Genomic DNA, 72,089 nt, shown 5'->3' with positions numbered 1-72,089 from the left:
CATTTCCTCTTACAATAAAACTTGATAAGTGAAATATCATTGAACAAAACTATTTTTTGCTAAGTTTTAGGTTATTATTCTAGTCTACGACCATTTTAAACGTTTTAAATTTGTTTTATACCTAAGTTGCCGTGGTCTTTAACCTATCCCGTCCATTTTTACTAGAAATATTTTCTGCTATAAGGAAAATATGTGTACAAAATTTAATTACGGTATGTTAATTTTTCTTCGAGTTATGGCTCCCAAATAATTGAAAATTGCTTAGTCATAAAAGGGGCGGTGCCACACCCATTTTCAAAAATTTTTTTTGGTTTCCATATTAATTTTAAAAGCTCTTTTTCGCTAATATATAGCTTATTATTTTCGTCTACGACCCTTTTAAAAATCTTTTATATAAAAGTGGGCGTGGTCTTTAACCGATCTCGTCCATTTTTTCTAGAAATATTTCCTGCTATAAAGAAAATCTGTGTGCCCAACTTTATTACGATCCGTTAATTTTTCTTCGAGTTATGGCTCCCGAAACACAGAAAATTTCTTAACCATCCACTTGGGAGTGAAATACCATTGATAAAAAGCTCTTTTTTGCAAAGATATAGCTTGTTTTATTCGCCCACGACCCTTTTAAAAATCTTTTATATAAAAGTGGGGGTGCTCCTTAACTGATTTCATTAATTTTTCTTCAAAGCATTCCTTATAGTATGGGCAACCTCCCTGCCGAATTTTGTAAGATAGGTTTAACGATTTTTGATTTATGATTAATAATATTTGTAAAATTGATTTTATTACAAGTGTTCGGTGCCACTCCCATTTAAAAAATTTTTTTCAAATTTTTATCAAGAGTCTCAATATCAATCCACACGTCAAATTTCAACATTCTAGGTGTATTATTTACTAAATAATCAGGTTTTTGTCTTTCCAAAATGTTATATATATAAAAATTGGGCGTGGTTATCATCCGATTTCGCTCATTTTCAATTCCAATCTATTCTGGTTGCAGATAAGCTCGTGTACCATATTTGGTGAAGATATCTCAATATTTAATCAAGTTATCGTGTCAACGGACAGACGGACGGACGGACAGACAGACAGACGGACGGACGGATATGGCTCAATCAAATTTTTTTCGATACTGATGATTTTGATATATGGAAGTGTATATTTATCTCGATTCCTTTATACCTGTCCAACCAACCGTTATACAAAGTTAATATACTCTGTGTGCAAAGCACGCTGAGTATAAAAATTGCTACAAAAAAATGTTTTCATATATTTAAAGCTATAAGGGTAATCCCCGCTTAAAAACTCATACAAAGAGATAACATTGGTTAATTCGTTGTAGTTCCATAAATAGAACAAAAGCAACACCAAGTTTCTTTGAAACTGCCTTACCAACGCACAACTTTACCAAATGATGCCATACGAAGTATGGACTATGAGTAAAGAAAATATGCAAAGAAGGCAATTGGGATAAGGTTTACAACAACTAAGGCATGACGTGATTGAATGCGTTTGTAACACTTGAACCATCGTAGGAGAGCGGGTTCAAATCCCACTCCTGGGAGAAAAGGCTTTGAAGGGCTTTACAAGTTATAATCGAAACAGCTTTCGCCTTGTCCGTCATGATGTCAAGTTGTTTAAATTTTCCCCAAATTATTAAATAAATTAAAAATTGCTTCAAATAAATGTTTTCACAAATTTAAAGCAATAAGGATAATCCCCGCTTAATAAATCATACAAATAGACAACATTGGTTAATTCGTTGTAGTTCTATAAATAGAACAAAATCAACACCAAGTTTCTTTGAAACCGCCTTACCAACGCACAACTTTGCCATATGATGCCAATCGAAGTATGGACTATGAATAAAGAAAATATGAAAAGAAGGAAATTGGGATAAGGTTTATAACAAAGGCATGACGTGGCTGAATGGGTTTGCAACACTTCAACCATCGTAGGAGTGCGGGTTCAATTCCCACTCCCGGGAGAAAAGGCTTTGAAGAGATTTACAAGGTATAATCGAAGCAGCTGTTGCCTTGTCCGTCCTGATGTCACATTGTTTAAATTGTTCCCAAATTATTAAATAAATTATAAATAAAAAATTGCTTCAAATAAATGTTTTCATACATTTAAAGCAATAAGGCTAATCACCGCTTAAAACTCATTGTGAAAGTCAACCTAACAGGAAGCTGGAGGCATTTTAAATGGGAAGGTATTTCTGTCGGTATCAATGGAAATCTTTGCATGACAATTATGTTGTTTTTGAAATTTCCGATAAAATCATTCCTTCAATAAGAATAAATCGATGAGGAGGAATTCCTGACGGCTCCAAGGAGTTAAGAAACTCTACCGAATAATGCTTGGGATTCTTCCACGACTGAATTAATGGATTGATAAGTTGTCAAGGACTGTGGTAGTTTTTCTTGGATTTTAGCATTAATGATAACAACAAACCGATTTTTAGGTGCCAACATTGCCAATTCTCGAAGCCGAATGTAGGTTGTATAACTAGATTCAATATTTGGAATTATATTAGCTTCCAGTAATGTCATTATTTCGCAAAAGTTTGGAAGAAATGAAATAAAATATCTGGTGGTATAGAAATAGGAAATTTGTCATTACCGATTGGCTTCTGCTGAAGTGTCTCCGCTCAAACACACTCTCATGTTTGTAGAGAAAGTAAATTTTTTGTGTACGTAACGCCAAAGATATGACAATTTTTAGCACACATTCACTTCACTTGTCAGAAATCTCCAGCAAGTTAGAGAAAAGCAACTAAACCTGTCATCGAGTACCAAGTATCTGGGACTAACAATTGACTGCAAGTTGAATTGGAAAGTATGCATCGAAGAGCGGGTACGGCAGGCCTGCATCGCCTTTTATGCCTGCAAATCAATGTTTGGTAAGAAATGGGGACTCAAGCCAAGCATGGTACTTTGGATGCACAAGGCGGTGGTGCGACCGGTGCTTACCTATGGTTCCATAGGCTGGTGGGAAGCTCTAAGTAAGAGCTACAAACTCACCAGCCTGCAAAAAGTCCAGTGCACTGCGAGCGTTGGTGCCATAGGGCAGGACGCACTTGCCCTACAGCTGCTTTAGACCCCATTTTGCACCTGCTTCCGATCGACTTGCATATACTTTGTACATCGTCACAAACCGCACTGAGACTCAGGGAGTCTCATCATCCGAATCTACACTGACGGCTCCAAGATGGAATCGGGAGTGGGGGCCGGAGTATTCTCTGGGTCCCTAGATTTGTCTGTATCATTCAGACTCCGATCGCACTGCAGCGTGTTTCAAGCAGAAATCCTCGCAATTTGCCAAGCCTGAAAATCACTGGAGGGCTTCAATGTAGCTGGTAAAGTTTGCATCCTGTCGGATAGCCAAGGAGCGATAAAAGCGCTTTCCTCGTCACACATTAACTCAAAATTAGTTATCCACCAATCTAGAACTACGCGTTAACTGGGTCCCGGGTCATAGGGGGATAGAGGGTAATGAGAACGCCGACGACCTAGCACGAAGGGGCTCATCGGAGATGAACGAGGAAATAACCAGTGTCGAAGTAGGCATACCCTTAACAGTAGCCAAGGGGAATATCCAAAGCTTCTACTTGAAGAAAGCACAAACAAAGTGGAATAACATCACCACCTATGCAATATCAAAATCCATTTGGCCAAACTGTGATGGAAAGAGGACGAGAACTCTTCTGAACAAATCCAGGGCTAACACACGCAAACTGATAGCAGTCTGCACCGGTCATTGGGCAGTAGTTACGTATGCGGAAAAGATGGGCATTCCGTATAACGACTACTGCAGAAGCTGCAAAGATCCAAATGCCAAGGAGACAGTAGAACACTTTATGTATAAATGCCCGGGTCTAGCTAGAGCCCGGATACGGTTCCTTGGAACCCCGTTTCTAGAAGATCTCAGAGGGTTATCTGTGATAGCAGTCCCGAATATTCTTAATTTTATCAAAAACTCTGGCTGGTTGTAATACATTGACCGTAACGTTCCGTAGGTTTTTAGATGAGTTACGTGGCATCAAAACGGCATTAAATATCTACTTGGGCGACCAGGGTCGCAGCCATTTCACCTACCTACCTAGAGAAAAACCCTACATACCCATTAGATGATCAGTATTCCTCAATAACTTAAGGGTTTGTTCTAAAGCTTCCGGCGACAGTTAATTAGCCATGGTGCACTCATCCCTTTGGACTGTGCTTTTGCTTATATTGCAAATCCATGTATCAGATATTTGCAGCGGCAGTTGTTGTTTAAATGCGGAGTGAGCTGTGCGTCCACCACATCTAAGGTAGCGGCGATTTCTGAGGAAGCAACTACCACCGCGATTTTTTTGCTCTTACTTCAGCTAATATATTTATTAAAAATGTTTTGCCGGTTCCTGTTTGAGTTTTATTTAAATAGACAGAAGTTAAAAAAAAAACTTTTTAACGGTGTCAGATTACTAAACGTCCAAAAAGAATAACAGCCAATCCCAACGTTGCAGTAAAACTTTAGTTGTTAAAATAACCCAAGTTTGGGCGGCAGCCATAATAGTGAAAAATCCCATTTGTAGGAAAATGCCTCCTTTTCCATAATTCGGCATATGTATTATTGGAGGTGTTACGACTTAACGTCATAGAGCTCCTTACCAATTTTCATTTTTCTACCATTACTATATCAGAGATATGCAGTATAAAATATTCCATTTGTATGGGAGGTGCCACGCCCCCTTTTTCCCCATCCTACATTTTCTTTGTGGTGTTGGGGGTTGACCTGGGGGTCAATTCCGTAACTGTGCAAAACTGAAAAATGTACACTCATTGTAAACTCATTTGCACACACAATTTACACTTTAAATTTTCATGCGATTCTGTAAATTATTGTGTACATTGTTTTGCTGAATGAGCGCTGAATGTAAAAGTCTTATGTCAGTGAGAAAATATTCATCAAACGCCATGAAAACAAAAAAGTCATTCTGCAACAGTGCGTATGAGTTTTGAATGTCAGAATAGTGTACCTACACTGGCTGCCAAGAAAACTCACGAAGTTTTTATCAGTGAGTTTTTTTGTTCACAGTTTTGCTTTACAGAATCAGAATTTCAAAGTCTACACAATTTCTTGTGTACTTTTTAAAACACACAGTTAGCGAATAGGGCCCCCTGATATAACTCTTTTCTGGATTTCAATGTTCTACCATGAATACTTTCACAGCTTGCAGTATCAAAGATTGCATTGTATGGGAGGTGCCACGCTCCTTTATATATTGAAATGATTTTTAGAGTGTTTTAAAATTTGGTTAAAGATCGCTCGATCCGTGCAGTACGTAAGCCGAGCATACATATATAATTTGAATTTTATATGTAGACATATGTATATAGGTAGACTTTATGTACATATATTTGGGCACATGCGTTATACTACTGTGCGTCCGATTCCTTAATTTCTTTTATCTATTACGCCATTTTTTGCTGGGTTACTCGGCTTAAAAGATTGTAAGATTTATTTATGTGCGTATGTTTGAAGTAAGAGTACAAATACATTTATGTAGACTTACATACACATGTAGGTATGCATTTTTATTTTTACTATAGTTTCTGTTATAAACATACAAATATGGGTCTTAAAAGTCACCCGAAGCTGTTTATTTATAGTCGTGTCCTATAAATGACCGTTAGTTTTAGACAGCAAATAGAAACCACCACGAAATCACTAGAGAGGAAGAAGTACAGTAAGGGTGGGAAACAAAAAGGGGATGGGCGGGTAAAGGAAATACAAAAAATGTGCGAGGGGAACTTAAAAAAAAATATACCTACAAAAAACAAAAAAGAACGCTCAAAAAATGTAAATAAAAACTGAACATCAGTGGAAGTACCTACCTATATATTAATAGATATGTGGATGAAGTCATAAACTAGAGTTGAATATTGAAAATGGTGGTGGTTTTGAATGAAAGCAACCAAAGGAAATCGTCCCAAGAATAGAAACACGGAAACCCAACTACCCGCCCAGGGAAAAACTTTTGTTAATACCTATATGTGTGTATGCATGCATATAAATTTATCGTAATATGTATGGATGTACAACCAACCGGTTTGCGGATAACCGTTCAGCCTTACACACGCTGCAGAATAAAACAAGGGAAACAAGTAAGGAAGGTTAAGTTCGGGTGTAACCGAACATTACATACTCAGTTGAGAGCTATGGTGACAACATACGGGAAAATAACCATGTGGGAAAATGAACCGAGGGAAAGCCTGGAATGTGTTTGTATGACATGTGTATCAAATGAAAGGCATTAAAGAGTATTTTATGAGGGAGTGGATCATAGTTCTAAAGGTGGACGCCATTTAGGGATATAGCCATAAAGGTGAATCAGGGTTGACTCCAGAATGCGTTTGTACGATATGGGTATCAAATGAAAGGTGTTAATGAGTATTTTAAAAGGGAGTAATCCTTAGTTCCATAGGTGGACGCCGTTTCGAGATATCGCCACAAAGGTGGACCAGGGGCGACCCTAGAATTTGTTTGTACAATATGGGCATCAAACGAATGGTGTTAATGAGTATTTTAAAAGGGAGTGAGCCTTAGTTCTATAGGTGGAAGCCGTTTCGAAATATCGCCATAAAGGTGGACCAGGGGTGACTCTAGAATGTGTTTGTAGGATATAGGTATCAAATTAAAGGTATTAATAAGGGTTTTAAAAGGGAGTGGTGGTTGTTGTATAGGTGGTCGCCTTTTCGAGATATCGCCATAAAGGTGGACCAGGGGTGACTCTAGAATGCGTTTGTACGATATGGGCATCAAATGAAAGGTGTTAATGAGTATTTTAAAAGGGATTAATCCTTAGTTCCATAGGTGGACGCCGTTTCAAGATATCGCCATAAAGGTGGACCAGGGGTGACCCTAGAATTTGTTTGTACAATATGGGTATCAAAAGAAAGGTGTTAATGAGCATTTTAAAAGGGAGTAATACATAGTTCCATAGGTGGACGCCGTTTCGAGATATCGCCATAAAGGTGGACCAGGGGTGACCCTAGAATTTGTTTGCACAATATGGGCATCAAACGAAAGGTGTTAATGAGTACTTTAAAAGGGATTGGGCCTTAGTTCTATAGGTGGACGCCGTTTCGAAATATCGCCATAAAGGTGGACCAGGGGTGACTCTAGAATGTGTTTGTACGATATGGGTATCAAATTAAGGGTATTAATGAGGGTTTTAAAAGGGAGTGGTGGTTGTTGTATAGGTGGTCACATTTTGGAGATATCGCCATAAAGGTGGACCAGGGGTGACCCTAGAATTTGTTTGTACAATATGGGTATCAAAAGAAAGGTGTTAATGAGTATTTTAAAAGGGAGTAATCCTTAGTTCCATAGGTGGACGCCGTTTCGAGATATCGCCATAAAGGTGGAGCAGGGGTGACCCTAGAATTTGTTTGTACAATATGGGTATCAAAAGAAAGGTGTTAATGAGTATTTTAAAAGGGAGTAATCCTTAGTTCCATAGGTGGACGCCGTTTCGAGATATCGCCATAAAGGTGGGCCAGGGGTGACTCTAGAATTCGTTTGTGCAATATGGGTATCAAACGAAAGGAATTAATGAGTATTTTAAAAGGGAGTGGGCCTTAGTTCTATAGGTGGACGCCTTTTCGAGGTATCGCAATAAAGGTGGACCAGGGGTGACTCTAGACTTTGTTTGTACTATACGGGTATCAAATGAAAGGTGTTAATGAGTATTGTTAAAAGGGGGTGGGCCTTCGTTCTATAGGTGTTCGCCTTTTTGAGATATCGCCATAAAGGTGGACCAGGGGTGACTCTAGAATATGTTTGTACGATATGGGTATCAAATGAAAGGTGTTAATGAGTATTTTAAAAGGGCGTGGGGCTTAGTTCTATAAGTGGACGCATTTTCGAGATATCGCCATAAAGGTGGACCAGGGGTGACTCTAGAATGAGTTTGTACGATATGGGTATCAAATTAAAGGTATTAATGAGAGTCTTAAAAGGGAGTGGTTGTAGTTGTATATGTGAAGGCGTTTTCCAGATATCGACCAAAATGTGGACCAGGGTAACCCTGAACATCATCTGTTGGATACCGCTAATTTATTTATATATGTAATACCTGCCAAGATTTTAAGGATTTTTTATTTCGCCCTGCAGAACTTTTCATTTTCTTCTACTTAATATGGTAGGTGTCACAACCATTTTATAAAGTTTTTTCTAAAGTTATATTTAGCGTCAATAAAACAATCCAATTACCAAATTCATCCCTTTTTTCGTATTTGGTATAGAATTATGGCATTTTTTTCATTTTTCGTAATTTTCGATATCGAAAAAGTGGGCGTGGTCATAGTCGGATTTCGTTCATTTTCCATACCAAGATAAAGTGAGTTCAACTAAGCACGTGAACTAAGTTCATTAAAGATATGTCGATTTTTGCTCAAGTTATCGTGTTAACGGCCATACGGAAGGACAGACGGGCGACTGTGTATAAAAACTGGGCGTGGCATCAACCGATTTCGCCCATTTTCACAGAGAACAGTTAGCGTCATAAAATCTATGCCCCTACCAAATTTCAAAAGGATTGGTTAATTTTTGTTCGACTTATGGCGTTAAAAGTGTCCTAGACAAATTAAATGGAGCCACGCCCATTTTGAAATTTTCTTTTATTTTTATATTTTGTTGCACCATATCATTACTGGAGTTCAATGTTGACATAATTTACTTATATACTGTAAAGATATTAAATTTTTTGTAAAAATTTTACTTTAAAAAATTTTTTTCTTTTAAAGTGGGCGTGGTCCTTCTCCGATTTTGCTAATTTTTATTAAGCGTACATACAGTAATAGGAGTAACGTTTCTGCCAAATTTCATCATGATATCTTCAACGACTGCCAAATTACAGCTTGCAAAAGTTTTAAATTACCTTCTTTTAAAAGTGGGCGGTGCCACGCCCATTGTCCAAAATTTTGCTAATATTCTATTCTGCGTCATAAGTTCAACTCATCTACCAAGTTTCGTCGCTTTATCGGTCTTTTGTAATGAATTATCGCACTTTTTCGGTTTTTCGAAATTTTCGATATCGAAAAAGTGGGCGTGGTTATAGTCCAATATCGTTCATTTTAAATAGCGACCTGAGCTGAGTGCTCAGGAACCTACATACCAAATTTCATCAAGATACCTCAAAATTTACTCAAGTTATCGTGTTAACGGACGGACGGACGGACGGACGGACGGACGGACATGGCTCAATCAAATTTTTTTTTCGATCCTGATTATTTTGATATATGGAAGTCTATATCTATCTCGATTCCTTTATATATGTACAACCAACCGTTATCCAATCAAACTTAATATACTCTGTGAGCTCTGCTCAACTGAGTATAAAAATAGCGAGCACAGAAAATCGTGCAACAGAAGAAGCATACCTATATGTACACATATATGTAAAATAGGAACACCACCGAAACACCAACCTTGCCAGAAAAATACTAGTTCGCAATTAGTATTTTGTGACTGAAATCGCTCTGCTTAGAAAAACACAATTTGACCAAATATCGTAATGTAGCCGAAACTACAGTACTCGTACATCTCCTGCCTTGCAATCCACACAACACCCCCATTATTTAATTTTCGAATTGCTCTCTCTTAGTTGTCAATGCTAATATATTTTGAATACACCACATCTCAACGTACCAAAATAATTTCAAACTAGCACCAGCTTGCCCACACTATAACAGGCACCTTGGTGTGAGGGCTTAGCCGAACTCCATAGCGCCCAATTATGAGGCTGAGGGGGTTAGGGCCTGCATCTACGCCGTTTCGCTTCATGGGAGGGTGGTGCGATGTCCGTGACCAAGAACTGCCAAGCTCCTAATATAAGGTGTTATGCGGACCGGGTCAACTGGATGATTTGCAGCCAGGGGGTATTTTCGACTTTATCTGAGCATAGCCTTCCCGATACCGCGCAGCCTCGGGAAATAATGACGGCCTTACCGCAGCAAGAGCGCTGTTGTGGCGGACTGTTTTTATCTCCATTTCAAACATTAGACCTCTGAGCCCGCCTTGTCGGGCATGTGGTCGTACGATCGAGATGAACTCAAAAACTTTGAAACAAAGTAAGGGTGAAAACGAAACGGGATCGTGTCGCAAGCCGGCGAGGAGGAAATCGCTATAAGCAATGGTTCGGATCCAGATAGCAATGATAGTGTGCAGACGGTAAAGGAGCGATCTACTAGCCCGAACAAAGAACTAACGTTAGAACAGGAACAACGAAATAGAGAGCTTAAGAGAATCCTCTCAAAATATCGTACTGCATTATGCAGCGCTTGGGCTCAGTGGTTCACCCAAGCAACGATGAGAGCGACCGCTTGGCATGGGCTCGTGGGACAGTGGAAGAATGTCGGAGACAATTCACTGACGAAAACTTTGCTGCGAGCAACCATCAATTTTGCATCGAAGAGGAAGAAGCACCGAGAGGCAAGAGGCAGCGATCGGCTGAAACGAACAAGACTACATTTAAGACGCAGAAGGAATGTTAATAAGCTAAAGGGAGATAACAATCATACTCCTGTTCACTCGATGATACTAAAGAGAGCTAACGCTGAAACTCCGGTCTTCACCGAAAAGAAAATGAGCGAAGTTGCGAAGCAGTCCCTGACTGTGGCACTACTGGATTGGCAGATGTCAATTGCGATGGGCAGATGTCAACCGAAAGGTGGAGATCCGTAGAAGGGCAGTTGATCAGTATCATGATCAGAATGATGCATGATGAAGCAACCAGACGGCTACCAGCCTTCGAAACAGCTGGATGGCACAATAGGGTTAAACTGATGATCTGCACCAATAAGGCGACATTTTAATGGCTGCGGAGAGTTGTTCCAGACCTTCAAAAACAAGAAGGCGCAAGGTTCAAGGTGGTGGATAGAGCCCTGATCTCCACGATACCAAAGGCCAAGGTTTAGATACCCCGAATGGTGGAAGCGGATGAGACGCTTAACATGCTGCAGCGGCAGAACACGAATATACAAACACGGGATTGGAAGGGATTTCATGTATCCCAACCGTGAAGTGGGACCAGTAATATATACTCCTCGCAGCTTATGAAAATATCCAGGGGTGCAGGAAGTATTTTTATGCGAATTAAAAAGGGGAGTCCTCAGGACAATATCTCCGATACCCTAAAAGCAGAGGAGATGGAAAAGGGCCTCGAGAACCTGATAGTAGCGGCAAAAGATGGGGACAAGGGCGCAGTGGCAGAGGTGCACAAGCAAATCCATAAGGTGAGAGCCCTAAGAAAAACTGCAATATACTAAAAGCAGGACAGGTAGAAAACGTGCTCTAGTGCCTGGAAGTAGCAGAAAACGACAAGGGTATAGGCGTAGAAGCGAAGATGTTGGAAGTGGACAACAGCTTAATGACGCTGCGAGTATAACAAAGACGTGTAGAGGCGAAGATGTTGGAAGTGGACAAACAGCTCAATGACGCTGCGAGTTTAACAAAGACGCTTCGAGCAGGGGAGGGAGAAACGCATCTCCAGACTCTGAAAACAGCGGAAAAATCCATTGCGTGAGCGGAGTGGCGGAAAACTTGGAAAGAAACAAACAGATCAATGGCACTATGAGTCTTACTGATAAAACGCCAACTCAGTAAAGTGGCATCTAGCAAGTTCCTCCTGACTCTTGACAAAGGGTGTTTTGATATGGCGCTGATACAGCAGGCATGGCTCTCATCTTTAGGAAAGGTTTCTGGACTCAGCACTATCGGATTCAGCGTTTATTACGCATGCTATCTAACTTCAGCACCGAAGACCTAGAGAGGAAGAAAGAACCGTCCATTATCCTGACATCCTGTGACATGGCCCATAACGTAGACGCCCCACCAGAGGAGTACAAAAGGCTGGTGGATCAAGAAGCTTGTCATAGGCGCGGATGAGAATGCGCATAACAGGGTATGGAGAGGGGATGATTATAATGATAGAGGTGAGTCCCATTTCTGTTACATATATACTATAGAGTAGTCTGTATGTGGCCAGCAGGTGTAGCGTGCCTACATATGTTGGCCCAATGTCAAGCAATGTGCTTGATATCACATAGAGTTCTGCGCTAGATGTATCGAGGTATGAATGGAGGATCCTTGACTGGCAATCCTTCTCCGACCATGCATATGTCAGCTTTAGAATCCCCCTAAAGATGGTGGATAAGGGGAAAACATTTAGAAACCCTAGGGAATCGAACTGGTACAAATTTCAGAAATGTTGGGCAGCCTAAGGAGGTTTCCACTGTAGATGAGTTGGGGGAGTGCAACAACTTCTTATCAAAGGTGCTGAAAACTGCGTACAACAAAGCTTGTCCCCTTAGAAGATTCAAGGAGAAAGCAAAGCCACCATGATGGAGTAAAGAGCTGAGTCTTCTTAGAGGTCGACGGAGAATGATCGCACAGTAGCGAAGAGTTCCTTGAGGCACTACTTAACACACACTTCCCATCAGGAGATGATGCTGAAGAATTATGTAACCACGTCTACAATTCTCATACGGAGCGAGCGGTACCAGGATTGGTGACAAATACCAAAATTTAATGGACAATTAAAACTTTGGCCCAGTTTAAATCACTGCGTCCATCTGTGATGGGCTGCAGATGGCCGGTGGAACGATTATGAATGGAGAACGGCTTGGGTAGTCTTCATACCGAAAGCGGGGAAACCTAGTTACCTGCACCCGAAATAATAGGCCTATTAAATTGATAATTCTGCTCAAAACTCTAGACAGATTAAGAGATGTGTATATAAAATCAAATACGAACGAGAAATTATTTTTTTCAGTATAACATGATTACACATAAGCCAAGTCAGTCGATACTGCATTGCATATGATGGTCATGAATAAAGAGAAGGCCCTGGACCAACACGAATATGTCCTAGGTATTTTTCTGGACATAGCCGGAGCTTCCAACAATGTCTCGAAAAAAGCAATCATGTGCAGTCTCAATTCGATTTACGTTAATCCAGCTTTAACAAACTGGATCGGGTCCATGTTAACCTGCAGACAGAGGAATGCTGCAGGGGGGGGGGGGGAGGGTTCGATCACCACTGCTGCGGAAGCTGGTTATAAACCAATTTTTTGGGCGGTTCTACAGAGGACCTGTCAAACTTACGGCATATGCAGATGACGTTTCAGTCATTAGAGAGGCAGATACCTACAACAATCAGCTCACTGATGGGCCGGGATGTGCATGCCTGGGCATCTGGAGTCACTTTAACCGCCAACGCGGGAAAACCCGATGATTCACTAGGAAGTCCTAAGCTCGGAGGTGTAACCATACAAGAAAAATGTAGCACAAACTATATAGGAGTTATACTAGATAGTAAGTTGTCGTGGAGGCTACACGTGGAAGAGAGAGCGAAGAAAGTCTCCGCGGCACTCTATGAATGCAAGAGGATGCTAGGATGCACGTGGGGCCTATCACCAAAACTCTGTCATTGGGTATTTACGGCAATTGTTAAGCTAATACTTTACTATGGAGATCTTGTCTGGTGGACACCCACACAAAAAAGTACGGTTACCAAAAAACTTGAGGGGGTATGCAGAGCATCAATGATAAGTATACCGGGAGTTCTAAAAACTACCCCGACAGCAGCATAGCATATCATTCTACATATCCCGCCTTGAGACCTAATGGCCAAAAACATTGCCTTAACAACTGTAACAAGGCTTTAAGGCCTCGGGGCAACTTGAGTGCGGGTCATATGGTCATATCAGTATAGCGCCATCTAATATCGAGCAAACGGAATATGTTGTCCCGTGCCTGAGCTTCGAAAGAGATCTTGAGGTTACAGTTGAGCCGAATGGTTGGTGCCAGTGTGCAGAGAGGTTGAGGAAAATGCTATACACGTGTATACGGATGGTTCCAAATTAAGGGACGGGTGGGTCTGCTATTTACCGCGTCGATCCAGAAATGAGTAGATCCTACAGGCTACCAGATTACTGCAGAGATAATAGCCGTGAAGAAAGCAGCAGAAATTCTGGATGAAGCGTGCTTAAGCTGCGTTCGCATCAATATACATATATATATTGATATTCAAGGTTTTATGGCGATTAAGGTAATAATCTCACACAGTACTTCATCAGGAAGTGTTCTGGAATGCGAAGAAACATTCGAAAACTTCTCTTAGGCCGGACCATATATCTGTACTTGGTTCCCGCTCACAAAAGTACTAGCGGGACCCCGGTGTGCTTCGCTACACCAATAGAAATATTGGAAAAGAATAAAATATCATAGAATTTTTTAATCTTTATTTCAATTCTTAATCCAAAACATTTGGATACACTACATTTTTCGTTTTTCCATCTGGGATATGAATAAACAAACAATTTGGAATGCCTACTCTGGAACAGGCAACGTACATCTGTCCGTGCGAGAAGCACGGTTCCTCCAAATTCAATCCGCATACTCGAAGCGTTTGTCCTTGCGCCTTGTTGATTGACATAGCAAATGACAGGCGCAGTGGAAATTAGAAACGCTTGAATTCAAATGACATGTCTGTTGGTATCAGTAGGATTCGCGGTATAAGCACAATTTCACCTTTCGCTTTGCAGGTCAGTATTGTTGCTTCAACTAAATTCGTCATCAACTTTTTTACATTCAGTCTTGTTCCATTACACAATTTTGCTGCATTTAAATTCCGTAATAAAATAACTGATGAGCCGACCTTCAAATTTAAACAATGCGGTGGCATACCAGACGGTTCCAATGAATTCAAAAATTCAACTGGATAATTCACTTCGTCGTCTCGATCCATTGCGCTATCGACTGACTTGTATGTTGTCACCACATCTGGACATTTTTTCAGAATGTGATGATTGATTTCATTGACTGCTCTGCAGACTGATCATTGTGCAACTGAACACGCATTTTTATGTGTAATGTTAATTTTTTCACGTATCGCCACAAATGGAAGACTTCAACATGCATTGATCTCATCTGCTGGTGTTGATCGTGGAATAATGGGAAATGTTTGTCGAAAGTCACCTGACAATAAAATTAAAGCACCACCAAAAAGCCTTCGGTTTCCACGTAAATCTTGCATCGTTCATTTAATGCTTCCAATGATTTTTTGTATGCCATTGTACACTTATCCCATAGAATGACCGCTGCTTGTTGCAAAACTTTTGCCATCGCTGAATTTTTGGATATGTTACAGGTTGGAGTTTCAACCACCTGTATATTCAATGGCAATTTTAAATCTGAATTAGCTGTTCGTCCTCTATCCAATAAAGTTGCCGCCATTCCAGAAGAAGCGAGTGCCAAAGCAATTTTCTGCTGCGATCGAATAGTTGCTAAAATCAATGAAATCACAAATGTTTTTCCGGTGCCGCCAGGTGCATCCAAAAAATATAATCCATTAGTTTTATCAGAAACAGCTTGCATGATTTTGTCATATATATCCTTTTGTTAATTGTTCAATTTGGTGATGTTGGATTGAACAAATGTACGTAAATCGGCACAATCGAATTGTTGTTCACGCTGCAACTCTCGATCAAATAAATCATGCATTGGACGATTTGGTGAAATCAAGGCTAACTGCCCCAATGCTTTATTGGCAATCGCTAGACACATAGCTTCATTGTACATTTCCAATGTAATCAGCAAATAAGGATACATTGCTCTACGACGCATCCGAATTAAAATATCTTCAGTCATGTAATCTTTATATTTATCCCACAATTCAATTGGATTGGATTCGATTGGATGAGATTAAATCGATGTATCATGAAGTGTTGCGTCCCAAGTGTCATCTTCTAACAAATGCAAAAGCTGTCATGCTTCGGGATATGTCTGACAAAAATGACCGTGAACTGTTCAAGGCATCTGTTTGGAAAATACCTGGATGACCATCAACTGGTGTTCCTTGTTTACGCCGTTGAATCCAGGTGGCGGCCACCATGGTGTGATGGTAGCGTGCTCCGCCTACCACACCGGATGCCCTGGGTTCAAACCCCGGGCAAAGCAATATCAAAAATTTTAGAAATAAGGCTTTTCAATTAGAAGAAAATTATTCTAAGCGGGGTCGCCCCTCGGCAGTGTTTGGCAAGCGCTCCGGGTGTATTCCTGCCATGAAAAGCTCTCAGTGAAAACTCATCTGCCTTGCAGATGCCGTTCGGAGTCGGCATAAAATCATGTAGGTCCCGTCCGGCCAATTTGTAGGGAAAATCAAGAGGAGCACGACGCAAATTGGAAGAGAAGCTCGGCCTTAGATCTCTTCGGAGGTTATCGCGCCTTACATTTATTTTATTTATTCCAGGTGTAATATTTCGGTATATCAACATATATCAAATTTCTGGCAAATGTGTCTATTTCACACAATTGAAAAAAGCAGTTAAAGTAGTTGCTGGTGGTTGTGCTTCTCTCTGCTGAACATTCTCAGTAGTGAAAAAAACTCATTGACCATTCTCCAGATGAACTGCCAAATGGACAACAACAGGATGTGTTTCGTGCAAAGGAAACGAAAAGATACGCCAAACTGCTTCATTACTGCTTATGACTCGCCCCATTTGATACTGAGTGATTTCATCATTTCTATTTTCACCATCTACTCTAAAAACAGCCATATCACTTCCTTTATTCACATATTTACAAATGTATTTGATAGACTTTACTGAGTTACAGTACTCAACATTTATGTGAGCCTGAAAAACTTTTGACAGTATCGGTGAATATGGCACTATCCAACGATTGTCAACTTCGATGTCTAGATTGCGCATTCTAATTATCGCCGTTTTACGACGTCGATGCAATGGATATCCGTCATTGCCTGTTATGGTATCGGAAATTAATGCTCTCCGATACCGCTTTGAACACTTTCCATCGATAATTCATGGTGAATTCATATTTATTTCACCGCGTGGACCGTGAATCATGTTTTTTGTTACCACTTCAAATAATTCTGGATCAATGGTTTGATCTGGTATTTCGGCTGATATGACGCTATCCATCTCGCCCGGTGTTATTTTACGTACTAGCCATATCAATATGTGTGCGTGTGGAAAACCTCTTTTTTGCCATTCAATCGAGTACATCCAACATTGTACCTTTACAAAAACGCTTAATTTCACAATTAAATCCATCAGTGCCTTAAATTTTTGCTGTAACATCGTGTCGATCTGTTGGTGACTGACCGTCGAACAAGTTATTTTTTATATCGTTCCACATCGGGTTACATGTGAAAGTGATGAAATATCTGGTCGGCCCTATTTTCGAACATATCACATAGCATCTTGTGCATATTCGTGCATGTGGCGTGGACTACCAATATAAGAAGCTGGTAATATCGTCAGGCGTCCGATATCATTCACATTTGCATCACTCGCTATTGCATCTTGCAAATATATGTACTCTTCAGATCGCAATTTGACTTGATTGAATCGGATGAAATTGGGACGTTCAATATCAATTTTTGCATACATGTCTACAATGTATTATTGGTGAAAAAGTTTACCAGAATGTAATTTTGTTCTTGTGCACGAATCATCAATCGATAAGAATAATAATTCATCGCACTAACTTTCTTTTGAACATCTCGAACTTTAAAAAATATGTTCATTCGATTTTAAATTTTAGTTTTTATTTAATATCTGATTAATATAATCAGTACATTATTTACCGGTTCTTGGATCTATCATTGGTATATTAATGTGATAACCATCATCACCTTTCCAATGTAGAATTGGATATTGTAATGCGTCGTAACTGCGATGAAGCTCCGAAACACGCTGTAATTGTTCATTTCTACTATGAAGTACAATATCGTGGGATTGAAACTGATCGCCAACAATTACAATTGCCACTTCATCAATCGTCGGTACATTAAATCTTCTGGCATGCTCACCAAAAGGCATTTTATCCGCTCTGATTATGATTTTGTGATTATCAGATGGCATACGATCGAGAGCGGTGTTGAACAATTTCAACAATTCATTGTTCTGATAAAAAAAATCTTTGGAAATCGCAAATAATCGCTCGTTTTGTATGTGAGCCAATTGTGCAACGTTAATCCAACTCACGGTTTTCATCTCCGATTAAATATACTTGCAAAAATTGATAGTTAGCGTCAGGAAATGATAACAATGCACCCGCTCGATCATAAATCTGACCTTGAATCGGTAATATGTATGCAATGTAATTTGATGTTGGATCAGAATCCTTAAAAACATTGTAGAAACTGTTACTTAGATCTACAGAACATTTCGATATTCCACATGAAGTAATCACCTTAAATGTCGGCATAAAATTGTCTCTTATAAATTTTGTAGCACCAAAAGAAGTCATTTGAAATGATGAATTGTATTCTTGTATATGATTTATAAAATGATTCGACATTGGTGATCCTTCAAAAATCAATGAGTCCAATGGATCAGGTCGAGTTTCAAATGCCGGCAATTTCACCTTGCCATTAGCATAACACATGCCAGCCGTTTCACCCAGAAACTTAGCTGTTTCACAATGTGGACATATCGCACTCATTAATCCAGTATATCCATGCATACTATAATCAATTTGCGGATCGTAACTAAAAGCAGCACGATACATATTTTCTAGAACACGACGTGGCATTTATCTTGGTCGTGCTGAATTTCTTTGCCGATGCGGTTCTGCAGATCTATTTCGTGCATATCGCTCAAGTCGTATTTCATATTGTTGTGACAGGTCATCAATACTTTGCGCTCTTTTTTGAAGTAACATTCTGTTAGCACTACGCGTACGTCGACCGATATTTTGACATCTGGCTCGAGGCATTTTCTTCAAGAGAAAGGAAAAAAATTCACTAAAACTCCATGTTCAACGCAAGAAATTTAATTTAAGAAAAGCACATGTGCAAACAAAAAATGCGCGGTCGAAATACACCCACACGTATATCTCCAAAAGACAAAACGAAAATACAAACCGTGCAAAAAATTTGATGAAAACACAATAAAACACGTGCGCACGATTAGATACAGTTAAAATCACTAACTGTATTCTGTAAAATGAACGAAGAAAGAATATTTGAAAAAATAAATTTGAAGAGAAAAACATGATGCATCATTGCCACAATTTTCTACCATGTTTTTGTTCAACGATACGACATACTTACAGAAGGAATTCCCAATGTATTACACAGGTCAACAAAATAAGGGTTCCGGTTCCGGTGCAGCTCTACTTGTAACCAAATTTGTTAGTACTCGGTACCCTGATAAAAACTTTATACTTACTTTTTTATGCTACGTACAGTTTTCTAGATAGGGTCAAGAACCCCTTTTTAAGAGGTTAAGGCATGTATGGCCCCATAACCTTGTTTCTGTTTATTCTATCAACACAGGTGTGATGTCGTTGAAAAGAGTACATTTCACCGCTTCACCACGCTTTCACAAACGTCAGAGAAATTGCCAAAATAATGTGAAAAATTAAATTTTTTGTTAAATTTTTTCATTTTTAATCACGGTTTTCTGGAATAATTTGTCAACCAGTGTGCATGTAAATTATTTTAAAACAATCTCCTATTAATTCTGTTTTCAAAGACATTTAATTTTTTTTCCGCGTAGATCTTCCTGCGATTTTATACTTTAGTACATTTCTACTGTGAAAAAAAAAATTTATTTTATAAAAAAATTTTCCTTCCCCTTTATTTTTAAAATTTTTTGTAATTAGTACTTTCGGGAGCGCGGTTTCAAGCGTTAGTGCCTTTCTGACGAGGTAGTTGTGTAAATTACCCAAATGTTTTTTTCTACATTTGTGGGGAATACACAGTCCAAAAATTCAGGAAAACTATAACAGATTTTATAAAAAGTGCTTATTTTTTGTACTTTAAATTGCAAGTTGTAGACAAAAACAAGCCGTGGATACCTCGAATAGTTTGCAAAATGTGCTGTGAACACTTGAGACAGTGGGTCAATGGTAAAAGAGCCATATGAGATTCTGGGTGCCTATGCAATGGAGAAAACAAACAAATCACTACGATGACTGTTACTTCTGCTGTCTCGATTTGCGTGGTGTTAATGTTAAAAAAATGATATATCCAAACGTTCAGTCCGCTAAGAGACCTTTACCATATTCAGAGGAAGCACCTGTTCCAACATTTTATTCTACCTGTGAATCATCGAATAGTGAAGTGTCTAGCGATAGTGATATCGAAGAAATAGCGTCTACTAAGCCAACAACTTTTACCGAAGTAGAATTAAACGATCTAATAATGGATCTTGAATTATCTTAGGAATCTGCAGAAGTGTTGGCTTCTAGATTAAAAGAAAACAAGGGAAACCAGTAAGGAAGGTTAAGTTCGGGTGTAACCGAATATTACATACTCAGTTGAGAGCTATGGTGACAACATACGGGAAAATAACCATGTGGGAAAATGAACCGAGGGAAAGCCTGGAATGTATTTGTATGATATGTGTATCAAATGAAAGGCATTAAAGAGTATTTTATGAGGGAGTGGGCCATAGTTCTAAAGGTGGACGCCATTTATGGATATAGCCATAAAGGTGGATCAGGGTTGACTCTAGAATGCGTTTGTACGATATGGGTATCAAATGAAAGGTGTTAATGAGTATTTTAAAAGGGAGTAATCCTTAGTTACATAGGTGGACGCCGTTTCGAGATATCGCCACAAAGGTGGACCAGGGGCGACCCTAGAATTTGTTTGTACAATATGGGCATCAAACGAATGGTGTTAATGAGTATTTTAAAAGGGAGTGAGCCTTAGTTCTATAGGTGGAAGCCGTTTCGAAATATCGCCATAAAGGTGGACCAGGGGTGACTCTAGAATGTGTTTGTAGGATATGGGTATCAAATTAAAAGTATTAATGAGAGTTTTAAAAGGGAGTGGTGGTTGTTGTATAGGTGGTCGCCTTTTCGAGATATCGCCATAAAGGTGGACCAGGGGTGACTCTAGAATGCGTTTGTACGATATGGGTATCAAATGAAAGGTGTTAATGAGTATTTTAAAAGGGATTAATCCTTAGTTCCACAGGTGGACGCCGTTTCAAGATATCGCCATAAAGGTGGACCAGGGGTGACCCTAGAATTTGTTTGTACAATATGGGTATCAAAAGAAAGGTGTTAATGAGCATTTTAAAAGGGAGTAATACTTAGTTCCATAGGTGGACGCCGTTTCGAGATATCGCCATAAAGGTGGACCAGGGGTGACCCTAGAATTTGTTTGCACAATATGGGCATCAAACGAAAGGTGTTAATGAGTACTTTAAAAGGGATTGGGCCTTAGTTCTATAGGTGGACGCCGTTTCGAAATATCGCCATAAAGGTGGACCAGGGGTGGCTCTAGAATGTGTTTGTACGATATGGGTATCAAATTAAAGGTATTAATGAGGGTTTTAAAAGGGAGTGGTGGTTGTTGTATAGGTGGTCGCATTTTCGAGATATCGCCATAAAGGTGGGCCAGGGGTGACTCTAGAATTCGTTTGTGCAATATGGGTATCAAACGAAAGGAATTAATGAGTATTTTAAAAGGGAGTGGGCCTTAGTTCTATAGGTGGACGCCTTTTCGAGGTATCGCAATAAAGGTGGACCAGGGGTGACTCTAGACTTTGTTTGTACTATACGGGTATCAAATGAAAGGTGTTAATGAGTATTGTTAAAAGGGGGTGGGCCTTCGTTCTATAGGTGTTCGCCTTTTCGAGATATCGCCATAAAGGTGGACCAGGGGTGACTCTAGAATATGTTTGTACGATATGGGTATCAAATGAAAGGTGCTAATGAGTATTTTAAAAGGGCGTGGGGCTTAGTTCTATAGGTGGACGCATTTTCGAGATATCGCCATAAAGGTGGACCAGAGGTGACTCTAGAATGAGTTTGTACGATATGGGTATCAAATTAAAGGTATTAATGAGAGTTTTAAAAGGGAGTGGTTGTAGTTGTATATGTGAAGGCGTTTTCCAGATATCGACCAAAATGTGGACCAGGGTAACCCTGAACATCATCTGTTGGATACCGCTAATTTATTTATATATGTAATACCTGCCAAGATTTTAAGGGTTTTTTATTTCGCCCTGCAGAACTTTTCATTTTCTTCTACTTAATATGGTAGGTGTCGCAACCATTTTATAAAGTTTTTTCTAAAGGTATATTTAGCGTCAATAAAACAATCCAATTACCAAATTCATCCCTTTTTTCGTATTTGGTATAGAATTATGGCATTTTTTTCACTTTTCGTAATTTTCGATATCGAAAAAGTGGGCGTGGTCATAGTCGGATTTTGTTCATTTTCCATACCAACATAAAGTGAGTTCAAATAAGCACGTGAACTAAGTTCATTAAAGATATGTCGATTTTTGCTCAAGTTATCGTGTTAACGGCCATACGGAAGGACAGACGGGCGACTGTGTATAAAAACTGGGCGTGGCATCAACCGATTTCGCCCATTTTCACAGAGAACAGTTAACGTCATAAAATCTATGCCCCTATCAAATTTCAAAAGGATTGGTTAATTTTTGTTCGACTTATGGCGTTAAAAGTATCCTAGACAAATTAAATGAAAAAGGGCGGAGCCACGCCCATTTTGAAATTTTCTTTTATTTTTATATTTTGTTGCACCATATCATTACTGGAGTTGAATGTTGACATAATTTACTTATATACTGTAAAGATATTAAATTTTTTGTAAAAATTTTACTTTAAAAATTTTTTTTTTTAAAGTGGGCGTGGTCCTTCTCCGATTTTGCTAATTTTTATTAAGCGTACATACAGTAATAGGAGTAACGTTTCTGCCAAATTTCATCATGATATCTTCAACGACTGCCAAATTACAGCTTGCAAAAGTTTTAAATTACCTTCTTTTAAAAGTGGGCGGTGCCACGCCCGTTGTTCAAAATTTTGCTAATATTCTATTCTGCGTCATAAGTTCAACTCATCTACCAAGTTTCGTCGCTTTATCGGTCTTTTGTAATGAATTATCGCACTTTTTCGGTTTTTCGAAATTTTCGATATCGAAAAAGTGGGCGTGGTTATAGTCCGATATCGTTCATTTTAAATAGCGACCTGAGATGAGTGCTCAGGAACCTACATACCAAATTTCATCAAGATACCTCAAAATTTACTCAAGTTATCGTGTTAACGGACGGGCGGACGGACGGACGGACGGACGGACATGGCTCAATCAAATTTTTTTTCGATCCTGATTATTTTGATATATGGAAGTCTATATCTATCTCGATTCCTTTATATATGTACAACCAACCGTTATCCAATCAAACTTAATATACTCTGTGAGCTCTGCTCAACTGAGTATAAAAAAACTTTTTGGCTACAGGTACGAAGGTGACTCTCTACCGTACAAGAGAGCAAGACTTGCTGCCATTTTTTTATTCGGAAAATGATATAGTTTTTTGTTCAGATGTGCAAGGCCTCCTTCTCAAAATGGTCTTTCAGAATACCACACAAATTAATGGCGTCTCGTCATAGACAGCTCTAAACGAAGCCTTAGGTGTGCTCTTTTACACAATGGCAACCAATATGGTTCAATTTCCATTGCTCATTCAACTAAATTAAAGAAAGAATATCAAAATATTGCACATGTTCTAGAAAAAATCAAGTATAACAAACATAATTGGAGTATTTGTCTAAAGATCTAAAGATGGTTAACTTTTTGTTAGGACAACAAAGTGGATACACCAAATACCCATGTTTTTATTGCCTGTGGGATAGTCGTTCCAAGCACCAACACTGGATAGAAAGGGACTGGCCTGTACGTGAGATGTTGGAAATGGGAAAGCAGAATGTGATAAACCCACCTTTAGTTACAAGAGATTCAATTATTTTGCCACCCTTACACATTAAACTGGGTCTAATGAAACAATTTGTGAAGGCGTTATATAAAAATGGACAATGTTTTCTTTACATAACGTGAAAATTTCCTAGGCTAAGCATAGAAAAAATAAAAGCGGGTATTTTTGTTGGCCCACAGATAAGAATGTTGATAAAAGATAGTGATTTTTCAAATTCAATGACCAGTTGGAACAGCTTGCGTGGAATTCGTTTGTTGAAGTTACTAGGAACTTTCTGGGAAATCACAAGTCAAATAACTACTCTGATATTGTTAACAACATGCTAGAGAATTACAAAAAATTAGGATGTAATATGTCCATCAAAGGCCATTATCTCCACAGCCACCTGACCAGTTTCCGGAGAATCTTGGTTCCTATAGCGAAGAACAAGGCAAACGGTTTCACCAGGACTTAAAAGCTATGGAAGAGAGGTACCAAGGCCGATGGGATCAGCATATGATGGCTGACTACTGCTGGGGAATGCAACGTGATTGTCTTTCCATACCTCATTCACGAAAATCACGTAAACGAAGGTTTTTATGTAAATAAAAAGTTAATAATAAAATAAATAACAAAAAGCTTTTTTTCACAGTAAAAATTTAATAAAATAGAATATATTAGGAAGATCTACGCGGATATAAAAAAGTTATATGTTTTTGAAATCAAAATTAATAGGAGATTGTTTTAAAATAATTTACATATGCAATGGTTGACAAATTATTCGAAAAAACCGTGATTAAATATGAAAAAATTTAACAAAAAATTTAATTTTTCACATTATTTTTGCGATTTCTCTAACGTTTATGAAGATATATTAACAACTTGTATACTGATAGAAGCGGCGAAATGCACTCTTTTCAACGAAAAACTGTGTTGATAGAATAAACGAAAATAAAGTTGTGGGGCCATACATGCCTTAACCTCTCAAAAAGGGGTTCTTGACCCTATCTAGAAAACTGTACGTAGCATTAAAAAAGTAAGTATACAGTTTTTATCAGGGTACCGAGTACTACCAAATTTGGTTACAAGTAGAGCTGCACCAAAATCACTGTTGACCAGTGTTATAAATATTGATATGAATTCAATTGAAAATGAAGAATTACTCAATTATGAATCGAAAACTACATAAATATTGAACACACGTGTTGATTCTCCATAGTTCACAACAAAAAGACCTAATGTCAATATACACCGAAAGTACGATGTGACATATAGGTTGTGTTGTGGTTTATCTCTTTCCATTGTATCTGAAAAATCCCTATTGACAAAATGGCAGCCATGTTCATTGTTCATACTATTGTCTAAGAAAACTCGATCAGATGCAGATGAATCAGTACAACACATCATAAATACATTTCTTCATTACTTTTTTTTTTTAAATTTTTTTATTCTTAAGGCATCAGAGTAAAAAAGTAAGTAAGTGTGTAGGAACAACAATTTTCGGGACGCTGGTGAATATATTCGTTGAACTCGAGGGATCCATGAGATAGGTTACCAAATAGTTGTAGCGATATTGATTCAAAAACAGGTGAGGAAATGTTTCTAATGTTGACTTGATCCGTATTTCGAAGAAACATTGTATATGTAAATCTTATCGATTCGAACCCGCGATCTTGTAAATCTTATGGCTATCAGATTTGGTAGTCGTAAATTTGCAAGTTGAATGGCAACATTCAACGATTCTGTATATTCGTTGTCCCAATAAATGATTTCTCGTCGTGAAAGAAAATGGAACACGTTGCGCCGAACCGTTGTTTGTTGGGACAGTTGTGTAATGAAGAGGTATTGTTAACTTTCAGTAAGGAAGCGACCATTTGAAAAGAACCAGTTGAAATTTGCGGAATGTCGGGTTTTGATTTCGAGAAATCTAAAATATTGACCGAAATAATGCATCGACGCTTCGTCGTAAAAAATGCGATGAACTTGATACTCTTGAATTCTTGTTGCCAAAATCACAGCCAAAAATGAATTTGCCGATGCGAAATGTATGACATCTTCATCAGAATGCAGTCGGTCAGCAATTTCCAAGACTATTTCAACTATATTCATGGTTGTTTCTGAAGAAAAGCAACGCAATTCTATTACAATGTTGTTTCTTTGACACAAAAAAATCACACTTAATAAATTTAGTGGGACATTACTCACCAAATTTGAGCACAGCATATACCGAATTTACTTATATCCAGTTCATTTATTTTTTTTTCACAGTTTTTATGAAAAAAAAAAAAAAACAAAAGAAAAAAATTACTTCTTTTTTTCGTTTCGTTTTCACTTGAGAAATGCCGAACGTCAAATTATAATTCTAGAAACGTCAATTCCATTGAATAATGCAAGATGGAAATAAGTACCACCTATTCCATTTCGTGAAATAACGCAAATATGCAAATGAGCACCATCTATGTATGAAACGTAGACGTAGCTTGGTGTGATATATATCATGAACGGCTCTACCAAATTCAATCAAACTTTACAGAAACCATCTACATGATAGCCCAAATGTACCGTAGAAATTTGATTGAATTTGGTGGAGCCGGTCTCAAGTTATAAAGTAACACCAAAAATGTGCACTTACTTTTATATATATAGATAGAAGGTAACGAAAAGCCCGATAAGTTGGCAGAGTGCAGCACTCGTTGAAACGACAATAGACGTCCCAATGAGTTTGGGAGAAATTAAAAGAAGACAGAAGCCGCATATGATATATCTAGAAGGAAAAGCATGGGCGGGGTTGCGGAATATGCAAAAATTACGATATTAGACTCACAAATTGGCTTATATTTCTGAAGAGATAAGACTTATTGCCCGATATAGCCATACAGCCTGCACTCAATCTGCCCCGAGGCCTTAGCCCCTGTTGCAGTAGCTAACGCGATAATCTTGGCCATACAATTGCAGGCGGGATGTGTAATACCCCTCTAGTTTTTTGGTAAACGTACTTTTTCGTGTGGCTGCCCGCCAAGCAAGAATCCCATAGTAAAGTATGGGTTGGAAAATTGTCGTAAAAACTCAATAAGAGAGTTTGGGCGATAGGCCCTACGTGCGTATTGCATCCTCTTGCATACATAAAGTGTCGCGGAGGGTTTTTTCGCTATCTCTTCAACATGAAATTTTCATGAGAACTTACCATCTATTAAAACTCCTAGATACTTTGTGCTATATTTTTCTTGTAAGGTTACCCCTCCAAGCTTAGGCTTAGTCCAATTAGGGACCTTATATTTCCAAGTAAACAATCCTCGAACGGGGTTTCGTCGTTGGCGGTTAATCCGATTGTTAGTAGGCATCTGCCGCTTAAGATAACTGAAACGTCATCTGCATATGCCGTAAATTTGACTGGTGATAACTAGCGTCCACAGCATTAGTGATAAAACTACATCCTGCGGCTTTACTCTGTTTACAGATTTTTTAGTTTCGCATAGACTCCATTGCGACGTAATCATTCTGCAGCTTAACATGGAGCTGATCCAACTTGTTAAGGCCCGGTGAACCTCAGTCGAACTAAGACTGAACTAAGACTGTCTATTAGTGCTCGCTTCGAGAAAATCAAAATTGAGCGCTCTGGAAATGTTCAGAAACATCTAAAGCATATTCCTTGTGCCCCAGAGCTTTCTCTATGTTCATGACCACCCTATGCAATGCAATATATACTGACTTGCCTTTGGTGTAAGTAAGCATGTTGTGGTGAGGAATAATATATCTTTGGTATTTGATTTTATATATATATCAATTAATCTCTCTAGGGTTTTGATCAAACAAAACGTAAGGGTTATGGGCCTGTAATCTCTCGGATGAAGATGTTTTGTTTTTCCCCCTTTCGGTATGAAAACTACTCGAGTCGTCCTCCACTTTTGCGGGAAGTGGTTCAGTTTGATGCAACCCAGGCTAGGCTATTATACAACCGTTCCACCTGCTATCTGCAGCCTAGCAGGAAATATCCCATCTGGACCCGGTGATTTAAACTTGGAAAAATAGCGGCCGCCGTGTAGTGATGGTAGCGTGCTTCACCTCTCACTCTGACGATCCTGGGTTCACTCCCCGGCCAAAGCAACATCAAAAATTTTAGAAACAAGTTTTTTAAAATAGAAGAAAATTTTTATAAGCGAGGACGCCCCTCGGCCGTGGCAAACACTACGAGTGTATTTCTGGCGAACACTATGAGTGTATTTCTGCCATGAGAAACTTATCAGTGAAAACTCATCTGACTTGCAGATGCCGTTCGGAGTTGGCTTAAATCCCGTCCCGCCAATTTGTAGGAAAAATTAAATGGATCACGAAATAAATTGAAGAGAAGCTCGTTCTAAAATCTCGGAGGTCATCGCGCCTTACATTTATTTTTTTTTTTTTTTTTAAGTTTTTATTGCCATTTTAATTTTGGTATTTTTCACCAATACTGGCTTTTTGCTACGTATTACGAGTATAGACGTTGTTACATGACTCTTCCGCATCTTCTCCTGATGGGAAGAGTGTGTTAAATAGTGCCTCTTCATTACTGTGCGACCAGTTCCATTCGTCATTCTTTACAAGACCCTGGACTTTGGATAGGACTTTCATATCGCAGTTTTGTTGAAGCATTCTGTGTCCGCACAAAAACTTTTCTATGAAACCCGCTTCGACCTGTTGATTTCACGTTTATAGATCCTCTACAGATATCTATACCCGTCCCAGCACTTTTCTCATTTCGAAACATTTGCCAGTCTCAAATCGCTTTTACCTTCCCTTTAAGAAGACTCAACTCCTTACTCCATAATGGTGGCTTTTCTTTTCCTTTGAATCTTCTCAGAGGGCAAGCTCTGTTGCATGTTGTTGTCTTTGATAGGAATTTTGTGCTTTTCTTCACCTCCAACCTAGGGATATGCATGGACTGAGAACGGTGGCCTGTCAAGAACCCCCCATTCATACCCTGATTTATCATACTCAGAGCTCATTGTGATGTCAAGCACATTGCTTGACGTTGGCCCAACATATTAAGGAACGCTACCCCTATAAGCCACCTGTAAACTACTTTGTAATATATAACAGACAAGTAAGGAAGGATAAGTTTGGGTGTAACCGAACATTTCATACTCAGCTGAGAGCTTTGGAGACAAAATAAGGGAAAATCACCATGTAGGAAAATGAACCTACGGTAACCCTGGAATGTGTTTGTATGACATGGGTACCAAATAGAAGGTATTAAAGAGTCTTTTAAAAGGGAATGGGCCTTAGTTCTATAGGTGGACGCCATTTCGGGATATCGCCATAAAGGTGAACCAGGGGTGACTCTAGAATGTGTTTGTACGATATGGGTATCAAAAGAAAGGTGGTAATGAGTATTTTAAAAGGGAGTGATCCTTAGTTCTATAGGTGGACGCCTTTTCGAGATATCGCAATAAAGGTGGACCAGGGGTGACTCTAGAATGCGCTTGTACGATATGGGTATCAAACGAAATGTTTTAATGAGTATTTTAAAAGGGAGTGAGCCTTAGTTCTATAGCTGGACGCCTTTTCGAGTTATCGCCATAAAGGTGGACCAGGGGTCACTCTGGAATGCGTTTTTACCATATGGGTATCAAATGAAAGGTGTTAATGATAATTTAAAAGGGAGGCGAACAGTATTTCAGCCAAAATTCCAAGGGCTTTTGATTTCGCCCTGCAGAACTTTTTCATTTTCTTCTATGTAATATGGTAGATATCACATCCATTTTACAAAGTTTTTTCTAAAGTTATATTTTGCGTCAATAAACCAATCCCATTACCATGTTTCATTCCTTTTTTCGTATTTGGTATGGATTTATGGAATTTTTTTAATTTTTCGTAATTTGCGATATCGAAAAAGTGGGCGTGGTCATAGTCGGATTTCGGCCATTTTTTATATCAAGATAAAGTGAGTTCAGATAAGTACGTGAACTATGTTTTGTAAAGATATATCGATTTTTGCTCAAGTTATCGTGTTAAAAGCCGAGCGTAAGGACAGACGGTCGCCTGTGTATAAAAACTGGGCGTGGCATCAACCGATTGCGCCCATTTTGCAGAAAACAGTTATCGTCATAGAATCTATGCCCCTACCAAATTTCACAAGGATTGGTAAATTTTTGTTCGACTTATGGCATTAAAAATAATGTAGACAAATTAAAAGAAAAAGGGCGCAGCCACGCCCATTTTGAAATTTTCTTTTACTTTTATATTTTGTTGCACCATATCATTACTGGAGTTGGATGTTGACATAAATTACTTATATACTGTAAAAATATTCAATTTTTTGTAAAATTTTTACTTAAAAAAGTTTTTTTTAAAAGTGGGCGTGTTCTTCTTCCGATTTTGCTAATTTTTAATTAGGACATATACAGTAGTAGTAGTAACGTTCCTGGTAAATTTCATCATGATATCTTCAACGACTACCAAATTACAGCTTGCAAAACTTTTAAATTACCTTCTCTTAAAAGTGGGCGGTGCCACGCCTATTGTCCAAAATTTTACTAATTCTCTATTCTGCGTCATAAGGTTAACCCACCTACCAAGTTTCATCGCTTTATCCGTAATGAATTATCAAATTTTTTCGGTTTTTCGAAATTTTCGATATCGAAAAAGTGGACGTGGTTATAGCCCAATATCGTTCATTTTAAATAGTGATCTGAGACGAGTGCCCAGGAACCTACATACCAAATTTCACAATATACCTCAAATTTATCGTGTTAACGGACAGACGGACGTACGGACGGTCATGGCTCAATCAAATTTTTTTTCGATACTGATGTTTTTGATATATGGAAATCTATATCTATCTCGATTCCTTTATACCTATACAACCAACCGTTATTCAAACAAAGTTAATATACTCTGTGTGCAAATCACGCTGAGTATAAAAAGGGACTCACTTCTATCGTTAATATCGTATCCTCCCCATACGCTGTGATGCGCATTCCCATCCGCACCTATGATAAGCCGTCCTCCACACCCTTCTTGATTCACCAGTCTTTTGTAGAATAGTCTTAGGTAGAATACACGAGTATAGGTGTTTTCTTTCCGTCTTTGCGTAATAAACACTGTATCATACACCTTGATACACATTCCCGCAAGGTAAGAGCCGTGGCTCATGTATTAGCGTCACATCATAAGAACCCCTTCTCAAGTGTCATAAGGAGCTCGCTCAACGCCACTTTATTGTGTTGGAGGCTTATCTGTAATAATCGCAGCGCCATTAATTAAGCTGTTCGTCTCTCTCCCCCACTGAGCTCACGCCACTGCTGATGCCGGGTTGTGGAGGTCCGTTTCTCCCTCCCCTGTAGGGTTGCCAGATTTTTATTTCGGGTTCCCGTGACAAATATCAAATTTGAGCCAAATTCCCGGGATTTTTAAAAATTTCTCGGGATATTTGAAAAATAAGAAACACCTATATTTTTGAATGGGTTGCTCATTTGGGCGAAATAATTTTAGATAGAATTAAACTTTTTAAACTCATTTATTTATAACAAATATTTTTATGAAACAAGCTAATAATTAATATGTTTACTATGTTTAATGCGAATTCAATATTCTATGGATTCGTTTTGCTAAGGTTATTTTAAAACACAACACTTCCCCATGCAAAATTAATATTTAGGTGTGCGATATGTCAAACATTTACAATATTTAGAACCACAATAGGGATGAATTTTTGGCCCCTATTATGAGACAAATTCGATCTTCGACTGTGGTCGAAAGAGCTGATCGATAAAATTTTCATTCGGTATTATGACACTCATTCGATCAATACTAGTGGCATTGTTCGATAATTGGATAAATTCAACCGTTCAGAAAAGCACATTCTCATCATCTGTCAAATAAAATAAAAGCAAAATTATTTATTATGAAGAAAAAAGCTCAAGTACTGGAACTAGCCAGAAGTATAAAACGCTGAAATTAATTTAGTAGCTTTGTACACATTGTAACTTTCTGAACATGTTGTTACATGTGTTAAAAGCTAAACTTCATAATGACCATAGAAGCGTTTATGGGCTTGCTATCCAATAAAGATGAATGGCTGCAACAATGCACAAGAGCCAAGCATTTTGGCAACAATTCTCAGATTTTGCGCTAGGGATTGTCTTAACTTAGCATTGGGTACGAGAATGCACTCGCAATTTTTTCACCTGATCCTTTCTGCAAGTTCGTTTTGTTATAAACGGATTTTGCCAATTTATGAAATCAGTCTTCCAAGCAGTTGTTTTGTATTCATGAGCTTGGACCTATAGGTAGGGTTCTTAAATTATATTAACTTAATTATTTTTATTTAACTTTGTTAATATGTTACTTTGAACTTTGTAATTTTAATATGTTTTACAATATTTTAATTTTCAATATTGATTTTACTATTTGCAAAAATTTTCTTTATTATTATTCAATTTTGCGCCATGAAAATATAACATTTTCTTTTAAGATCGCGGGTTCGAATCGAGCTCAAGGCCTAACAATAATTTTGTATCATTATTATTGTTATGATACATTTTTTCTTAATTGAAAAAATTTTTAAATTAGAATAGAAGAAAGAAAAAATTTTAGACAACTGCCAAAGCTCGTTGTATAGATCCATTTCGGGAACTGCTAAATTCCTTCATCGGCAACGTTTAGGCGCCGCTGCTATAACCATTCAGCCATTCCCGAAATGGATCTATACAACGAGCTTTGGCAGTTGTCTAAAATTTTTTCTTTCTTCTATTCTAATTTAAAAATTTTTTCAATTAAGAAAAAATGTATCATAACAATAATAATGATACAAAATTATTGTTAGGCCTTGAGCTCGATTCGAACCCGCGATCTTAAAATCAGTAGGCCGATATAACAACAAAAATTGTAATTTTCTTTTAAATAATTTTTGTGTGGATATTAATTTTAATAAAAATAAAGCATCCTGCACTATATACGATTAATACAAACAGTTTGAAATTACTATTAGGTAGCAAAAAAGTAGAAGATAAACACAAAAAACTTACATTTCAAACAATTTTCTTCTAATTCAATACAGCGTCGACAAAAAATTTATATTCGCTTCAGAATTAGATACACAACGAAAATTTCGACAGATATTAGATGTCATAATACCAATTTTTAATTCGATTTTCGATGTTCGATAGCCAGCGAAGATCGAAAAATGATCATTATAAGGGCCTTTCTTCTTTACAGAGTTGCATGCAATATGCTAATAACCTGAATACAATCGTAGTCGCAAATATGGCCATGTTTCGTAGCAGATTATAATTTATAAATTTTGATATTGTGAAAATGCCAGGACATAGCATTTCCCGGCAGGACACTTTAAAATTTGTGAAAAATACGGGATGTCCCGGCCAATACGGGACATTTGGCAACGCTACTCCCCTGCCCGAGGCGTTTTTGTTAGACTCGCATCATAATTAAGCTGTTTGCCCACTTCCAACACCTTCGCCTCTATGCCTACATGTTTGTCTTTTCCTGCTACTTCCAGGTCCTTGAGGTCCTTATCTACCTTTCCTGCTTTTAGCATGCTCTCTCGTGATAGAAAAAAACAGCGTAAACACTTTATTTAACTTTGTGGGAAATTAAGGATTTGCGTAGAATTTCACAACTCCCTTAAGTTAATGTAAAGACCTTTATACTGCTGAATAGCCCAAAGTCTAAAGTTGTTTATGCATAAGGGGAGTTTTGGGATTATAGATATTGTTATCTATATTTTTATTAAGCTTTATTAAAATGTATATATTAGTACAAGGTTAGAGAAAATTAAAAAGTCTGCAAAATGTTCTTCTTAGAACGCTGTCGTTACTTCAAATTCTTTTACGATCTCTACGTCAGAGAACCCTGGCACAATGACATTGCTTATACAGGTATGTATTCCATTGTAGTTGCAAGTGTGGTGAAATAACTACGTAGGTATTTAACCCTACACCACTCCCCTTCTTAAATCACCGTAAGGTAGTTTTTGAAACGCTGTTGCTTCACGCTGAATAGATAACGCTTCTTCCCTCGGGAAGTAAGCGGGCTTAAGCCTCTCAATCGATACCGTCATTGGCTTGGTTCCAATGAGTATGGTGTAAGTCTTAGGGTATCTGTTTAAAACAGCAAAAGGTCCATCATAAGATGCTTTGAGGGGCTTGCTTATGGTATCGTCACGATGAAATACGTGGCTACAAAAACGAAGATCTTTCGGTACGTATACTGCCGCCTTCCCATGTTGTGAAGTCTGTGTTGGCCGCAGTTCCTCAAAGTGCTCTTTGAGGTTTTGTAAAAAAATGTGATCGTCTGCATGCATTTCCGTCTAAATGTTGAAAAGAGCGCTGGAAAGTCGAATGGGTTGCCCGTACAGCATCTCTGCTACTGACACACTGATTTCTTCTTTTATAGCCGTTCCCAACCCGAGGAGTACAAGTGGTAAAATGTCTACCCAGTTCGTATCGGCTTCATGACACTTTAAGGCTGCTTTTAACACCCGGAGCCATCGCTCTACTAACCATTTCACCTGTGGATGATAACTGGTGATGTGTATGTGCCTGGCACCCAATAATTTAGTCAGCTCTCTAAAAAAGCTACTCTCGAATTGTCTGCCCTGATCGGTGGTGATGAACTTAGGTACCCCGAATCTGCTAATCCAACCGCTTAATAGTTGTTTGGCGACGGTCTCGGCGGTGATGTCTGTCAGGGCGAAAACTTCAATCCATCTGGAGAATCTATCGACTCAGATTAAAAAGTATGTTTTCCCCGTGATGCAGGGAACGGACCGCCGATATCTACGTTTATGTGTTCAAAACGCTTGTTGGGAACAGTGAATGTCTCTAACTTAATTTTTGTATGCCGTGTAACCTTGCAGCGCTGGCATGCGGGGCAGCTCCGTACACGCGCTCCCAAATCTGAAATCATTCCTTTCCAAATATAGTTTTTTGACAATAATTTAACGGTCGCTCTAGCACCTGGGTGCGATAGGCCGTGAATGACATCGAATAGCGTTTGACGTAGAGTTTTGGGGACGTACGGACATATGGTTGCTTTTGAGTCGTCGCAGGCTATCTCGATGTTTGTGCCTGGGTGCTTATATTTCACCAGGTGTAAAGAAGTATTACCGTCTGTCATTAGGTTCTACAATTCCTCGCTACTCTGCTGCTCATCGCATAGTAACTGCAAATCCAATGGTGAAGGTGCTGAAAATGTCTCAATTCTCGATAAAATATGTGCCACCAGGTTATCGGCCCCACTTATATGCTTGATATCGGTCGAAAATTGGCTTATAAAGTTCAACTGACGCGTTTGCCGCGGTGAAAGTCTCTCCCACTTTTGTTCGAGGGCATGTAAAAGAGGTTTGTGATCCGTAAAAATTATGAATTCGGTCCCCTCCAAGAAGTACCGAAAATGGCGAATCGCCCTGTGTATGGCCAGTAGTTCGCGGTCATACGTGCTGTATCTTTTCTCTGTTGGGGTGAACTTTTGGGAGAAAACCCCCAGTGGACTTCATGCACCGTTGGCTAATTATTGGAAAGCGGCACCCATTGCGATATCTGAAGCGTCGGTCATTAGAGCTATGGTGGCGCCTTTCACTGGAAAAGATATGAGTGCCTTTTTTGCTAGCTGCCCTTTAAGCTCCCCGAATGCACTTTCGGACTCTGGTGTCGAAATAGGTTTTGTTTTGTCGCGCTTCTTGCAGGGCCCCATCATCTTGTGTAGATGTGCTTCTATCTCTGCGGCATGCGGTAAGAATCGTCTGTAAAATTTAATGGCCCCAAGAAAACGCCATAGTTCCTGAACTTCTGCTGGTTCCTTGAAGGCGTGGATCGCTTTGACCTTACGGGGTAGAGGGGTTATACCCTTTTGTGACACGTGGTGCCAGTCGAAAAGCCGTAAGTGGGCAGCGTGCTCTTCAGCCATCGTAGAAACTACCAACACGTCGCCAAGTTAGGGGAAAGCGAAATCTAGTCCGGCCAACGTCTCATCCATAACTCGTTGGAAAGTCTGGCCGGCATTTCTGAGTCTAAAGATCATATATTTGAACTCAAAAAGTCCGAACGGTGTCACTATTGCCGTCTTTGTTACATCTGCGGGGTGCACAGGAATCTGATGATATGCTTTTTCGCAATCGATAACTAAAAAAATTGTACGTCCATGTAAATCGCTTAAAAAATCCTGTATATGTCGTATCTGGAATTGTTTTTGCATTCAGCAGCCTGTAATCCCCACATGGACGCCAGGATCCGTTGGATTTCTGAACCATGTGTAGCGGGCTAGCCCATTGGCTTTTCGAGCGTTGACATATGCCCTTGACCATCAGATAGTCAAATTCTTTTTTTGCGATTTCCAATTTCCCGGGTGATAATCTCCGCGCTTTCTGTACTACTGGTGCGCCTTTCGTTTCTATGCGGTGCTGCACGTGTGTTAACGCGCTTCCGGTTCTCTTCGGCTCTTTTGTATGGTTCTCGTAACGTGTTACTATTTCTTGAAAAATGTTGGTCGCTTTCAACGCGACAATTCCGCGTGGCGGTTTGGTATTTCGCAGATTGCTCGGATGTTGGTCCATCGATTGATGATAGCCCTATTCTTCATGTCTACTAAAATGTTGTATTCTTGTAAAAAATCAGCGCCTATAATAGGGTACGATAGGTCGGCTACTATAAAAAGCTATATATATATAATTCCTACTTAACCCTAAATCTATTGTTAAACTCTGTTTGCCTTACGTATTGATTTGCGTGTTTTTGCTGCTATTAGTTTCAATGGGGACAGTTGTTCTACAGCATTTCGGGGTTTGAGGATCACCGAAACCTCAGCTCCGGTGTCTATTAAAAATTTAAGGCCTGAAGTTTTGTCTTTTATGTATAGGCGGCTGGTATTTGTGTAAGCCTCCGTGTCGGCCGCCTTAAACGGAGGGCTAATTAGTTTTCCGCGCGATTTCTAACGTAATTGCAAGGTTGGCGGCACCTGGTGGCCTGTTCACCAAATGTGCGGCGGTACCAACAAATATCGTTACCGTTTGCTTGCGCTGCGCGATTGCACCCAGTGGTATTTGGCACCGGGCGCTGGGTTCGCCGCCGATTACTCTGCTCTAACCGGTCTAATCTACATATAAGGTCCGCGATAGTGCTACCTTAAGTGATGCTGTTTGCTGTCTCGACAGTGTTGACTACGTTTGATGTTGTTACCTCCATTATGCTGTCTGCTCTTTTCGCTAGAGATTCGACATCTTCTTCATGTGTTATCAAAAGGTTGTTGTACCTGCGTGGGTAAACGCTGTAACCACAATGACTTCAAACTATCTTTGTCTAAGCGTTGGTGTGCCAGATCTTCCTTTCGCGTAATAACGCGGTCGGTTTCTTATCGCTTAACTCACATGACTCGAAGAGACATTTAAGTCGTTTTTCAGTAGACTCACCAAACTCGGAGAACAATCTTTCTTTTAATGCTTCGTATTTGCCAGTTGCAGGTGGTAATGAGATAATATCACTTACGTGTGAAAGTATTGCCGAATCGATTTCGGCGACGACCGTGTAGTATTTGGTTTCATCCGTTTAAATTCGCTTCTACTTGGGAAAACCATAATCGTGGTTCAGGTTTCCAAAATGGCAGTGGTTTGACTGCGAGACGCCCCATATGCAGCATACTTTCAGCATCCATAAACCTCTCTTCTCCTTCATTATTCATTCTTGTTCAATTGCGGGGTCACCAGTTATACATATTGTTATCTATATTTTTATATAGCTTTATTAAACTGTATGTATTAGTGCAAGATTAGAGAAAATTATAAAGTCTGCAAAATGTATTTCTTAGAACGCTGCCGTTACTTCAAATTCTTTTACGATCTCTACGTCAGGGAATCCTGTCAGAATGACATTGCATATATAGGTATGTATTTTTTCGTAGTTGCAAGTGTGGTGAAATAAGTACGTAGGTATTTAACCCTACAGATTCATTAATTAAAATGTAAAGTTACTTGTCTAGTAAATGGCAAGATTTTAGCATTTCATATAAAATAATTTTTCATGTCACAACAAAAGCATATATCGCGGGCTTAGGTTATATGAAATCTGTGGTCACAAGGCTTAACAAAACAAGTGTGTTTTTTGCGTTTTTCAGGAGAGCATTTTAAAGGTTTAAATAATAATCTGAAAAAAGTTTTCGAGGGAATCAAACAAACTTTGTTTGGAATATCTCATTGATGATATTATATGCATTTTATGCTGGCAGGTAACTTACGTAAATACTATTAGTTTTCCAAATACCCTTAACCCATTAGTGCATAAAGTTTATCTATATACTTATAATAAGTTTCAGTGAAAATTACGGGTTGTGGAGATCACATTTATCAAGTAGTGAGAGAAGAGTTACACATTTGTCTGTAATTTGTTGTAAACGACCCGTCCGATTTATCGAACGCTATGCACACCTTAAGCTACCTCATGAGAAATAAAAAAGTGTTAAGGCTTCTAGCAAAATTTATTTAAAATATTACTGAAAATAAGGAAATATAAGTACAAGAATGTTATATAAACATATATTTATTTATTGGGCGCTACAAGATACTCCATAAGACACTTCGGATGGAGACCTACTTCACATTTGAGGCACTTGTATTTCGACTTCCCTTCACACTTCTTTGCACGCCGACGTTCTGAATATATTGGAACAATCCAATGATTCAAGCAATCAAACCGTGTAGTGGATAATGGTGTAGCTGGTTTTCGTCCTTGATGTGGTGGAATTCCGTGCGCCACAAGCAGAGTTCGAGCTACATGCCTCCTAAATGCAAACAAGGAGTCCGTGTCTTTATTGCAGCCAACTTTTTTCGCAAATAATACTTCGTCGCCGCCCTGTAATCGGTGTAACCTCGGTCTTCTCCTTTTAACCTTTTTACGTATTTCAGAGGACAATTTTCTGTGCGATTAGCTCGTAAAGTAGCACTTCCTGTGTACAAACTAAAGGCAACCATATATCCAGTGCCTGCAAACAAAGCCCAATTTTTAAATATAAATCTAATGGGATTTCCCTTTATAAATTGTTTAGCATAGTGCTTTCCGTAATACGGAATAATGCTTTCATCGACACTGTAATGTTCGTATATGCCGTGGTGCTTTTGGAAAGAATTCCGTAGGCTATCTAGTAATGGACGCAATTTATACAGTCTGTCAGAAGATGAGCCTATTTGGCTATTGTCATTGAGGTGCTAGTTTTGGAGTATTGATTCGAACCTGTTACATCTTATATTTTCGGAAAGCAGTTTTGGAACATGGTTGTCTCTGGAAAAATAAAGTCGTTTATTTGGTAACTTGGCGTATCCTGATAGTAGCATTCCTCCCAAAATGACCTAAATTTCATCTTCAGTAACCATTAGCTGTTTATTCCTCTGCCCAGCGTAAATATTGGTTTGCTCCACAATTTGTTTGATCAAATCTTAATTAAAAATAATTTAGAAAATCTACAGGAGTTTTACAATTACAAGCCACTTCTTATGATGTTTGTGGGCTCAATTCTGTACAAGTAAAATTTTGAATTTCTTTCTTCCGTAAGTCAACCCTTCTTTTCTTTGCTGGCTGTAGCCGTTTCTTCCGAGAGTGGTTCATCCTCCTCGCATTCGCTACTCGAGGAGGCCTCGTGCAAACGATAATCTTGATTAGATCCTTTATTTGTACGAAAACGACGGAGTTAGTACTTAGTTCGCAATAATTTATGTCCTAAGTGGTTCAAATTACCATTGTGCTCTTCATCCGATTTGTCACTGTCTTCATCTGTAGCTTGACCTTCAAGTTCGATTGGTGGCTCTACATAAATAATGTTTCCATTGTCAGTATTTTCATCATCGCGCTCCAAAAGGCTCAAAATTTCATCTACTGTTAATCTAAAAAAAGCAACAAACCAATAAACTTATAGCCTGCTATGCATAACGTTCGATATATCGGACGTCACAACTAAATACTACAGAAAATATTTCCTAATAACGCAAACGTCGTAATTTTTCGTGTTTTGCTTAGTAACACTCCCATACACTAATAAGCACTTGTCATTAAAAAATGTTTCTGAAAATATGCCAAAAAAATAACAAAATATTTTAACCTTCGCGTGAAAAAGTCTGCTTGCAATCCGCCATACTGAAAAATGTAAAATAACGGGAACTTTTTATGACAGATCGATAAACGAAGGTTTGCCATTGTTGAAGAAATAGTTTTCTTCCGACTACACCATTTAAGCCTCCACACATGACAAACTTGATGCATACGAATTTAATTTAATTAATGTCCGATATATCGAACGTTATGCTGTAATGGGTTAAAAACGTAATTTATACCTTTTTTCCGAAAAATAATTTGACATAGACGAAAGACGTAAGTAAACTTATGCTATTATTCCGAACTAACAGTCCTAATCTGGTGACAGAATTCAAGCTGTGCCGATATGCCGTAACAATAAATATAATGTTTTTGGTATAAGAATACTGGTGCCGTTTTGTCAAAACTGTTGTCATATTATTGAACTCTCTCGATTAATGTCATAATGCTTAACAAGTCTTCCTTTTTCTCTTTACATATGAGAGGAGTTGTTAAAATTGTATCTTAGTCCCCAATTGTTAAATTACTAACACCACGCTTCGCAACATTAAGTGTCTCAAAAGGCTGCGTATCATCCAGAGAAGTTTTGTATTTTACACAACCAAAGCGATTTTGAGTGCAGCGGAGCCACTTCACATCAGACCACGTAAACTTCTATCCATTTTCTATATCTTTTCTCCAATTCAATTTACTCTTACCAATTGACCCAAAATTGTAAAATTGGTTCTCCATTTCAATTACTTCATATGTATGTATTCCTGTTACCAACTGAAAGTACAAATTGATACCAATCACGTGGATGGTGGATTTTCATAGTAGTCTTCTTCTTTTTTCGTTGGATAAGGGCGTGAGCCACATTACATTTCATATATGTATGCCCTGGTTCAGGGAATTTATGCTCAGTCAACTCCTTCATGCCACATATAGCAAAAGGCTTTCTTTCTTTATTTCACAATCATATATGGTAATATTGTAAGTGTTCAATTGCCTCTTATAGTAGCGAATGGAGGTTTTCAGGTAAGGAGTTGGCTGAAATTGCTGCAAATAAATTTTTGTGCTCCCCAGCCAGATCTTTTTCAAAATTCTTAGATTTTTATGCTCTATCTGCATCTTTGTGATGCGTTGCCTGTTTTTCAGTCAGTATTTTATATTCTGACGTATTTTTAAATAGTTTTATTTAGGTGGACTTCACAGGCTGCACGGCTGCACGGCCGGCCGTTGTGAACGAATTTTGTAATTAAAACTGAATTAACTTCCCGATAAGCCACAACCTTGAAATTTGGAATATAGTTCAGAACCCGATGACAATGCAATAATAAGAAAAAATTGTCGCTAGGTGGCGCAAGGATCGAGATATTCACAAAAATCGTATTTGTGGGCCGATTTCGCTCATATTTGGAACTCATAATACATATAAGAATAGAAAGCGACCTATGAACAAAAATCGCCGCTAGGTGGCGCAAGGATCGAGATATTCACAAAAATCGTATTTGTGTTTCGATTTGGTCCATATTTGGAACACATAATACATACATGAATAGAAATCGACCTATGATATCCGATTTGGCTCATATTTGGAACAAATATTACATACAGTCCGGTAGAAGTGACATCAAACTATTTTGGAGTTGGAGGAGGGACAGGCATACGTGGCGCAGAGTCGAGTAAAGTCTTTGGAAGGATTATGTATTGAGGACTTAGATTCTAAAAAATTTTTAGGAAAGAGTTCTTGTAATAATGGGTCACTAAATGAACTAAATAGAATGAGAAATAATAGGCAATTAACTAAAGACTAAAAACTTGAAAATAAAATAATTAAAAAAAAATTTTAAGTTAAACGGTTTTATTGAAAACAATATTTAAATGAAATAATAATAATACTAAAAGCTAGAAAATAATTAGGTAGGTCCTAGGTACTAGTCATCACAATCCTCATCAATCTAGGGCGTTGATCAGATAATTAAATAAAAGCGTTGGACGCGTCAAATTTCTATTGATAGTCATATATAAGACCAACTGAACCTTAGTCAGGTTATGCTACGCCTCACACTGTTAGAAATTTCACGTGCCCAACGCTTTTATTTAATTGTCTGATAAACGCCCTAGATTGATGGGGATTGTGATGACTAGTACCTAGAAACTACGTAATTATTTTCTAGCTTTTATTATTATTATTATTTCACGTAAATATTGTTTTCAAGAAAACCGTTTAAGCAAAATTTTTTTTTTTTTTAATTTTTTATTATTGATGTGGTCCATTTGAGATTTAAAGTAATCGCATTTGCAACAAGTATCAAATTTGGTTGTTTGAATTTTAAGTTCATTGTGTGGAATATTTCTGAATATTTTGATAAGCTAACAAGAGTTTCAACATCCTTGCAGTAAAAACTGTAGATTTTTGTTACTGACAAATCGGAGTTTAAATATTTTGCACTTGAATCACGCCGACAATGGTAGCTTTGGTAGGCAGAAAAACTATTAATATGCTCCCTAATAGTTTCGAGGCGGCCGCCGTGGTGTGTTGGTAGCGTGCTCAGCCATTCACACCGAAGATCCTGTGTTCACGCCCTTGGAAAAGCAACATCAAAATTTTAGAAATAAGTTTTTTTTTAATTAGAAGAAAATTTTTCTAAGCGGGGTGCCCCTCGGCAGTGTATGGCATGCACTCCGAGTGTATTTCTGCCATGAAAAGCTCTCAGGGAAAACTCATCTGCCTTGCAGATGCCGTTCGGAGTTGGCATAAAATATAGGTCCAGTTCCGCCAATTTGTAGAAAAAATTAAAGGGAGGACGAAGCAAATTGAAAGAGAAGCTCGGCCCAAAATCTCTCCGAAGGTTGTCGCGCCTTTCATTTATTTATTTTTTTATTTTTATGTAAATATGTATTGCAATAAAAACACTATTCTACGATTTTTTGAAGCTAGCAGTTGGAATAAAAAAGTAAGTCAAGTTACTTTATTTGACACAAATAAGTCGTTTAGGAAAAATAACATATGTCTTATTAAGTTTACAAATAAGAGGAAATATATCATATAACAAAGGCATAAGTTAAGTAATGATACGCATTTGTAGGAAAATATATTGAATAAAACATTACAAGTATACTTATGTACGTTTTCCAACAACAAACTTATTATGGAATAAAAGCACAAGTTAGATATGCTATTTTTCCACACACAAAAAAATAACAATTAGCCTCTTCGCTTGCTGAATTCCAACAGGACACATGAACACAAGTGAAGCGAGAATCAGCTGATATTAGAGAACTGAGATGTGTTGTTATTCCCTATGCAAACTGCTAAATCTCGTTCGAGAAATTTCTTTAAAACCAACTTCCTTAAACTAAATGAATTGATTGCTAGCCATGATTGGTCAGATTTGTATGCGTGTTATGACCTAGAATTAGCAATTTCCTTATTTATGTTACCCTGTATTGCTTCTTCGAAAGCTGTGTTAGTTGTAGGGTCAAACAAGCCACCTTGCTTCTCTAAGAAACTTGTGAGAACTAATAACATCAGTATCATAGTTTTGTTAGCTCTAAGAGGAAAACTTTTGGATTTCCAGCTGCCTTCACTTTTGGATGTAAGAATGCTAATTCCGATAATGGTATGGCGAATTTATTTGCGGATTTCTTTGAATCGACGTATTCATCTAAATCATTTCAATCTGGTCAATATCCGTATAAATTAGAAAGTTTTAATTGCATACTAAATCCAGTGATCGATAACAATACTGTTCTTCAGACTCTTTTGGATTTGAAACCAATTTTTTCTCCGGGGCCTGATGGTGTTCCTAGTTGTGTGATTAAGTGCAGTGCCGGGAACTTATCTGAGCCGACTACTAAATTATTTACGCTACCGATGGAATCTGGGTCTTTTCCATTAATTTGGAAGGAGTAATTTATCATCGCTTTGCACAAAAAGGAAGTAGATCTAATATTGAGAACTATAGGGTTATAGCCAAGCTTTCTGCTATCCCTAAAACTTTCGAACAAATAATTACTTGCAAACTTCAGCACATGTGTAGCTCTTTACTATGGTATTGCCAGCATGGTTTTGTACCTCGAAGGTCAACTACTACCAACTTGCTAGAGTTTACCTCTTTAGTGATGGGCGGATTTAAACAAAAGGCAAATTGACGTGATCTGCACCGACTTCAGTAAAGAATTTGACTCTGTCTATCATGAACATCCAATTTTTAAACTTGATTTTCTTGAGTTTCCGAAGCATTTACTTCTCTGGCTTGCAAGTTATCTCGCCAACAGGACTCACCAAGTTTTGTTCAACAATTGCCTTTCTAAGAAGTTTAATGTAACGTCCGGGATTCACCAGGGTAGTCATTTGGGTCCTTTACTTTTAACAATTTTCCAAAAATTATCTTAAGTTCCCGAACTTTTATGTATACGGATGATGTTAAACTTTGTTATGCATACCTGCCCTCTGAGTTAACTTTTTTCCATCTCTTGCAGGCCGATTTGGACTCTTATCAATGCTGGTATACAGCGAATTTACTACATTTAAACTGTTCTAAATACAAACTGATAACATTTCATCGTGTGAAGTGAATTTTGACATCTTATACGTTAAATAGCGTATTGGGGATGAGGCACATCGCAATGCATGGAGTAAAGTTCGAGCACACGACAGAGGTGAAATACTTGAGAGTCACGTTCGACTCTAAGCTCTTATGAGGGAAGCACGTCGACAACACCATATCAAAGGCAATAATGGTATGCAGACGTATTGCAGGAAGATCCTGGGGATGCAGCGCAAAGATCGTAAAATGGATGTACACTATTATAGATAGACCTGTCATAGTGTATGGAGCAGTTGCGAGGGCATCAAGGACAACCATGGTGACCCTACAAAGTCACTCACGAAGCTTCAACGCTTGGCATGTGTCTGCATTATGGGAGCCATGCGAATATGCCCGATGGTGGCAATAGAGGTGGTGCTTAATTTAACGCCTCTACACATAATAATTGAGCAGGCAGCCAGAAGTAATTTTGTAAACATAGCTAAAGATTGATGTAGAAGAGGCAAAGTGATACAGTCACGGAATATGGAGAAGCTGAAGGAGCAAATTCCATTCATCCAAATTTCCACTGATGACACGGGGAAGCTAATTAAGTTTGAGAAGCGCTTCAAAATAGAGCTGGGGAACAAGTATACGTGGAACACATCCAGAATTTACGCGCCTCACCAGGAACACACTATAATATGTTACACCGATATCTCGAAGAAACTGAAGGACATAGGAGCGGAGATCTTCGGCCCCCGAACCAAAATGTTCCTACCACTCGGAAAATATCCGAGAATCTTCCAAGCCGAAGTTGTCGCCATAAGCCGGTGTGCAGAGATAAATTTACAGCGGGGATATACAAACGAGATAATCGCTATACTCAGCGAGAGTCAGGCTGCGCTCAATTCACTATCTTCAGTTGAGATTAAATCATCAACAGTCCCTGGGTGCGTAGAGAGGTTTAACAGTCTAGGGGCCAATAACGCCATCCGTTTAGCCTGGGTACCTGGACACAGAGGAGTGGATGATAACGAGCTTGCCAGGTTGGCGGCGGCTGAAAAGCCAAGAGGACCCGAGCCCATCATACCGATAGGGTCACACACAATTAGGGAAGAGTTCAGACAAAAAGAAGCGTGTCTCAAAGAACAACACTGGCGCGGAAATCCAGGATAAGAGGGTACAACTCAAAGCGATGTACTTAAACCTCCCAAAAAGCAGCATTAGGATTTTAACAGGCATACTCACAGGTCACTGCTGGCTAAAAAGCCGCATGCATAAACTAGGTATATCGTCTAGTAGCCTCTTTCGATTCTGTGATCGCGAAAATGAGACTGCAAGGCACATCCTGATGGAATGCGATGGAGTCGCGAGAGGAAGACTTAGGATCATAAGATCACCAAAATAAGAAAGTAGTCACATACACTCTTTGAAGCCGAGAACTATTCTAGATTTTCTCAGAGAACTCGGTTTGGACGAGATGTTGTGAAAAGAATGAGGGCACAATAAACCAATAGGTCACAGTACCTACTTAACTTCACAACATATCTATGTATCTATCAACTGCAGTGCCTTCCTCCTCTCCTCTCCTGGCTCCTTTTCCTTCCGCTGTTCCTTTTCTTCTCCTTTTACTGCTTTTCCACTCCTCTCCCACACGCCGGCCATTTCTTTCCACACTCTTCCTCACCGTTCGTCTGTCCCTACTTTCCCTCTTCTCATTCCCCCTCTCCCTATTTTCATGCTTCTCTCTATCCTCTTTCCTCCCTCTATTGTACATTTAAATAATAAATGCACTTACATTTGATATTCTAGATGAGAATTCATAGAAATCAAAAGGCGAATATTGGGAATTTTTCTTCTTTTCTTATTGAAAAGTTGAAAATATTTACTACTTTTATTAATTAAAAATTTTTTTTGATAGAAAATATAATTTTTTTTACTCACCACAGTGCTGGTTATTAGATTTTCACAACGAGTATTGCAAAGAACACGAATCGCCTAACATGAAAAAGTGATGTGATAAAATGAAAAAATAAATTCCACAGCGAGCATGAATTTTTGTTTTTTCTTCATCACTTCATCGAATGCGAACTGACCCCCTGGGTCCCGATAAGACAATGTATCAATTTTAGTAACGATTTCTCAGTTTTTAGTACAGTTCGTGCAACGGACATGGCGCAAACAAAATCTTTTTTGATGCCCTTTGTAAACTATAATGCTGGTCATAAAAAAATAAATAATAGTTTAAAAAAACTAAAAAAAACACGCTTTTATAGCTAACCGAACTAAAAAGTAGAAAATAATTTTCAATTAAAAAGTGTTTATATAACAGTAGTAGAAGGTCAAACAATCATTTATAGTTAATCACCTCAAAATAAAATTATAATAAAATTTAAGTTATTAACAGAATAATTTAATTCAGACTAAAAGGCGTGGGGTGCATTTGACTACATTTCATATCTTTCCTCTCAGATAGTTGCCAATATAATGATTGTAACATTCAATATCAAGCACCCCACGCTTTTTACTGTGAATTAAATTATTCTGTTAATAACTTGAATTTTATTATAATTTTATTTTGAGTTGATTAACTATAAATGATTGTTTGACCTTCTACTACTGTTATATAAACTCTTTTTAATTGAAAATTATTTTCTACTTTTTAGTTCGGTTAGCTATAGAAGCGTGTTTTTTTAGTTTTTTTAAACTATTACTTATTTTTAATTTTATAGTTCAAGTAATTTTAAAAGTTTTTGTCAAGAGTGATGAAACCTCGAAACGCCAGCGGTCCATGGAAGAATCCAACCCCACGGCACCGAAAAGGGCCAAGACGCAGGGAGGCTGGACGCGGTCTTTCGCATAAATTGCCAAGGGTCGGCAGATCATTGGCATTATAGACGAGAGCAGCGAAGATGGCAGGATCCCGAAACAACAGTGGAAGTGGATCGAGGCCGCGCTCGCTACGGTAGCCGTTAAGGTTAAGAAAGACAACCCTGGTCCACCGCCATCTTACACCGATGCAGGGTAGTTCCAGGGCAATGCCAAGCTAATTGGCTGTGACGACGCCAGGTCGGTAAACCTCTATAGCGCCGCCGTCACGCTGATAGGGGTGGCATATCCGGGCGCGTGCCTCAAGGTAGTGGAGGCGCGTGATATCCCCTCACGACCAAGATCTAGAGCCTGGGTTCCAGTGACGCCAACGGACCCAGCTGACATCCAGGAGTACAACCCACCACAGGTTTGGATTTCAACCCGGATAAAACCGACCTTGTCCTCTTCACGAGGAGGTACAAAGTACCAGATCTTACACCGCCAAGAATTGGGGGTAGGTTCTTAGCGTTTAGCAATCAAGTCAAGTATTTGGGAGTCATTCTGGATAGGAAGCTATTATGGAGTGACCATATAGTGGAGCGATCCAAGAAGGCAGCAGCAGAGCTGTTTACCTGCAAGAGGGCAATTGGCATCTCCTGGGGATGCTCCCTTAAGGTGACCTACTGGATTTACACAGCCATTGTGCGCCCGATTCTTCTCTGTGGTGCCTTGGTCTGGTGGCCTACACTAGCTAAAAGTACGTATCTTAAAATGCTTCAAAAGGTGCAACGGAGTTCGGAGCTCTGCATTACCGGGGCTCTCGGATCCACCCCAGATTCCGTTGCATACATACTTGGATACATAGATATATAGATAGATACAGGCCAAGCTAATAAAAGCTCCAGTATGCTCTTTCGTAGATGTGCCATGCATCCACTTCTATCATTAATAGAGGAATGCGTTTTTCGCATTATGTACAAGGTTTCAAATCTATGGCCATTTGAGGTGGTCATAACTTCAATTGACCTTATGTCCGTTAACCTTATGTCACCCCACCATCACATTATTGCATTGTTATCGAGCCTTGATACGTGTGCAAAGTTTCAATCAAACTTATGACCATTCAAAGTGGTAATAAGGCCAATTGACCTTATGGCCGTTGACCTTATATAACCACACCATCACATTAATGCATTGTCATCGAGCCTTGATACGTGTGCAAAGTTTAAATTAAACTTTTGGCCATTCAAAGTGGTAATAAGGCCAATTGACCTTATGGCCGTTGACCTTATGTCACCGCACCATCATATTAATGCATTTTAATCGAGCCTTGATAGGTGTGCAGAGTTTCAATCAAACTTATGGCCATTCAAAATGGTAATAAGGCCAATTGACCTTATGGCCGTTGACTTTGTGCCACCGCACCATCACATTAATACATTGTCATCGGTCCTTGATACGTATGCAAAGTTTCAAATTAATCAGACTTCTAGAAACCGGTGAAAATTAAGCTCAAAAATTCCGTTACATAGAGGCCAAGCTAATAAAAGCGTTTTAAAAAGGGCTCCAGTATGCTCTTTCGTAGATGTGCCACGCATCCACTTCTATCATTAATAAAGGAATGAGTTTTTCGCATTATGTGCAAGGTTTCAAATCTATGGCCATTTGGGGTGGTCATAAGTTCAATTGACCTTATGTCCGTTAATCTTATGTCAACCCACCATCACATTATTGCATTGTCATCGAGCCTTGATACGTGTGCAAGGTTTCAATCAAACTTATGGCCATTCAAAGTGGTAATAAGGCCAATTGACCTTATGGCCGTTGACCTTATGTTACCACACCATCACACTAATTCATTGTCATCGAGCCTTGATATGTGTGCAAAGTTTCAGTCAAACTTATGGCCATTCAAAGTGGTAATAAGGCCAATTGACCTTACGGCTGTTGACCTTATGTCACCACACCATCGCATTAATGCATTGTCATCGGTTCTTGATATGTATGCAAAGTTTCAAGTTAATCAGACTTCTAGAAACCGGTGAAAATTAAGCTCAAAGATTCCGCTACATACAAGCCAAGCTAATAAAAGCGTGTTAAAAATATGGCTCCAGTATTCTCTTTCGTAGATGTGCCATGCATCCACTTCTATCATTAATAAAGGAATGCGTTTTTCGCGTTATGTGAAAGGTTTCAAATCTATGGCCATTTGGGGTGGTCGTAAGTTCAATTGACCTTATGTCCGTTAAGCTTATGTCAACCCACCAACACATTATTGCATTGTCATCGAGCCTTGATACGTGTGCAAAGTTTCAATCAAACTTATGGCCATTCAAAGTGGTAATAAGGCATATTGACCTTATGGCCGTTGACCTTATGTTACCACACCATCACATTAATGCATTGTCATCGACATTGGTATGTGTGCAAAGTTTCAATCAAACTTATGGCCATTCAAAGTAGTAATAAGGCCAATTTACCTTATGGACGTTGACCTTATGTCACCACACCATCACATTAATGCATTTTCATGGGTCCTTGATACGTATGCAAAGTTTCAAATTAATCAGACTTCTAGAAACCGGTGAAAATTAAGCTCAAAGATTCCGCTACGTACAGGCCAAGCTAATAAAAGCGTGTTAAAAAGACCACATTACCATATTTACAATTAGATAGAGCTGTAAAGCACTATACCAAGTCAAATATGATTTCATTTAATTTAATTTCATGCGAAAAAGTTTCAATTGCTTTGAAAGTAGTTACATTCGATTTGAAAAAAGTTTCACTTAATTTGAAAAAAGTTGCACTTAAAAAGTTTTGTATATACATATATAAATACATACTATCGATAGAGGCGCAGTAACAATCGCTTTCTACCAAAAAAGTAATATACTTAGGAATGAAATTATACTAAAAGATACAAGTAAGTATCGATACTTTTGATCCGATTCCAAGAAAATTTTTAGACTATACTTTTGCACCGAGTTCTGAGCAGGTATCGAATAAAAGTGGTTGTACGAAAGACAATTTATCAATAAATTTATTAATTTGATTATAGCCCAATAAGGAAACGGCTTTAATACTTGAAATTGTTTCACAAATCTGGTGAATATACTCTTGGAAAAGATTATAGATTATATCCTTTCTGCATTCATGTATGTGTGTTGCTGGATTTATTTATATAAAGTTTTGCTGCGTTGCTTCGCCTGATAGATTAGTTCAACGAGGAAAAAATTTAAGATGTTCTTAGCTTAAAGCAAATTTATTCAAATGCTACGACCACTACCATCGCTTTAAATCAGGAAAAATATGAAAAATGCAATAACCACATAACACATTTCCACTGTTTTTCATTGAGCGAAGAGACACTTTTGAGTTCTCTTTATAGTTATTGATAACAAAGCCAGAACTCGAATTTAATACTTGTCGCAACAGTTTTGGACGTGTTTACTAAAACAGTACCCATACAGGTAAAAATCTGTACTTTCGGTCCGGTGGTTAGTAGGTATCGACATTTTTACGGTGCTACTTCCAAGTAGGTATAGGCATCAACACTTTAATGGTAGTTTCATCCCTAAATATATTGCCGTCCACAGCAAAAAGGAAGTAATGGTCATTTAATGCGTTTTAAGAATTTAAAAGCCAAGGAAATTCTATACGACAGCATGACACTCTTAAAACACGTCCCATCAATTTTAGGTATGTCAAGAGGTATGGCAAGAGGTATTGCAAGAGAAGTTGAAAATTTTCATGTGGTTGTTATAATTTTTCATTTTGAGTGAACCCACAAAAAAAATTGTGAACGCAAGTGTTTTGGTGTTGGACCCATCCAGGGTAATTTTTTATAAGAGCGACCGAAGGGCGCCAGTTGAGAAAGGTGTTCTGCACAAAAATACTATGAATGCCACCCCAGTTTCGGAGCACTCCGTGGTAATTTTTAGGTTTTTCGTTAATATCTTCTGATAGACGCAAAATCCGTTTTCGGATTCGCGATCCTGGATCCAAATGGCTTCTTTTGATACCCCCTCGATATTTTTGGACATGTATTAAGAGTGTCATGTTTTCATATAGAGTTACCAAAGCCAATAAATATCTGTGAATACAATTTACACATTAACTAAACAAATATTAACTTAAAGTTCACAGTGAGAGATAAAACAAGGTTTTATATTAAATTTTTGCAAGAAAAATAATTAATTTCCCAATTAAATTTTCTTCGATTTCACTTTTTTCAGTTTACTTCCTTTTTGGTATGGACAGCAGTACAAATAAGCAGGCTGTCGTGATGTGGTGGTACCGTGATCCACCTACCACACCGAAGATTCTGGGTTTAGTACCCAGGTAAAGCAACAACAAAAATTTAGAAACAAGTTTTTTCAATTAGAGAAAAGTTTTTCTAAGCGGCGTCGCCCCTCGGCAGTGATTTGGCAAGCACTCCAAGTGTATTTCTGCCATGAAAGTCTTCTCATTCGCCCTGCAGATGTCGTTCGGAGTTTGAATTAAAGCACCTACAATTTTCAAGACGGCTTGAAATGTCGATTATGAATGAATTTTTAAATTGCGGCTAAAAAATTAAAGCGTCTTATGTATTGTAAAATATTGAAATTTTATTTCATATTTATTTTTTAATTTAATTTATACAAATTAATGCTTTATCTAGTCATCTGACAATCTTAGGCTTTAATCGGGAAGGCTTCAGTACACAGAATATACATATACATGTACATGTATTTGTAGATACTAGTTAGCAGTTGGATTACGACTAGTTGGTGTGACTGCTTGGTCAGAGCATCTTATATGTGTATATCTCCATGCCATTCGGCTCGTTGCTGTATGTAACGTTGTTTAGATTTCCCCATGTCATACAACTTTTACTTCATTCTTGAACTTTGGGGTGTAAATGGACTGAGTTCGAACATTTTTCTATGCATGGTGTTGTACCCATTTAAAATTTAATAGAAGAAGGAAAACAAGGAGGTTAAAGGAGATTGTCTTAACATAAGCATTTCGAAAACGTTACTCTTTTAAATATAACCAGCGACTTTAATATTCACGATAACAGCAGCGCCAAGAACTCATGTTTATATTCAAATATACTTACATACATACATATGTATCTTGGTAACAATGAATATATGGTACGGTGATGTGTGCCTTGTTGCTTTTCATGAAAAAAAATGGCCAAAAAAAGGACGTGAGGAAAGAGTTAAGAAACGGCGGTTGCGTCAGCTGCTATGTAGCTAGCTCATAAGGGTGTTGAAATGCTTGTGTTTTGAAGTTAAGGGTTAGGAATGAAATCAAGCGCAAGAGTGGGTAGGTTTTATGTGTATATGTTTAATATAAGTTAGCATCTTCAGATAGTATAAACCTATATCAGGAATCGCAAGAAGGTACACCAACGCGTCCCGCTGACACTGCAACAACCGTTATCAAAGTTAAGATTATTTGTTTGGCGGTAGTAATTGTGTTGCTAACGCTTATTTAAACGTTACTGTTTTGTTGAAATTTGTAAGCGGAAAATAATTCATATATGATGTTGCAGACTTACAGTTGCTAACAACCTTGTTCCGTTCAAGTTCAGTTTAAGTTGAGTTCATATAGCGAATCGTTTCCCCAATTATATCTGCCGATATCCCTACCCTAAAAAGTCATTCATAAGCACCGATTCCAAGCTTAGTGGACCAAATAAATGACTTTGTCAAGCCCGATCGGGAATGAAATTAATGATTTGTTTATAGAGTATAGTCTTTGCTTAGATAGCGCATCGACTCTGCATTTCACGAGATGCATTGCCATTCATACCGGTGCCATTAATAAAACTCAACTTCTGTTCCTTATAAACCACGAGAAGTGAGGAAAACGCGCGCGTATAATATACTTACATACACTTATACTCGTAAATGTGCAAATTAACGTAAAGAGTGAATGCGATATAGAGTGAATACGTATAGCTTGTCACTGTTGGTTTAATAGAGTTAGCAAAAAGAAATTGTCGTGTGTGCATAAAAAAATTAAATCATTTTCTAAAAATCCTGAAACAACGAAAAAGTATAAGCCTAATAAGCAAGAAGTTACATCTATAATTTCTATTGAAAAATAAAAATCTTTAAACAAAAAAATACAAAACTCACATTGATCAAATTATCTAAGTACCAACGAATATTAATAATCAGTGAGCTTTCAAAAGCTTCGCTTAAACATATATTAAGAAAAATTAAGTATAATTAATTTGGAAGAATTTACCTATTTTTTAAACTTCCTCACAAAGTACGTAAGAAGTTATATTTTGCGAAATTATTTAAAAATTTACCTTAGCTTGAACAAAATTTGTTTTTGATGAACTTTCATAAAGAAGTACTATCTCCGTTTATCGAAGTTAGCCTCCAAAAAATAGATATCGGCTTTCGAAGTTCGAAATTCTACATTTCGAATTTTTTTTTTTTGTTAACGCGTTCGGCAAATTAAAAAAGTAAAAATGTGGTCGTGGTCCGCCTTTTCTTTTATTTGAATGGCTGAATACCACCGTGGTGTGATCGTAGCGGGCTACGCCTACCACACCGAATGCTCTGGGCTCACACCTCGGGCAAAGCAACATCAGAATTTTAGAAATAAGGTTTTTCGATTAGAAGAAAATTTTTCTAAGCGGGGTCGCCCCTCAGCAGTGTTTGGCAAGCACTCCGAGTGTATTTCTGCCATTAAAAGCTCTCAGTGAAAACTCATCTGCATCGCAGATGCCGTTCGGAGTCGGCATAAAACAAGTAGGTCCCGTCCGGCCAATTTGTAGGAAAAATTAAAAAAGAGCACAATGCAAATTAGAAGAGAAGCTCGGCCTAAAATCTCTTCGGAGGTTATCGCGCCTTACATTAATTTTATTTTTTTGTGTAATTCTTTTTTTGAAAAATTTTGTTATACGAGGTGAAAAGTCAGAAATTCGAAATTATGAAAACAAAAATATGAAGTTTTGACTTTTCACCTCGTATAACAGCTGTTATACTAAATTTCTCAAAAAAAGAATTCAGCCCTTCAAATAAGGGAAAAGAGCGGACCACGACCACATTTTTGTTTTTTTAATTTGCTGAACGCGTTAATAAAAAAATAAAATTTCGAAATGTAGAATTTCGAACTTTGAAAGCCGATATCTATTTTTTCGAGGCTAACTTAGGAAGACGTAGATACCTAGTGCTTTTTATACTTAAGTCTCAATCTCCTCAAAAAAGTTGGTTTGGTCCAATACCCACAAAAAAAAGTCGATTTTGTCGCATAGTGTTATTGGGCAAGTACGTGCTTTATATATGTATGTATGTATGTACAAGCTCATAAGAGTACAATATGGAGAGAAATAAGTGTGTCTTTGAAGAGAGATTTTTCTCTAATTCTCTATATTTCCTTGAGGGCGAGTAAGCCTATGTAAGTGCAATGATTTAGAAATTGTAACGTATGATATATGTGCAGCTGTTTTGACTAAATAGACTGAAAAACAAAGTCATCTTTATCTTAATTAAAAAAATAGTTAAAATCCTTAAGGTGATAAAATGTTTGGATGCAGGGTAAAACATATGTGTATATATGGAAGTATTTTTAATTTCGGTCACATTTAGTTCAAGGTTTGAAAATGTTCAGCAAATATTTTATTAACTGGATATTATCAGCAATTTCCACAAACGGGGAGGTTTATGGGCCCTCAATCCCTTAATGGCTTATTACAAAAGCTACCATAAATATGCCCGAGCATTTTCTTCTGCTGTCGAATTCGCTTATTTTTGGCACACTTTCTCTTTCCATTCTTAAACGTTCACAAATAAATTACTTGCCAAAGTTATGAGTAACTAGTATAAATATGTCTATTATCTCCACGACTTTATAACATTTTGGTAATTTTGTGTATCTGCCTCTTTCATAAGGAGCTACTGTCAAAAATAAAAACATGTAATTTTTTCACAAATAGAAGTTACTAAAACTTTTCTTACAAAGCACAATGGTTTTCTAGGGAATTTCAGCTAATTGGAAGTATAAAGCACCCGATGACATGATTTTATGTAAACGTCATTAACACTTTGCTGAAGAACACCTTTTGAAGTTGTTTTTAATGTTTTCCATTTCGGATCAATCGATTCAAAAATTGAAGAAAATCGGGGTAAAGTATCGATACTTGGTAAAAAGTATCTATCGAGTACGAATTACTCAAGTATTTTTTGGAAAAGCATCGACACTACAGTCACTTTTGTTTTTGTTGTATTAGCGATTAAGACACTCGCCGAAGGTTTTAGGGAGTGTTATCGATGGTGGTGGTCCTTTTCCGGATATAGATCCGATACGTTCCGGTAACAAGCACAATTGAGGAACTAGCCCGACCATCACGGGAACGTTCCCTGAGGAAATTGGGGTCCTCAGAGCCTCGCCTGCCAAGTATGTATATGACACATTCATATTCGCTTAGGTGAGGTTGACAATTGGGCTACGGAAGCTCTGTAGCTATAAAGTTTTGTACCTATTGCGCTTATCAAACCCTTGAATCTCTAACTAGACTCACTCAATTCTCGTATCGTTCTATCACTACTTATGAGAAAGTTCAGGGGGCTTAGAATATACCCGCGGCATGTATGCCTGTCGTAAGAGGTGTCTAAAATACCAAACTGATTCAAGAGGCTGTGTAGCGCAACCCTTTCAAGGTGTTGCTAGCGCAAATATAGCTTCTCCAACCCAATCATAAACTTCACCTACCCATGGCGAATCCTGTTACTTTAACAGCCGAGGCTCTGGCGACTCCAAGTTCCTCACGGATCTAGGTGGTGGGAGGGCGGTATGGCCTTGAAGGTTTCATGTGGTCATACTAAATCGTACCCGAGATGGTCGGGCTGGCGCCTTAATGGTGCTTGTTACCGGAACGTACCGGATCTGCATCCGGCAAAGCATCCTCAACATCGATAACACTCCAAAGGCCTTCGGAGTGTCCTTATCGCTACGGCAACAACAATAGGGAGGTAATAACACAAAGCTATCAACATGTTGTAAAAACAAGGAGAAGTCAGATACACTCATATTAACACATAACTTTCTCAAATAATTTACGGGATCACTAGCAAGTGCCGAATTATCAAAATCGGCCGACACCATCAAGAGTTATGAAGAAAAGTTTAATTTTTGCACTAAAGCAAAAGTTCTTTTATACACACTATTTTTTTATTTATTTATGTAAACGAAAAAATGTCAAATAACAAAAATTCCACCATCGAGATACTCTGATACTCTTCAGAAATTTCAACTCTACAGTAATTTGTAGCAAAACAATAGTGTGGCAAAGTCATAAACTTCATTGAATATAATCATATTGATCGACGTGAATGGTATAAAGGATTTAAAGTTCTTAACCAAATTATGATCTCAATGTTTGGATAACACAAGTAAGCGGAATCCGCCAGAAACGTGAGGTAGGCAAATGGCTTTAAAGTTGGCCATGACTCCATATTGCGTACTTCGTCTTTGGATCTGATAGATATCAAGCTGATCGAGGGAAACAACAACAAGAAAAAACTTTTATTGGGGTCAATTGTTCAATTGTACTGCTGGGACGTTTTAAACAGTTCATTATATTCCTCATTTAGTATTATGAAAAGATACGTGCGACAACAGCATGTTACTTTTACTACATTTCTCCTATATTTTGTTTTGACCAATAAAAAGTGAATTTTTGCATTTTTTTTGTAAGCACATTTATAATTACACTTACTCTTATGTTTTGAACTTGAATGGTGCGACCTTCATCGCCGATTACTCAGCATAATATACATACATATATATTCAAGTAGCAGACCCGGCAGACTCTGTTCTGCCCTAGCTTTGATTTATCTGCATAACTTTTAAGCAGTTTTTACCTCTTACTATCCCTTTTTCCCTCTCCCACTTTCCCTTATCTTTTTATGCACTCTTCCCCCTGCCTTTCTTTCCTGTATCTCTTTTTCCCTCTCCGTCTTTTCCCTCACTTATTTTCCGTTCCATCAGTCTATATCTCTCTATCTTCGTCTAAACATCTCTAATCCTTCTTCTCTTTTACCCAGTTCCAGTCCCACCCCAAGTCCACGTCCCAGTGCCACTTCCAATCCAACTCCCAGACCCAGCCGGTCCCTGCTCCATTTCTCGAAAAAAGTGCGTTAATAGACAAAGGGCTACCTATATGCTCTATTTTAGGTAAATCGAACCCAGAACAGAATTTGTTTTAAAAAATCGGTCCCTGGTCCTCTTCGCGGAAAAAAGTATCCTAAATACTAACCCAAGAAAAGGGCTACCTATATACCAAATTTCAGGCAAATCGAACCGTGAATAGAATTTGTTTTAATAGATCGGTCCCTGGTTCACTTCCCGAAAGAAACTTCACAGGAACGCTTTCTTATTTTTCAAGTTGGATCAAACTGCACACGGTGAGTACATTTGATTGAAATCAGTTAAGTATCTTAGGAGTCCATCGGGGACAAACAACGTGACACTAAATCTATATGTATTAAGATTACAACTGGTAAACTCTCTAAACCGTTTTGGTCCGTTTTTTGGTACGAAGAAATTTGGGTGAGCGACAGCACTGGTCGCATAGGAAAAATTTGAATATATATCACTTCTTAGCAAATACGAAATGGAGAAATGCTGCATATACGAAAGGGGTGTAACACCACGTATAAAAACAGCCAAAGCAGCAGGAATAATAACAGCCAAATTGGTTATATTAGCTATAATATTAATAAATTGAGGATTTTCCATATTTATTGTTACTATAAATGAATACTTAGTCTGATTGAATAAAGGAAAGAAAAAGTTATTGAAATCGTCAGACCATTTTTGAGTATTACCCAAAATAATTTTCAATTGAGGTTTGTAAAAAAAAAATTTTTTGCTGTAAATGATCCCAGAATCAGATCGAAAATAACAGAAAAAGTTATTAAAATCGGCAAGCCGTTTTTCAGCTTTGAACTTACTAACGCAAACAAATTCATTATACTCAGCTGAGCAGAGTTCACAGAGTATATTCATTTTTTTCGCATAATGGTACACCGTAACGGCATAAACAAATCGAAACTTCTATATATCAAAATGACCTGGGTGAAAAAAACAAATTCATTTAGCCATGTCCGTCCGTCCGTCTGTCCGTAAACACGATAACTTTAGTAAATTTTGAGGTATCTTAATGAAATTTGGTGTGTAAATTCCTGGGCATTCATCGAAATGAACGAAATTAGACTATAACCACGTCCAGTTTTCGATATCGAAAATTTCGAAAAACCGAAAAAATGCGATAATTCTTTACCAAAGACGGATAAAGCGAAATCTTGTACTTCACCCACTCACTGTAACCAGTATTTGTTACTTACTTACTTTAGCACCTCCTATAGATTGATTATGACAATATATTATGCTGAAGTAGTTTATCGTTCTAGCAGAGGATAGGGATATCATCAAGATAACTTTGCTAATAATTATCAAAAACAAAAAAAAAATGTATGCAAGTCACGATATACCTCCGAGGACAATTTAAGCCGATCTTCTCTTCCAAATTGCGTCGTGCTCCTTTTAATTTTTCCGACAAATGGGCGGGGCGGGACCTACCTGTTTCACGCCGACTCCGAACGGCATCTGCAAGGCAGATGAGTTTTCACTGAGATGCTTTTCATGACAGAAATGCACAAGAAGTGTTTGCCAAGTCACTGCCGAGGGGCGACCCCGTTAAAAAATATTATTTTCTAGTTGAAACAACATGTTTTTAAATTTTTGATATTTCTTGCCCTGGATTTAAACCCATAATCTCCATGAACAGGGGTGGGCGTGACTTCGTCAAATTAAACGACAGCTCATTTAATTTGATTTTGATGCTTGTACAGTAAAGAAGTGTCGCACGTGCGCTTAAAGCAGAGTACCAAAGAATACGTGATACGTGCTCTCTGTACAAGTGCTGAAATCATAGATGAATGGATTTGCGACTCTTTGATTCAAGGGAGCGCTGTCAAAACGCACGTCTCTCAAAACATAGGTGATTGGTGCCACATCCAAGAAAATTAAAATTGGGTATTTTTGTGATAAATTTTGGGGATTTAGGAGTTTGTAGTTATAGAATTTATCGGATATCGTTATAATGAAATTTTTATGTCTTACGTTTGAATAATGTAAATTAAAAAGTAAATAAGTAGATAAATATAAGAAAAATTTTAAGTATTATAGTAACAAACCAAAAAGAAAATTTTAACTATCATAAAATATAATGCAAATATATATTAACTTATATTTTGAAAGCAAAAATCATTCAACTCAACACAAAAAAAATTAATTAAGCTTTACTTTACAGTTTCCACGCCACACAGGAGGTATGTACATGTATGGCGCGTTCAGTGGCGGATTTACTGGGGGTTTTCGGGTTCATACATTTTTCTCATAACTATTTCCCAACAATCGCCTAGGTTTTTTTGAAAAACTCTTCTAGTACTTCGTTTACAGAAAGTGGTGTATCAATATGGATATTCAATGAAGCGAGTCCATTCAAACGTTCTTGACTGATTGTACCCCTCAAGTATGATTTGGTGTTGCTGTCGAAACTGGTAGAACGGCTAATATGCGCAATATCTTATTTACATGTTCGAAAGCATTTGGATTCACCATCTGAAAAAATAAGATTAATAAGAAATATAGCATACAAATTTTGTAGGTAATCATCAAAATTTTACCCACCTCAAGTGCATCAAACACGTTTTTAAAATTCTGACCATCGACTCGCCTTCTCCACATTTTGACTTCAATTGCAAACTCGGTTTATGAACAATTCACAACACTTTCATAAAATTCATGCAGTTTATTGCATTTTTCAGCGTTGTATTCATTTTTGGGGTACACAACACCGAAATTTTCGAAAATTCTTCGGTGTTTCATGTAACGGCTCTTGATATGAGTTATGAATGCATCAAGGAATGGAATACAGAATGCGATGCTACAATAATCTTCGACGCTCTCAGTATCAACGTTGCATCTATTTAATTGATATTTACTGATGCGTGGTTTCTTGTGTAGCGCAATTCTCTCAAGGGGTTACCAGCGCCTTATATAGCTTATCCAAGCCAATTATTAACCTCACCTACCCGCGGCGAATCCTGCTTCATTAACAGTCGAGGCTCTGGCGACCCAGAACTCCTGATGGATCAAGGGGGTGGGAGGGCGGTATGGCCTAGAAGGTTTCATGTGGTCATAACAAATAGTTTCCCGAGATGGTCGGGCTGGTAATTTTATTGTACTTGTTACCGGAACGTACCGGATCTGCATCCGGCAAAGGACGATCAACATCGATAATACTCCCCGAGGCCTTAGGGTCTATTATCGCTACAACAACAACAGCAACGTTTGGAATTGCACGCTAGAAATAGCAGCTTGAAACTGAGAAGTTTGTGCTGAAGTTTTGTCGTTTTTCCCTTCTGCTATCTCTTCAAAGGCTTCTAATATTGCTGGCTGAAGTTCAATGTAAGTGGATACCGCTTCATGACATTGGCCCATCTTGTTGCGGAGACGCTTTGCAATTTTTGTTTTCGACTTTCTTTTTATACCCAGCTGTACTTGTACACAGGGTTGTTGTTGTAGCAATGTTTCGCCCCACCTAATAGCTGCGACCGATCACAAATTGTCATCAATATCCTCTAACGGGAGTCCAAGAACACTTGCTGTTTCGACAGGGGTGGACCATAATGAAAGGGGTGTTAGAGGCGTTGGTTTCACATTACAATTAAAGAGATGGTTGGTGTCATTTGGGGACACATTGCAAGCGGGGCATACATTCGGGGTTGATTCTGGATATGTAAGAGTTTAACCTGTTACAGTATCCAGAGCGAAGTTGAGCCAGAGTGACTCGCATTTCCCTGGGGAGTATGCGTTCCTCTTCCGCAAGTTTTGGGTACTGTTGCCTGAGTACTGGATTCACCGGACAATTCCCGGCATAAAGGTCCGACGCCTGTTTGTGGAGTTCACCAAGGACCTGCTTGTGTTTTTTTGCTTCATACGGCTGAGTTCTCAGGTACCGTATTTCCTGAAAATGCTTACGGAGATGACTCCTTAAGTCCCTAGGCGGTGCTGGCTCATCAATAAGATGTCTGTTGGGATGCCCAGGTTTCTGGGTATTCAACAGGAACTGTTTGGTTAGCATCTCATTTCTCTCCCTGATGGGGAGCATTCTCGCCGCATTATGTAGATGGTGTTCTGGCGACATAAGAAGACAGCCCTTGGCGGTTCTGAGCGCAGTATTTTGGCAGGCCTGTAGCTTCTTCCAGTGGGTGGTTTTTAGGCTTGGCGACCATATAGGGGACGCTTAGCACCCCTTGTTTAATTCTTCTTGGCTTTGATGTTACGTTTCTGAATTGCACTGATGCTTGCCGACCACCCAGATAATTTGCGGTCCACCTTTTAAGACATGGGGGAAGGGTAGACCCTTCCAAGTCTTGCAGTAACGTGCCATGGTTGACCGTATCAAAAGCTTTTGATAGGTCTAGCGCTACGAGTACTGTTCTATGGTGGGGCTTCTGAATTAAACCACAATTTATCTGGGTGCTAATGGCATTTAGCGCGGTGGTGGTGCTATGGAATTTTCTAAAGCCATGCTGATGACAGGCTAGCTGCAAATTTGCTTTGAAGTAGGGGAGCAAAATGGCTTCAAGCGTCTTGGCTACTGGCGATAGGAGAGATATCGGGCGGTATGACTCTCCTATGTTAGCTGGTTTCCAAGGCTTTAGTAGCGGGACCACCTTGGCCAATTTCCATTTTTCGGATATGACAAAGGTGGAACGAGACAGGTTGAAGAAAAGTGCTAAATATTTGAAAACCTCTTTCCCTAGGCTTTTAAGCATAGGCATAGCTATGCCGTCTGCGCCCTGTAAACAGGGCATTATAACTTTGATTGGATAACGATTGGTTGTACAGGTATAAAAGAATCGAGATATATATAGACTTCCATATATCAAAATCAACAGTATCGAAAAAAAATTTTATTGAGTCATGTCCGTCCGTCCGTCTGTCCCTTAATACGATAACTTGAGTAAATATTGAGATATCTTCACCAAATTTGGTACACTAGCTTATCTGGACCAAGAATAGACTGGTATCGAAAATGGCGGAATTGGATGATAACCACGCCCAATTTTTATATATATAACATTTTTTTAAACACAAAAAACCTGATTATTTAGTAAATAATACACCTAGAATGTTGAAATTTGAGGAGTGGACTGATATTGAGACTTTTGATAACAATTTGAAAAAAAAATAAAAATTAAAATGGGCGTGGCACCACCCATAGCTTAACTTATTGGCATCAAAATCTCTGCTGTTAGATATATCAAATAATTTATTTATAAATAGAATATATTCCCCGGTGTTGAAGTAGCTTATAGAGGGGGAAGCCAAACTACCAGAGCTATACATGGAAAACATGCCAGAAGCCAATGTGTGGCTGAAAACTTGGTCATCTGGCTTAACGCTCATTTTTTGAAAATTGTTGGGATTAATGTGTACATCCGTGAGTTTTGGGGGTTCTGGGAGTCTTTACTATAAACAATATAGGACCAATCTATAGGGTTAGACTTAATACTTATCCGATACTTGGAGTTTTGTAGACAAATCTACGTATTTTTAAACGGTTTTATTTAGCTTGACTTGACATGCAGGCCGCACGGCCGCATGCACGGCCGTTGTGAACGAATTTTGTAATTGAAATTTAAGTAACTTCCCGATAATCTACAATCTTGAAACTTGGAATATAGTTCAGAACCCGATGACAATGTAATAATAAGAAAAAAATCGCCGCTAGGTGGCGCATTGATCGAGATATTCACAATAACCGTATTTGTGGCGCGATTTGGCTAATATTTGGAACACATAATACATACAAGAATAGAAAGCGACCTATACAAACAAATCGCCGCTAGGTGGCGCAAGGATCGAGATATTTACAAAAATCGTATTTGTGGTCCGATTTGGTTCATATTTGGAACACATAATATATACATACATGAATAGAAACCGATTTGGCTCACATTTGGAACAAATATTGCATACAGTCCGGTAGAAGTGACATCAAAATATTTTGGAGTTGGAGGAGGGACAAGCATACGTGGCGCAGATTCGAGCAAAGTCTTTGGAAGGATTATGTATTGAGGAATTAGGTTGTAACAAATTGTCAGGAAAGAGTGCTTGTAATAATGAGTCCCTAAATGAACTAAATAGAATGAGAAATAAAAGGCAATTAAATAAAGACTAAAAACTTAAAAATAAAATAATTAAAAAAAAATTTTTAAGTTAAACGGTTTTATTGAAAACAATACTTGCATGAAGTAATAATAATACGAAAAGCTAGAAAATAATTAGGTAGGTCCTAGGTACTAGTCATCACACTCCTTATCAATCTAGGGCGTTGATCAGACAATTAAATAAAATCTTTGGACGCGTCATATTTCTATTGATAGTCTTAAGTAAAACCAACTGAACCTTAATCATGTTATGCTACGCCTCACATTTATAGAAATTTCACGCGCCCAACGCTTTTATTTAATTGTCTGATCAACGCCCTAGAATGATGGGGATTGTGATGACTAGTACCTAGGACCTACCTAATTATTTTCTAGCTTTTCGTATTATTATTACTTAATGTAAATATTGTTTTCAATAAAACCGTTTAACTTAAACATTTTTTTTATTATTTTATTTAATAATTGGGGACAGTCGCTGAAGAAATTCATATCCTTTCATTTACTTAAAAATAATGCTTCTGAGTTAAGCCGCGGGCTCTTAACTCTAAACATTTAAGGGTACTATTACTACAGCCTCGATCCCGTGGCCATTTCGAAACGAACTCTTAGTTCTTTCTGACGGAAACCTGAGGAGAGGTTTAAGGTGCCTATAAGCTAATGGGGATGTAAAAAATATACCTAGATCTATGTTTTGAAATAACTGTCGTATCTACGACCTTTTGGGCGATGATTGTCATTTTTAAGGAAGTTTTGTACCACTGAACATATAGCCGGAGGAAGATTGCTACACAAGATACGGGCGGAATTGAAACTCTCTTCCAAATCCGCTAACTCCTTTTTCAAATTGTTCACTTTGGCGGGGATCTCTGTTAATTGTAGTATATGATATTACTATCCTTTTCTTCTAGGGCGGTCTTAAATTTTGAATTCTGTTCTTCGAGTCTCTTTTCTTTGCTTGCTCCGGAGATTAAGCTTAAATTTGTCTGACTTCCCTTCTGTACAACCTACTGTTAAATAATTGTTATTAGTCTATATTTTGGTGTCCAAAAAATCTAGTTTCTCCTCGCTTTCTTCTGCCATGGCAAAAAGTAAATATAACTTGATTGCTTCACTAAATGATTGTCAGCTATCGAAAATTGGCGCATTCTTCAGTTCCTAACTCAACAACAGAATTAGGATCTATGTTTCAGACAAAGCACTGGGTTCAGGCACATTTGTCTGTAGGTTTGGGTTGGGATCAGCTTCTGAAAGTCGTTTCCGGTCCATCTTAATTTTTTTTTTTTGAGAAATGTAGATCACATACAAAGAGATTGTTTTTTTTTGTGTCCCACACACAAAGGATTCGTCCAAAGCAAATATCTACAGGGATTAATAATGTGAAACCGAAACCGTAAAAAATTGTCTGTGCTACATATAAGGTCAATAATCTCACCATCTAGACTATATGGGCTTGGGTATAGGATAGTAATGCAGAAGCCGTAGACAATTTTGTTGTTTTGTGTTTTGCCAGTAAAATGGAATGAAAAAATCGCTAGGCTTTCTATCTATGGATTTTAGAGAGAGAATACCTTAATAGCTATTTATTGATAGAAAACCTGACGCCATTTTTTATACTCAGTTGAGCAGAGCTCACAGAGTATATTAACTTTGATTGGATAACGGTTGGTTGTACAGGTATAAAGGAATCGAGATAGATATAGACTTCCATATATCAAGATCATCAGTATCGAAAAAAAATTTGATTGAGCCATGTCCGTCCGTCCGTCCGTCCGTCTGTCCGTTAACACGATAACTTGAGTAAATTTTGAGGTATCTTGATGAAATTTGGTATGTAGATTCCTGAGCACTCATCTCAGATCGCTATTTAAAATAAACGATATCGGACTATAACCACGCCCACTTTTTCGATATCGAAAATTTCGAAAAAACCGAAAAAATGCGATAATTCATTGCCAAAGGCGGTTAAAGAGATGAAACTTGGTAGGTGGGTTGACGTTATGACGTAGAATAGAAAATTAGTAAGATTTTGGAAAATGGGCGTGGCACCGCCCACTTTTACAAGAAGGTAATTTAAAAGTTTTGCAAGCTATAATTTGGCAGTCGTTGAAGATATCATGATGAAATTTGGCAGGAAGGTTACTACTATTACTATATATGTGCCAAATAAAAATTAGCAAAATTGGAAGAAGAAAACGCCCACTTTTTAAAAAAATTTTTTTAAATTCAAATTTTAACAACAAATTTAATATCTTTACTGTATATAAGTAAATTAAGTCAAAATTTAACTCCAGTAATGATATGATAAAACAAAATACAAAAATAAAAGAAATTTTCAAAATGGGCGTGGCTCCGCCCATTTTCATCTAGTTTGTCTAGAATACTTTTAATGCCATAAGTCGAACAAAAATTTACCAATCCTTGTCAAATTTGGTAGGGGCATAGATTCTATGACGGTAACTGTTCTCTGTGAAAATGGGCGAAATCGGTGGAAGCCACGCCCAGTTTTTATACACAGTCCACCGTCTGTCCTTCCGCTCGGCCGTTAACACAATAACTTGAGCAAAAACCGATATATCTTTACTAAACTTAGCCCACGTACTTACCTGAACTCACTTTATCTTGGTATAAAAAATGGCCGAAATCCGACCATAACCACGCCCACTTTATCGATATCGAAAATTACGAAAATTGAAAAAAATGCCATAATTCTATACCAAATACGAAAAAAGGGATGAAACATGGTAACTGGATTGGTTTATTGACGCAAAATATAACTTTGGAAAAAACTTTGTAAAATTGGTGTGACACCTACCATATTAAGTAGAAGAAAATGAAAAAGTTCTACAAGGCGAAATCAACAGCCCTTGGAATCTTGGCGGGAATACTCTTAGTGGTATTGCATATATAAATAAATTAGCAGTACCCGACAGATGATTTTCTGGATCACCTGGTCCACATTTTGGTCGATATCGCGAGAACGCCTTCACATATACATCTAAGGGCCACTCGCTTTTAAAACCCTCATTAATACCTTTAAATTGTTTGGGGATTCAAGGGGTTGTGTAGCGCAATATATAGCTTCTCCAACCCAATTGTCAACCTCACCTTCGAGCGGCGAATCCCGTTTCACTAACAGACGAGGCTCTGGCGACCCCAAGCTCCTCATGGAACTTGGGGGTGGGGAGGGAGGGATGGCCTGAAGGTTTAATGTGGCCATATAAATCGTTCCCGAGATGGTCGGGCCAGCACCTTAATGGTGCTGTGTTACCGGAGCGTATCGGATCTGTATCCGACAAAGGACCATCACATCGATAACACTCCCCAAAGCCTTCGGGGAGTAACTAATCGCTACAACAACAACAACAACAACACCTTTAATTTGATATCCATATCGCACAAACACATTCTAGAGTCACCCCTGGCCCACCCTAATGTCGATATCTCGAAAAGGCGTCCACCTATAGACCTAATGCCCACTCCCTCTTAAAATGCTCAGTAACACCTTTCGTTTGATACCCATATCGTACAAATACAGTAACACCTTTCGTTTGATACCCATATCGTACAAACATTCTAGAGTCACCCCTGGCCCACCCTAATGGCGATATCTCGAAAAGGCGTCCACCTGTAGACCTAATGCCCACTCCCTCTTAAAATGCTCAGTAACACCTTTCGTTTGATACCCATATCGTACAAACACATTCTAGAGTCACCCCTGGCCCACCCTAATGACGATATCTCGAAAAGGCGTCCACCTATAGACCTCATGCCTACTCCCTCTTAAAATGCTCAGTAACACCTTTCGTTTGATACCCATATCGTACAAACATTCTAGAGTCACCCTTGCTCCACCTTTATGGCGATATCTCGAAAAGGCGTCCACCTATAGAACTAAGGATTACTCCCTTTTAAAATACTCATTACCATCTTTCATTTGATACCCATATCATACAAACACATTCTAGAGTCACCCTGGCCCACCCTAATGGCGACATTTCGAAAAGGCGTCCACCTATTGACCTAATGCCCACTCCCTCTTAAAATGCTCAGTAACACTTTTCGTTTGATACCCATATCGTACAAACATTCTAGAGTCACCCCTGGCCCACCCTAATGGCGATATCTCGAAAAGGCGTCCACCTATAGACCTAATGCCCACTCCCTCTTAAAATGCTCAGTAACACCTTTCATTTGATTCCCATATCGTACAAACACATTCTAGAGACACCCCTGGTCCACCTTTATGGCGATATCTCGAAACGGCGTCCACCTATGGAACTAAGGATCACTCCTTTTCAAAATACTCATTAACAGCTTTCATTTGATACCCATATCGTACAAACATATTCTAGAGTCACCCCTGGTCCACCTTTATGGCGATTTCTCGAAAAGGCGTTCACCTATAGAACTAAAGCCCATTCCCTGTTAAAATACTCATTACCACCTTTCATTTGATACCCATATCGTACAAACACATTCTAGAGTCACCCCTGGTCCACCTTAATGGCGATATCTCGAAAAGGCGTCCACCGATAGACCTAAGGCCCACTCCCTCTTAAAATGCTCAGTAACACCTTTCATTTGATACCCATATCGTACAAACAAATTCTAGAGTCAGCCCTGGTCCACCCTTATGGCGATATCCCTAAATGGCGTCCATCCATAGAACTATGGCCTACTCTCTCTTAAAATACTCTTTAATACCTTCCATTTGATACACATGTCATACAACCACATTCCAGGGTTACCCTAGGTTCATTTTCCTACATGGTGATTTTCCTTATTTTGTCTCCATAGCTCTCAACTGAGTATGAAATGTTCGGTTACACCCGAACTTAGCCTTCCTTACTTGTTTATACTCAGTTGAGCAGAGCTCACAGAGTATATCAACTTTGATTGGATAACGGTTGGTTGTACAGGTATAAAGGAATCGAGATAGATATAGACTTCCATATATCAAAATCATTAGTATCGAAAAAAAATTTGATTAAGCCATGTCCGTCCGTCCGTCTGTCCGTTAACACGATAACTTGAGTAAATTTTGAGGTATCTTGATGAAATTTGGTATGTAGGTTCCTCGGTACTCATCTCAGATCGCTGTTTAAAATGAACGATATCGGACAATAACCACGCCCACTTTTTCGATATCGAAAATTTCGAATAATCGAAAAAGTGCGATAATTCATTACCAAATACGGATTAAGCGATGAAACTTGGTAGGTGAGTTGAGCTTATGACGCAGAATAGAAAATCAGTAAAATTTTGGACAATGGGCGTGGCACCGCCCACTTTTAAAAGAAGGTAATTTAGAAGTTTTGCAAGCTGTAATTTGGCAGTCGTTGAAAATATCATGATGAAATTGAGCAGGAACGTTACTCTTATTATTATATGTCTGCATAATAAAAATTAGCAAAATCGGAGAACGACCACGCCCACTTTTTAAAAAATATTTTTTTTTAATTCAAATTTTAAAAGAAAAGTTAATATCTTTACAGTATATAAGTAAATTATGTCAACATTCAACTCCAGTAATGATATGGTGCAACAAAATACAAAAATAAAAGAAAATTTCAAAATGGGCGTGGCTACGCCCTTTTTCATTTAATTTGTCTAGGACACTTTTAATGCCATAAGTCGAAAAAAAATTTACCAATTCTTGTGAAATTTGGTAGAGGCTTAGATTCTAGGACGGTAACTGTTTTCTGTGAAAAAGGGCAAAATCCGTTGAAGCTACGCCCAGTTTTTATACACAGTCGACGGTCTGTCCTTCCGCTCGGCCGTTAACACGATAACTTGAGCAAAAATCGATATATCTTTACTAAACTCAGTTCACGTACTTCTCTGAACTCACTTTGTATTGGTGTAAAAAAATGGCCGAAATCCGACTGTGACCACGCCCACTTTTTCGATATCGAAAATTATGAAAAATGAAAAAAATGCCATAATTATATACCAAATACGAAAAAGGGGATGAAACATGGTAATTGCATTGGTCTATTGACGCAAAATATAACTTTAGAGAAAAACTTGGTAAAATGGGTGTGACACCTACCATGTTATGTAGAAGAAAATGCAAAAGTTTTGCAGGGCGAAATCAAAAGCCCTTGGAATCTTGGGAGGAATACTGGTCGTGGTATTACATATAAAAATAAATTAGCGCTACCCGACAAATGATGTTCTTGATCACCCTGGTCCACATTTTGGTTGATATCTCGAAAACGCCTTCACATATACAACTGAGGGCCGCTCCCTTTTAAAACCCTCATTAATACCTTTAATTTGATACCCATATCGTACGAACACATTCTAGAGTCACCCCTGGTCCACGTTTATGGCGATATCTCGAAAAGGCGTCCACATATAGAACTAAGGCCCACTTCTTTTTAAAATACTCATTAACACCTTTCATTTGATACCCATATCGTACAAAAAAAATTCTAGAGTCACCCCTGGCCCACCTTTATGGCGATATCTCGAAAAGGCATCCACCTAGAGAACTAAGGCCCACTCCCTTTTAAAATACTCATTAACACCTTTCATTTGATACCCATATCGTACAAACATATTCTAGAGTCACCCCTGGTCCACCTTTATGGCGATATCTCGAAAAGGCGTCCACCTATAGAACTAAGGCCCACGCCCTTTTAAAATACTCATTAACACCTTTCATTTGATACCCATATCGTACAAACAAATTCTAGAGTCACCCCTGGTCCACGTTTATTTCGATATCCCGAAAAGGCGTCCACACATAGAACTAAGGCCCACTCCCTTTTAAAACACTCATTAACACCTTTCATTTGATACCAATATTGTACAAACGCATTCTAGAGTCAACCCTGGTCCACTTTTATAACGATATTCCCAAAACGCGTCCACCTATAGAACTAGGGTCCACTCCCTTTTAAAATACTCATTAACACCTTTCATTTGATACCCATATCGTACAAGCAAATTCTAGAGTCACCCCTGGTCCACCTTTATGGCGATATCTCGAGAAGGCGTCCACCTATAGAACTAAGGCCCACGCCCTTTTAAAATACTCATTAACACCTTTCATTTGATACCCATATTGTACAAACGCATTCTAGAGTCACCCCTGGTCCACGTTTATGGCGATATCCCGAAAAGGCGTCCACCCATAGAACTAAGGCCCACTCCCTTTTAAAACACTCATTAACACCTTTCATTTGATACCCATATTGTACAAACGCATTCTAGAGTCAACCCTGGTCCACTTTTATAACGATATTCCGAAAACGCGTCCACCTATAGTACTAGGGTCCACTCCCTTTTAAAATACTCATTAACACCTTTCATTTGATACCCATATTGTACAAACGCATTCTAGAGTCACCCCTGGTCCACGTTTATGGTGATATCCCGAAAAGGCGTCCCACCCATAGAACTAAGGCCCACTCCTTTTTAAAACACTCATTAACACCTTTCGTTTGTACCCATATTGTACAAGCGCATTCTAGAGTCAACCCTGGTCCACTTTTATAACGATATTCCGAAAAGGCGTCCACCTATAGAACTAAGGCCCACGCCCTTTTAAAATACTCATTAACACCTTTCATTTGATACCCATATTGTACAAACGCATTCTAGAGTCAACCCTGGTCCACTTTTATAACGATATTCCGAAAAGGCTTCCACCTATATAACTAAGGCCCACGCCCTTTTAAAATACTCATTAACACCTTTCATTTGATACCCATATTGTACAAACGCATTCTAGAGTCACCCCTGGTCAACCTTTATGGCGATATCTCGAAAAGGCGTCCACCCATAGAACTAAGGCCCACTCCCTTTTAAAACACTCATTAGCACCTTTCATTTGATACCCATATTGTACAAACGCATTCTAGAGTCACCCCTGGTCCACGTTTATGGTGATATCCCGAAAAGGCATTCACCCATAGAACTAAGGCCCACTCCTTTTTAAAACACTCATTAACACCTTTCGTTTGTACCCATATTGTACAAACGCATTCTAGAGTCAACCCTGGTCCACTTTTATAACGATATTCCGAAAACGCGTCCACCTATAGTACTAGGGTCCACTCCCTTTTAAAATACTCATTAGCACCTTTCATTTGATACCCATATTGTACAAACGCATTCTAGAGTCACCCCTGGTCCACGTTTATGGTGATATCCCGAAAAGGCGTCCACCCATAGAACTAAGGCCCACTCCTTTTTAAAACACTCATTAACACCTTTCGTTTGTACCCATATTGTACAAGCGCATTCTAGAGTCAACCCTGGTCCACTTTTATAACGATATTCCGAAAAGGCGTTCACCTATAGAACTAAGGCCCACGCCCTTTTAAAATATTCATTAACACCTTTCATTTGATACCCATATTGTACAAACGCATTCTAGAGTCACCCCTGGTCCACGTTTATGGCGATATCCCGAAAAGGCGTCCACCCATAGAACTAAGGCCCACTCCCTTTTAAAACACTCATTAACACCTTTCATTTGATACCCATATTGTACAAACGCATTCTAGAGTCAACCCTGGTCGACTTTTATAACGATATTCCGAAAAGGCTTTCACCTATATAACTAAGGCCCAGGCCCTTTTAAAATACTCATTAACACCTTTCATTTGATACCCATATTGTACAAACGCATTCTAGAGTCACCCCTGGTCAACCTTTATGGCGATATCTCGA

Source organism: Eurosta solidaginis, chromosome X (assembly GCF_040869045.1).
Source record: "Eurosta solidaginis isolate ZX-2024a chromosome X, ASM4086904v1, whole genome shotgun sequence".
In the NCBI taxonomy this organism is placed as follows: Eukaryota; Metazoa; Arthropoda; class Insecta; order Diptera; family Tephritidae; genus Eurosta; species Eurosta solidaginis.
Note: the sequence above shows the minus strand (reverse complement) of the source record.